Here is a 72,089-nt window from a genome sequence, read left to right as displayed (position 1 = left end):
CCATGGAGAGGAAGCATGAAAAGCTTCTCTTAATACAGAGTTAAACAGAGCCCCCACACTCAACTTCTAAGTTTGGTGTTGGGAGGCCAACATCAAGCTCTGAGTCTCTGTGAAGCTCTCTAAGAGCTTCACTGTCAAGCTATTGACATTAAAGAAGCGCTTATTGGGAGGCAACTGAAAGAGCTGAATATTGATGGTTTAGAAGTTATAGTAAACTCTTGTTGCAAGTATAGTTACTAAACCAAGCAATCAACCTTTCTTGCAAAAGTTTTGGTTGTCACAAGTAACAAACCCCTAAATAAATTGTTAACCGAAGTATTCAAACCTCGGGTCGTCTTCTTAAGGAACTGCAGGGAAGTATGTTCTTATTATTGGTTATCGAGATTTCAAATTTGGAGTTTCAAGAATGAGGAACAAATATGACAACTAATTTAATTGGCAATTAAAAATAAATAAATACTGTAAAGCAAACTTTTGGCAAGGGATGAGAAATTGGAAGTCCAGATTAGTTACCTTTCTCAATAATAAAGAAGATTGAATCTTAATTCCACTTAGTTGACCTTTACTAAAGCAAAGGAAAGTCAAGGGACTAATTAGCTTGATCTTCGAATCCTATTTATTTCCTAAGAAAAGGTTGAGATTATTGAAGTTCAGTTCAATTAGCAAAGATAACAGTTATCAATTATATTGAGCTAAGATAACTCCTGAGTTACTGATTTCTTAACCAAGACCAAAAGGGGAAAAGTAAATCTATTGGAATAAAGATGTCTTCAGAGTAAAAGCAATAATAGCATAAATAAAAGAAAGCAATATTAAACTGAAATACCTCAAATAACATTAATTCAAATAATCTGGAACATAGAAGAATTCATAAATTAAATGGCAAAGTAAATAATCAACTAAAGTAATGAAATGAATAAAAGTAAAGGGGAAGCTTAAAATAAAGGAACATTAAACCTGGGATTGAGAGTCACTCCTAAAACTAAGAGAAGTCTTAAATCTTAAGAGAGAGAGGAGAGAACCTTTCTCAAGACTAACCTAAATCATGAGAAGTAACTAAATTGGCGAGCTCCTCTTGAATGGATGCATTCCCACACTTTATAACCTCTGGTCTATGCCTTCTGGACTTAGATTTGGGCCAAAAAGGGCTTCAGAAATCGCTAGGAGCATTTTCTGCAATTTCTGGTGCGTGGCCTCTGTCACGCATCCGCGTGGGTCACGCGGTCGCATCATTCGGAGCTTTTCTTGTCACGCGGTCGCGTCAGTCATGCGGCCGCGTCATATGTGTTTTGCTTAAAGCGCGCAGTCGTGTCAGTCATGCGGCCGCGTCGCTGTTGATTCGCACTTGGCATGCGGTCGCGTCGTCCATGCGATCGCGTGGATGCCAGTTTCTTCAGAAACTCCGTTTTGTGCTTTCCTTCCATTTTTTTATGTTTCCTTTTTCATTCTTTCCTGCCTTAGAAGATCTGAAACTACTCAACACACTAATCACGGCATCGAATGGAAATAAAGGTAATTAAAAATAATTAATTTTAAAGCATAGAAAACATATTTTTCACATACATCACATAATAAGGAAGGGAAAGTAAAACCATACAATTAATATGAATAAGTGGGTGAAGGATTGAATAAATCACTCAAATTAAGCACAAAATACATCATAAAATATGGGTTTATCAACCTCCCCACACTTAAACAATAGCATGTCTTCATGCTAAATCCAAGGTAAAAAGTAAGGTTAAAGTGGTGGAATGTCATGCAATGCAATCTAATCTAAGTGCAACTACCTAGATGAATGATGCCTCATGCAATTCCAATTTTTATTCACTTGTATATAAAGCTTGCATGTAGTTAAATTAATTCATATTCTCAAGGAGTCATGTATATATATAGCCAAGCCTTAGATAGTGATAAAGTGCCTTTACAATTGAGATGGGAGAGAAAAACATTTTAAAAACTTGTAAGACAACTAACAATTTAAACAGAGATAAATATTAATGAGCTATTGAATCCTCACTGAATTTTGTGTTTACTCTCTAATCACTTAGTGTTTATTGGGTCAATCACTCTATTCTTCTTTTTATTCTTACTTTCTATAACTTTGTTCTTCATCTAACCAATCAACAATCATAGAATATAGTCATACCAAAAATCATGAGGTCTTAAGTAAGGTTGTAATGGGGCTAAGGTAAAGGTAAGGGTATATGTATAAGGCTAAGTGAGCTAATAAGTGAATCCTTAATTAGACTAAGATCTCACCTAACATACATACTTTCTAAATCAAAGCTTCTTTACCTATTTTCCCATATTTTCCCACTTTGATGTTACATGCTTATGCCTCAATATTTATTTTTATCCCATGTGCATTGCTTTATTTGCATTTGGAGGATCCTTTGGTGTCCCCTTTATTCAAATATTGAAAAATAATTAAATTTTTTTTAATGCACATGGTAATTTAATTTCTTTTCACATGAGCATGTTTCCCAAAAATTCTTATTTTGAAACATCTTTATTCTTTTTCAACATTCTACCCTTTGTTTCTATCATCCATGTTCCCAATAGGTTTCCCCATATTTAAACAATTACACAATTTCTATCTTAAGCTAACCAAGGATTCAACTTGGGATTTTATTTTGTTTTTCTGCTTAAGGCTAGTAATGTGGCTAATAGAATAAAAGGGGATTTAAAGGCTCAAGGGGGCTAACAAGGGTGATGTAAAAGGTAGGCTATTTTGGGATTAAGTGAGCTAAAATCAAATAATGGCCTCAATCACTCTCTTGGTATGTATCTACATTCTATAATCGGACATATAGATTAAAACAAAGTAAAGAACACCAGAATATAAAAGAAGGGCGGAACATACAGGAATAAAAATTATGGTTTGAATGTAACCATACAATTAAGCTCAAAACTCACAGGTTGTGTGTTCTCTAACTCAAAAAATCATATATCAGTTATATATGTCATGCAAGTAAAAATTAAGAGTTCCTATTATTCTCAATGTAAATCTTAAGGTGGCTTTAAAGTTTTAGTGTTTCTCCTTGATGAAATGTTGTTAACTAACTAATATGTAATGCTATATACAATGTGTGTGGATTGTTTCTATTATGTTAAAGTCTCTAGTTTACTACCTTTTTATATTTTTAATTTAAACTAAGTTATCTTATGCTAAAAAGGGTAAACTATACTAATTAATCCACATTTTCTATAACTAATAAGTTAGAATTGCAACTAAACTAAATGGCTAAAATATGAACTAAAGTACAACATACAGAAATATAGTAAAAATACATGGAAATAGCAATGTATAAGTACTGAGAAAATAAAAAATAAAAAGAAAAATACAGAAAAGTAGTCAAATAAAGTAAAAGAGTCTGTAGTGGTTCACCAAAAAAATACGCCAGAGATGGCGACCTCCCCACACTTAAAATGTAACCATACAATTAAGCTCAAAACTCACAGGCTATGTGTTCTCTAGCTCAAAAATCATTTATCACTTATGTATGTCATGCAGGTTTAGTTAAAAATTCCCATTTATTCTCAATGTAAAACTTAAGGTGGCTTTAAAGTTCTAGTGTTTCTCCTTGATGAAATGTTGTTTAATTAACTAACATGTAATGCCATATATACAAGGTGTGGGTTGTTTTGATTCTGTTAAAGTCTCTAGTTTACTTCCTTTTTCTTTTCAATCTATTCCGAGTTATCTTATGCTAAAAAGGGTAAACTATACTAATCAATCCACAATTTCTATAACTAGTAAGTTAGAATTTCAACTAAGTGGCTAATGAACTAAAAATGCAAAATACAGAAATAGAGTATAAATACATGAAAATATCAATGTATAAGTACTGCAAAATAGAAATAAAAAAGAAAAATACAGAAAAATAGCGAAATAAATAAAAAGAGTATGTAGTGGTTCACCAAAAAGAATGCTAGAGATGGCGACCTCCCCACACTTAAAATGTAGCATTGTCCCTGATGCTCAGTCAAGTAGGGTGTGAAGGGGTGTCATCACTGGAAGGCTGGGTAGCTGGAGTCTCTGTGGTGGTGATCTGAGGGTCTGACTGCTGTGGAGGGGGTGCTGACTGAAGAGGGATCTCAGGGTCTACAGCCTGAACCTGCAGCAGAGCCTCCTGATGGTATGCTGTCTGCTGGGTGCCTGCCTGCTCTGCCTCCTGCTGTGGGTGGGTCTCTGCCTCGGGCGCATCCGCCTCCTCCTCAGATGCCTCAGATGGTGTGTCGGGGCTCGGAAGGGATGTCGCCAGATCGTATCATCAGCTTCAGGTGCTCATAGCGTCGCTTGTTGCGACGCTCCATCTGGTTAAGCCATCGAAACAGGCGGTGCACTAGATGATAGATGGGCTCTGGGGCAGGTGGAGGTGCAGTGGTGGTGGCAGGTGTAGCTGTAGAGGAAGAGGGGCCGGCAGATGGTGTGGCAGTGTCACTAGGAGCAGTGAGGACTGGAGGTCTGTAGCCCAAGGCCAGAAAGTTCCTGCTGTGCGGGATGATCTTCTTGCATTCTGCAGCAGGTGGCCTCTCATCAGCATCCTCCCAAGGCACGTCAGCTCGACGGCCTAGCTGTGTGATCAAGTATGGAAAGGGAAGAGTGCCTCAGACGTGGACCCTGGCCATGTAGAACCGGATAAAGCGTAGCAGGTACAGTTTCTTACCCTCTATCACACACCATAGGAGGGTGATCATAACGGCAGGTATATCGGTCTCGTGAGTACTCGGCATAATGAAGTTGCTAAGTATCTGATGCCACAGCCGAGCCTCATCATTCAAGTATGCCCGCTTGATTCCCTTGGGCATGGTGGTGTTCTGACCCATAATCCAAGGAACGGTCGGGTCAAGGGCTATCCGGGCCTTGACTGCATCCCAATCAATCTTTAGAAAGCGCATGTCTTCCTCAGCTTTCTGATAACCATCTGGCTAATCAGATTTAGGCAGAAGCTTCAGAACCTCTTCTATTGCCTCTTTAGTAACCAGAATCTGCTTTCCTCTGAGGTTCACTGCATCTAGGGAGGTCTTGAAGTAATTACAGTAGAATTCTCTAACCCAAGATGCATTGACCTCAGTCAGGGGTCTCTCCAGGAAGAACCAGCCTCTTTGTTTGATCTTATCAGAGGTGTATTGCTGAAGTTCTCCTGGGATCTTCAAAGTCCTTTCCAGGTATAGGTTCCTGGAGTTTGCAAACACCGGATACTTCAGCTCACAGTATCAGTTTGCAAACTTCACTGGGTCATTAGCAGGGAGCAACTGGTCAGCCTTCTCCTGCGGGGTGAAGTTTTTTCCTGCCAGGAGGCATCATGCATGAGATCTATGATAGACATAGATGATTCTCCTCTTTTACGTTTGCCAGTGGTAGCCTTTCCTTTTCCCTTTGTCTGGGAATCCGACATCCTAAAAAACAGAGAACCAGGATATAATAAAAATAGGAAAACAAATAGGCAAACAGTCAAAAGAAACACAAAGTGGCAAAGGAGAATTAGAAGGAGGTAAATGAGTTAAGTAAATGTGCATTAACGATTGTATAGGAGTTAAAAGGTCGAAATGAAGAATGCACAATCCAAAATGTAATTGAATTCATGTTAAATAGAAAAATTATCATTATACCACGATTAGAGGGTTAAAACAAAGTGAAAGAAAAGCAGAGGAGAAGTTTGAAAGGTTAGGTTGGTTAGAATTGAAAGTGTTTAGAAAGTTAAAATTAGGGAGTTAGTGAAGAGTGGGTTAAAGTAAGTGGCATAATGAAAATATTCCAAGTAACAAGGATTCACAGGTAGGGACTATAAGTAACTCATAACCAAACAAGGAAAACATGTTGATGCTGAGTCAAATAGATATAGAGAAAGCAAAAATTGGAATCAAACATCAAAAATGCAATATATGAACCAGGAAATCAAAGAGAATAAGAATGCGTGCCTGGCATTCATGAATGGGTTTAGGTAAAGCAGAGGAAAGCAGATTTCAAAATGCCAAAACCAAAACATGAATAAAAACATTTTACAGAAATTTGGGCAGCATTCCGGCTAAAATTGGATTGTCCCGGAAAATAAACAGCAGTCAAATAGTTTATATGAATTAAAATTAAAGCTTGCAATTACATATAAGGAATATAATCATGAAAATGCAGTGTAAAGAGCAGCATGAAATAAGAAATCACATCATATGAACAAACATCACAACAACAGCAGAACTGCAAATTTGAGAAAACAGAAACATGAACAGTGCAAGTAAACAGGCCTAAATCCACTAACCACATCCTAGGCTACCTAACAACCTAAAATCCACTACAACATGCATATCTAACTAGCCTAAACATGAACATAAACAGAAAATAATGAAATAGCGACTAAGGAAAGAAGCGTGGCGTTCGTCGGAACCTAGTAGGCCGAATAAGGAGAGTGGGCAGAAAGGTGGATGGGGGTGGTGGTGACGGCGTCTGGCGCGGCGGCTGGCGGTGGTGGCTCGGCTGTTCGGGGCAGGGGGAAGAAGGGTTGGCTAGTGGGGTAGGGGGTAAGAGGGGAAGGGAGGGGGTAGGTGTGTGTGTGGTGGATGGGGGTGGCGCGGCTGGGACGGGCGGCGGCGGTGGGCGGTGGTTGCGAAGGGGGCAGTGGCGGAGAGGGGAGGAAGAAGAAGAAAGAAGAAGGAAGAAGGGGGAGGAGGAAGGGGGGTCGGTGGCGGCGGCGTTTGGGGGTGGCGGTGATGGTGGTTGGATGGTGGTGGTTAGATTGGAGGGGAAGAGAGGGAGAAGAGGGTTTCAGGGTGGGCGCGACTGATAGGGTTTGCGTGGTTTGGGGGTTATAAATTTGAATCCACACGGCCGCGTGGGGCACGCAGTCGCGTTGCTTGAGCAAAATGGGGGGGGGGGTGACGCGATCGCGCGGGTGACGCGATCGCATGGAATGGCTAAAAGAGTGAATGACGCGATCGCCTGGGGCATGCGATCGCGTCACTGGGATTTGTGATAAACGCACGAATCCAGCGTCGTTTCAGCGCAACTCTCTCCCTCCCTTGGGGTGTTCGTGCAATCCATGCGACGCGGTCGCATGGGGTTGGCATTGTGCAAGTGACGCGATCGCGTGGGTGACGCGATCGCGTGGGTCATTTTTGCGAAACGCACAATGGCCGCATGATTCCAGCCTAACTTTCTGGACGTTGGATCTTTACGCCAATCTCCAGGTCACGCGGCCACCTGGATGACGCGGTCGCGTGGGTAGTGTTTTTCGCAATATGACGCGATCGCATGAGTGATGCGGTCGCGTCGCGTACCCCTTTTTTTTATCCAGTATGCAGAATACAATGATTAATATGAATGCGATGCAAAGTTCCAGGTTCAATATTATAAAATAAAATAAAACTTGAAAACAAGCAAAACGAAATAAAAATTGAAAAATGAACGATCATACCATGGTGGGTTGTCTCCCACCTAGCACTTTTAGTTAAAGTCCTTAAGTTGGACATTGGAAGAGCTTCCTGTTATGGCGGCTTATGCTTAAATTCATCTAAAAATCTCCACCAATGCTTGGAATGCCAATAGCCTCCGGGGTCCCAAACTAGGCATGTAAAGCTCCTGAGCAGCTTCAAACAAATTTTTAGGCTCCCGGAATGACGAATGTCGGAATAGATTCCAGGATCCCAAACTTTGCTTTTAAATCCGCCTCCGTCTTGATCTATATTTTTCCATCCGGGCGGTTTAGAAAGTAGATTCTCAACATGGTGACCAAACGTTTTCCGAGATCCATTCGATTGAATATGATACCAATCCGTGCACTTCAAGTTGAAGCGTGGAACCTTATTGAACCTTGTGCACCAGCTCTGAGCACGAGCCATTTCCCTCTTACTCTTAAAGCCGCAGATAGCTCTAAGCTGGCCATCTGTTTCAAGCAAATCGTATTCAAGTGAAAAAATGAAGTTAGAGGTTAAGGATTGTACCCACTTGAAGCTTGTATTGGGTGGTAATGGCCTTGGGGAAGGTGTTTCCGGTGGTTCTGTAAGTTCTACTCCCTTGTGCTCTTCTGTGAATTCCTCCACTTCTTTGCAAGGTTCTTCAAATGCATCTGTGTCCTGGTCAAAGTCTCCTGTGTCTTCCTCATCACTCGAGTCATAGATTGGAGGTTGAGAGAAATCTACCTCTGCATCATCTTCGTATTCATTTGGGGAAGATTCTTCGATCTTAGAGAATTCACTTACGGATGCAAGTTCATCACTAAGAGAACTTGACTTGTGACTATCATCATCAAGGGAATTTGTGTCCTGGGTTATTCCGTCTAGTTCTTCATAAATAACTTGCCTTGGGGATTGTGCACTGTCCTTCTTAGCATTAACTATAACGTCCTTGACGGAGTTCTCTTCAGCTCGGAATTCCCATGGAGGTTCAGCGTCTCCTAGATCTTCAACCAACTCTTCTTCTTGCGTAATGACAGCTCCTTCTACTTGTTCTAGTACGAATTCATTCTCTGTCTTGTCCACTGGAGTTTCTAGTAATTCCTTCATGCTACGCTCTTTGTTAGATTGTCCACATGGGGCTGTGGTTGGTCCTTGAATATTCGAACGTCTAGAAGCTAATAGAATTACTGCTTGCTCCAGTTGTCGAATAGTTGTTTGAAGTTTATTTACTGTTTCCTTGAGGCGAACCTCTGATTCTCGGGGTGATGGATTTGGACATGAAACATAGGGAAGTGGTGGTGCTTGGGAGTGATTGGATTGGAACTGGGGTAAATAGGGATCATGTGGTGGCGAATGGTGAAGAGAAGCTTGTGAGTGTGGTGGTTCGAGGTTATGTTGAGAGATGGTCTATAGGCACGGGGTGGGGCTTGTTGGTAGTTACAAGGTTGTCCACCATATCTATCAGCTGGGTATGCATTATAGAATGGTCATTGTCCATGATATCTTGGAGGGTGTTGTTGCCTAAAGGGTTGATTAGATCCTCTTGGTTCCATCCATCCTTGATTGGTTTGACCTTGATGCATATTCCTGCTGTAACTTCTATTTCCTTCAACAAAGTTAGAACCAAACTCAAAGCGAGAAGGGTGAGAGTTCATAGTAGCAAATAAAATCAAAAAGGGAAAACAGAAATAAATAAACAAGTAAAAGAAAAATATTTACAATAACCAATAATAAGGCACACGTTAGCAGTCCCCCGGCAACGGCGCCATTTTGAAAGAGCTGAAGATTGATGGTTTAGAAGTTATAGTAAACTCTCACTGCAAGTATAGTTACTAAACCAAGCAATCAACCTTTCTTGCAAAAGTTTTGGTTGTAACAAGTAACAAACCCCTAAATAAATTGTTAACCGAAGTATTCAAACCTCGGGTCGTCTTCTCAAGGAACTGCAGGGAAGTATGTTCTTATTATTGGTTATGGAGATTTCAAATTTGGGGTTTCAAGAATGAGGAACAAATATGACAACTAATTTAATTGGCAATTAAAAATAAATAAATACTGTAAAGCAAACTTTTGGCAAGAGATGAGAAATTGGAAGTCCAGATTAGTTACCCTTCTCAATAATAAAGAAGATTGAATCTTAATTCCACTTAGTTGACCTTTACTAAAGCAAAGGAAAGTCAAGGGACTAATTAGCTTGATCTTCGAATCCTATTTATTTCCTAAGAAAAGGTTGGGATTATTTAAGTTCAGTTCAATTAGCAAAGATAATAATTATCAATTATATTGAGCTAAGATAACTCCTGAGTTACTGATTTCTTAACCAAGACCGAAAGGGGAAAATTAAATCTATTGGAATAAAGATTTCTTCAGAGTAAAAGCAATAATAGCATAAATAAAAGAAAGCAATATTAAACTGAAATACCTCAAATAACATTAATTCAAATAATCTGGAACATAGAAGAATTCATAAATTAAATGGCAAAGTAAATAATCAACTAAAGTAATGGAATGAATAAAAGTGAAGGGGAAGCTTAAAATAAAGGAACATTAAACCTGGGATTGAGAGTCACTCCTAAAACTAAGAGAAGTCCTAAATCCTAAGAGAGAGAGAGGAGAGAACCTCTCTCAAGACTAACCTAAATCATGAGAAGTAACTAAATTGGTGAGCTCCTCTTGAATGGATGCATTCCCACACTTTATAACCTCTAGTCTATGCCTTCTGGACTTGGATTTGGGCCAAAAGGGGCTTCAGAAATCGCTGGGAGCATTTTCTGCAATTTCTGGTGCGTGGCCTCTGTCACGCGTCTGCGTGAGTCATGCGGTCGCGTCATTTGGAGATTTTCTTGTCACGCGGTCGCGTCAGTCATACGGCCGCGTCATATGTGTTTTGCTTAAGGCGCGCGGTCGCGTCAGTCATGCGGCCGCGTCGCTGTTGATTCGCGCTTGGCATGCGGTCGCGTCGTCCATGCGATCGCGTGGATGCCAGTTTCTTCAGAAACTCCGTTTTGTGCTTTCCTTCCATTTTTTTATGTTTCTTTTTTCATTCTTTCCTACCTTAGAAGATCTGAAACTACTCAACACACTAATCACGGCATCGAATGGAAATAAAGGTAATTAAAAATAATTAATTTTAAAGCATAGAAAACATGTTTTTCACATACATCACATAATAAGGAAGGGAAAGTAAAACCATGCAATTAATATGAATAAGTGGGTGAAGGATTGAATAAATCACTCAAATTAAGCACAAAATACATCATAAAATATGGGTTTATCAGCAACCCATTGTTATTTAATTATATTTAATTATTTTCCATTGTTATATTATGTTTTCTTTAGGTTGATGATCATGTGAAGTCATAAAAACAACAAAAAAATCAAAAACAGAATGAAAAATAGCATCAAAAATAGATTCCATTCATAAATAGATTTTCTTCCCTATGAGTTCTAGTCTCAATAAGAATACTAGTTTTTACTGTTCATATGTTATGATTTGAATATATCACACCAATTCGTTATGTATGGATGATGAGATTCCATTGATACAGAGCCAATCGTTCTTTTTTCTCTAATAGATGGTCAGAACTGCATCTGGGTTCGAATCCTACTGAGAGGTCTACTAGAGATCAGAAATTGCTGAAGAAAGAATAAGATGTTTCTTTTGTTCGTTCCGAGCGATCGGAAAGTAAGGAGGATAGGCTTACTAGCGTTTAAACGCCAGTAAGGATAGCAGAATGGGTGTTTAATGCCAGTAAGGATAGCAGAATGGGCGTTTAACGCCCAGCCTGGCAGCATTCTGGGCGTTAAATGCCAGAATAGGCAGCACTCTGGGTGTTTAACGCCAGAAAGGGCTGTCTGTCACAGGCTGGCGTTAAACACCAGAAATGGGCATCTAACTGGCGTTTAACGCCATAAATGGGTAGCAGAGTGGCGTTTAACGCCAGGAAAGGTAGCAGGACTGGCATTTAATGCCAGGAGAGGTAGCAGAGCTGGCGTTAAATGCCAGATTGGTGCAGGGACTCAAATTCCTTGACACCTCAGGATCTGTAGACCCCACAGGATCCCCACCTACCCCATTTCTTCTTCTCTCCTCTTTACACCTTTCCATAACACTCTTTCCCAAACACTATTGACCAATCCCATCAAAAACCCAAGATCCCTCACCTATCAAATGCTACCCTCTTCTCCATAATCTCTTCACTACTCACATCCATCCATCATTAAGCCCCACCTACCTCACCATTCAATTTCAAACCATTTTCCTCCCAAACCCACCCACACATGGCCGAATACCCTCTCTCCCTTACCTTATAAATACCCTTCCTTACCACCTTCATTTTCACACAACATACACACTTCGCTCCCTCTTGGCTGAAATACATACCCCCCTCTATCTCCTCTATTTCTTCTTCTTCTACTCCTTTCTTTCTACTTTTGCTCAAGGACGAGCAAATCTTCTAAGTTTGGTGTGGGAAAAGCTAAAGCTTTTTGTTTTTCCATAACCATCAATGGCACCTAAGGCCGGAGAAACCTCTAGAAAGAGGAAAGGGAAGACAATTACTTCCACCTCTGAGTCATGAGAGATGGAGAGATTCATCTCAAAGGTCCATCAAGACCACTTCTATGAAGTTGTGGCCAAGAAAAAGGTGATCCCCGAGTTTCCCTTCAAACTCAAAAAGAGTGAGTATCCGGAGATCCGACATGAAGTTCAAAGAAGAGGTTGGAAAATCCTCACCAACCCTATTCAACAAGTCGGGATCTTAATGGTTCAAGAGTTCTATACCAATGCATAGATCACTAAGAACCATGACCAAAGTGTGAACCCGAATCCAAGGAATTGGCTCACAATGGTTCGGGGAAACTACTTGGATTTTAGTCCGGAAAATGTGAGGTTAGCATTTAACTTGCCAATAATGCAAGGAGATCTTTACCCTTTCATTAGAAGGGTTAACTTTGATCAAAGGTTAGACCAAGTCCTTAGGAACATTTGTGTGGAAGGCGCTCAATGGAAGAGAGATTCAAGAGGCAAGCCGGTTCAACTAAGAAGGTTTGACCTCAAACCCGTGGCTAGGGGATGGTTGGAGTTTATCCAACACTCTATCATTCCTACTAGCAACCGATCTGAAGTTACAATAGACTGGGCTATTATGATCCATAGTATCATGAATGGAGAGGAAGTAGAAGTTCATGAGATCATATCTCTAGAACTCTACAAGGTGGCGAATAAGCCTTCTACTTTGGCAAGGTTAGCCTTCCCTCATCTCACTTGTCACCTATGTAATTCAGCTGGAGTTGTCATAGAGGAAGACACCCTCATTGAAGAAGATAAGCCCATTACTAAGAAAAGGATGGAGCAAACAAGAGAGCCCACTCATGGACCTCAACAAGAGCATGAGGAAGTTCCTCATCATGAAATCCCTGAGATGCCTCAAGGGATGCACTTTCCTCCACAAAACTATTGGGAGCAAATCATCACCTCCCTAGGAGAATTAAGTTCCAACATGGGACAACTAAGGATGGAGCACCAAGAGCATTCCATCCTCCTCCATGAAATTAGAGAAGACCAAAGAGCCATGAGTGAGGAGCAACAAAGGCAAGGAAGAGATATTGAGGAGCCCAAGCACTCCATAAGATCTTCAAGAAGAAGAACTAGCCGCCATCACTAAGGTGGACCCGTTCTTTAATTTCCTTGTTTTTAATTTTTCTGTTTTTCGAAAATTATGCTTTATGTTTTGTCTATGTTTGTGTCTTTATTACATGATCATTAGTGTCTAGTGTCTATGCCTTAAAGCTATGAATGTCCTATGAATCCATCACCTTTCTTATATGAAAAATGTTTTAATTGCAAAAGAACAAGAAGTACATGATTTCGAATTCTATCTTGAAATTAGTTTAATTATTTTGATGTGGTGGCAATACCTCTTGTTTTCTGAATAAATGCTTGAATAGTGCATATTTTTGAATTTGTTGTTTATGAATATTAAAATTATTGACTCTTGAAAGAATAAAGAAAAAGGAGAAATGTTATTGATAATCTGAAAAATCATAAAATTAATTCTTGAAGCAAGAAAAAGCAGTGAATATAAAAAGCTTGTGAAAAAATATACATATATAAAGAAAAAAGAAAGAAAAAGAAAAAGCAAGCAGAAAAAGCCAGTAACCCTTTAAACAAAAAGACAAGGGTAGAAAAAGGATCCAAGGCTTTGAGCATTAATGGATAGGAGGGGCCACAGGAATACAATCCTGGCCTAAGCGGCTAAACCAAGCTGTCCCTAACCATGTGCTTGTGGCGTGAAGGTGTCAAGTGAAAGCTTGAGACTGAGCGGTTAAAGTCGTGGTCCAAAGCAAAAAAAAAAGAGTGTGCTTAAGAGCTCTGGACACCTCTAACTGGGGACTCTAGCAAAGCTGAGTCACAATCTGTAAAGGTTCACCCAGTTATGTGTCTGTGGCATTTATGTATCCGGTGGTAATATTGGAAAACAAAATGCTTAGGGTCACGGCCAAGACTCATAAAGTAACTGTGTTCAAGAATCAACATACTGAACTAAGAGAATCAATAACACTATCTGAATTCTGAGTTCTTATAGATGCCAATCATTCTGAACTTTAAAGGATAAAGTGAGATGCCAAAACTGTTCAGAAGCAAAAAGGCTACAAGTCCCGCTCATCTAATTGAAACTAATTTTCATTGATGAGTTTGGAATTCATTGTATATTCTCGTCTTTTTATCCTATTTTATTTTTAGTTGCTTGGGGACAAGCAACAATTTAAGTTTGGTGTTGTGATGAGCGGATAATTTATACCCTTTTTGGCATTGTTTTTACATAGTTTTTAGTATGTTTTAGTTACTTTTTATTATAATTTTATTAGTTTTTATTCAAAAATCACATTTCTGGACTTTACTATGAGTTTGTGTATTTTTTTGTGATTTTAGGTATTTTCTGGCTGAAATTGAGGGACCTGAACAAAAATCTGATTCAGAGGCTGAAAAAGGACTGCAGATGCTATTGAATTCTGACCTCCTTGCACTTGAAGTGGATTTTCTGGAGCTACAGATACCCAATTGGTGCGCTCTCAATTGCGTTAGAAAGTAGACATCCTGGGCTTTCCAGCAATATATAATAGTTCATACTTTGCCTGAGATTTGATGGCGTTCAAAGTCAACCCAAGGAATTCTGGCATAAAATGCCCAAACTAGCACCAGAATTGGAGTTAAACGCCTAAACTAGCACCAAAGCTGGCGTTTAACTCCAGGAACAGCCTAAGCATGAAAAAGCTTTAATGCTCTGCCCAAGCACACACCAAGTGGGCCCCAAAAATGGATTTCTGCACTATCTGCACTTAGTTACTCATTTTTTGTAAACCCTAGTTTGTAGCTTAGTATAAAAACTACTTTTAGAGACTTATTTTGGGGGAGGACATTTTTACATTTCGTATTGTACACGTTTGGGGGCTGGCCTCACGGCAATTCCTAGACCTTTTACTTATGTATTTTCAACGTTGGAGTTTCTACACCCCATAGATTAAGGTGTGGAGCTCTGCTGTTCTTCATGAATTAATGCAATTACTAATATTTTTCTATCCAATTCACGCCTACTTCTTCTCCAAGATATACTCTCGTACTTAATTCAGTTAAGTCAGAATAAAGGGGTGACCCGTGTCAATCACCCAATCTTCCTTACTCGCTTAGCCAAGGTCGCGTGCTTGACAACCACAAAGCGATCTACATATATATATATATATATATGGGAGGGAACACTCCAGAACACCAAACCCTTGCCAAAAATTCAATTCTATATAACTTTCAATTCGGAGTTTCGATTGACGAGTCGTAACTCAGCCACGCTTCCCCTAATTTCAAAAATTTGAGGTTTTAATTTTGAGTGATTATGTGATTTGGTGTTTAGGATCCAATTAGCCTTGTGGAATTGCCGAGTCTTATCCCACTATAAAAAACCTTAGTTAAAACATCATTAATATTAAAGCGGTTTTGTGAAAACACACAATATTCATGGATTATGGTAGTTTATGTCACTGCTATAATATATTTGTGAGTCAGGGACATTTTTAGTGATTTTGGCAGTACTAAATGTTGTAAAAGAAATCCCAATCTAAACCTAATTGCGAGTAAAAGAGTAGAGCGTGAGCAATGAGGTTCTCCTCCATTGATGCGAGCTTCTCCTCCGTCGAGCTTTTATGTTTTATGTTGTGCGAGCTTCTTACCCTAACTCGTCTTCTCCGTGTTTGTTCTCACTTCTAGGTTTTTATACAGAATTCTCATCATCTTCTTCTTCATCCTCTTTTGATTCATGATTTGTTACTTCCTCTTTGTTTATTACTATTCTTTCGATTCCTTGTTTTATGTGTGTGAGAGTTGCATTGGTGTGGAAAAATTCGAAAACGACATCACTACTGCTCTGCGAGCTTCTCCTCCATCAATGATTCTTCCCCTCCATCGATGTCATATCCATCAATGCTTCTTCTCTAATGGTACATTTACTTCCATTAATGTGATTTGTGAGGTATTCTATTAGTGTCTGTTCTTCGAGCTTCTCTTCTCCTCATCAACCTTATTTTGTTTGATTCTAGGTTTTGATTGTTCTATGCTAACTGCTACTTATTTTATTTAATTCCAGATTTTGATTTTCTTCCTTGTTCAATTTATTTTTAGGTCAGAAACTGGGGATTGTTAGAAGAAATTGAGTAAGGTCTTCACTGAATTTTTTCATAATTATAGGATTGATTAGAATCATGTGAATACTTGTTTTCTCATGGTACTACGTGCACTGTGAACTGCATAGATGTTCTTTTTCATATTTTCTGTTTGCAGAAAAAGCTTTTAAGGAATTTACTTGAGTTGTTATACTTTTAAGCACATCCACCTGCTCTATCAACTTGTTATAACCGTTCCTTGATCATTGATACTATGCTTTGATTTTTAGGCTAGTATTAAATCATATATATATATGGAGAACATATTTTTGGCGTCTAAATTCTGGTATCTAGTATCATTTTAGTGGCCCTATTAATTATAACAACCCTTCATGTTGGTTTCATAAGTAGAAAACTTAATTTGGCTTCCTTGATATGGCTGATAAACTCATTTCAGCATAAAATGGGAGTAGAATTCCAATTTGCAGTTTATTTAGGGATACCAAGTACTTATTTTCATTGCTACTTCATTATTTCTCTTCTTCAGGTGTAATTCTTGACTTTTTTATTTTTTTCTTACTGCAGATTTGTTTTCAAAGCAGAAAATCTTGGTTGGAAAATATTGTCAATTGCAGTGCCTTCTGCTATGGCTTTGACAACTGATCCTATTGCTTCACTGGTTGACACAACATTCATTGGCCGAATAGGTATATGTTCCACCATTAACTCCAAGTTTCCTAGGTGTCTCATAGCATAAAATATAAAAAAGGAGACAGAGATAAGATAAAATGGTCATGTCTCTATTTATATCCAGGTATCTGTCTCTTTCTTTAAATAAGTTTGTGTCGGTCAATATTTTTGTGTTTCTGTCCTAAGATAGCATAATTTATAACAATTTTAGCATAATTTCTGTTTTTATTGACTTGTCCTTCAATACTATTTTGTTGATATTATTTATATGTATTATTTTTTGTCCCTTCCTGTGATTGTGATATTTAGAGCACTTTGTTGGTGTTAAACCCACCCTATTTGTCACTTTGTTGGTGTTAATCTCTACTCTTTCTTATGTTGTAGATATTTAGAGCACTTGGTTATCTTCACAACAGCATTGGAGTTTGTCACAGGGACATAGAACCTCAAAATTACTGGTATATTCTTATAGAAACTTGTTTATTTGATTTCTCATCATGCAATCTGTCTTATACATGTTGGATTAATTTATTCATGTGTTGTTTGTCTCATAATAGGTCAGTCTTCACATCCACCAGCTGAAGATATGTGACTTTGGAAGTGCTAAAATTTTGGTTAGTTTATTCTTTAACCCGAAGTTCTTAATGTTTGTTTCGAATGATAATATTCTGTTATAACTAAATTATGCATACCTTTTACAAGTAAAAGGTGAACCAAACATATCCTTAAGCTATATGGCCAAACAGGATCAGGAAAAACTTACACTATGGTAAAATTCAATTGAAGTTTTCTTTGAAAAAAATGAGATTTAATTTATTGAGCTTATTCTCATTTAAGTTTTTTAATACGTAGACTAGACCAAAAGAAATCACAGAGAAAAGCCAATGTGTGAACTAAGAAAGGATACTTTCCACTATGATGTTTCTGTTCAAATGATTGAGATATATAATGAGTGAGTGATGAATCCATATTTTATGATATTTATTTGCTCTATTTGGGTGGATTTCATCAACTTTTCTTGTACTTATCCATTAAAATAGCACATTTTCAAGATTTCTTCCTAAATTGTGCTTGAAAGTGAAAACATGCTCTTTAGGCCTTTTAATTGCTAAATTTTATTCACTTTAATCCCATTTGATGCCTTGATGTGTGTGCTAAGTGATTTCAGGTTTCCAAGGCAAGTATGGGTTGAAGAAGTGAGAAAAAAGAGCATGCAAAAGAGAAGAAACCATGAAGAAATGGAGTTTGGAAGTTCCAGCATCCATGTGTGCACACAAGCGATGCGTGCACACGCACAAGTGTGAGCTTGGCGACGTGTACGCGTGACCCACGCGTATGTGTGAGGATGATTTTCGCCAGGTGACACATACGTGTGAACCACGCATATGCGTGACCCGTGTCATGTGAGCTCATTGATTGCAAATCACTGGGAGTGAATTTTGGGCCTCCAAAACTCAATCCAACTCATTTCTGAAGTTATTTCAACCCCAATTCAAGTAGAAGCAAGGGGGAGCAATTAGGTTTAGCTTTTCTATGTTTTTCTCTTAGTTTTCTAGAGAGAGAAGCTCCCCCCTCCCTCTAGAATTAGGTTAGGTTTAGTTAATTTCTCTTTAATTTCAGCTTTTAATTCTTGTTCTAGTGTAGTTTCATTTATATTTTCATGCTTTATTGTCTTAGTTCTCTTAGTTCTTCTTCTTAATTTCTCATTTTTGTCATATTTATGTTTATGGATACTCTTGTTAATTTTAATTTTAATTAATGCAAATTTCTGTTTTTATGCTAATTGTTGCTTCCTTTAATTGTTATTATCATTTTCTTGCTTTTGGTAGTTAGATTTTATTTTTAATGCAATTTAGTATTATTTTATTCTCATGCATACCAAGTATTTGATAAAATGCTTGGCTTAGTTTTTACTTAGTTTTTCCTCACTCTTGGCTTGGAATTGACGACTTTGGTGCTCCTTGATTCATTGATGTCCATTCTTGTTTGATACATTAGAGTAGTTAGTTGATTTGGTTTCTATTGACTCTAAGTCTTCCATTAATAGAGTTGACTAGGACTTATGGGTTGAAATCAATTATGCCTATTTGACTTATCCTCGATGTAGGGTTGACTAAGTAGGATTAACTCTTCATAATCATCATGTGTTTGTGGTCAATGGCTAGAATAGGTAACCTTAGCTCCCAATCTATGCCAAGAGGTTTCTTGCACTTGAATTTTCCTTTCCTTGCTTTATTTGCATTTGGTTATAATTGCTTTCATTGAATTTCATGCATGCTTATTTACTTTATTGCTATTTATATTTCTTTCTTCTCTTGCAACCAAAACCCCCCATTCCCCCATAGCCAATAATTAGACACTTAATTGCAACTCCTAAGGAAGACGACCCGGGACTTAAAACTCCCGGTTTATGATTGTTTTGATTGTGACTATCCTTTGATTTAAATTTGATTGTTGGCCAATTATTGGGTTGGAAACTATACTTGCAACGCCAATTCTATTTTGAGAAAAATTCCTAACCCACTTTAGGCCTCACATCAAGTTTTGGCGCCGTTGCCGGAGAGTTGCAATGGTGTAAAGTTATTGGCTATTGTAAATATGTTAATATGTAAATAGCTTGCTTTTTTGGTTGTCTTTGTTTTTGTTAATGGTTAGGATTGGGATCCTGGAGGACATTGGAAATTCAAGCATTGGTGGGAAAGTCAAGCACAAGCCACCATAGTAAGGCTTTCCCCATTGTCTAACTTAAAGACAATAAATGAAATTACTAGGTGGGAGATACCCCACCATGGTAACACCTTTCTAGCCCTCTCTTGTATATAGCTTTAATTCATTGCATTTTGGTTCTTGTAGATAACTTATGATTAGTTAATTTCAAGCTTAGTTAGGTTAAATTTTAGTTTGAATAACGTAGTTGTGCAATGTTGGATGTTTTGGGGTTAAAATCCTTTTATTGAGCTCAAGTTTGGTGCCTTAGAGTGCTAAAAGTTTTGAGAAAAACAGAGCATGTGTGCCCGCATACAGCTGTGCGCGCGCACACCCAACTCAATTTCTGCACCTGTGCGCATGCACGCACCTGTGCGTATGCACACCCCTTTGCACCCCCTCTGTTGGGAGCGCTCGCACGCCTTGTGCGTCCGCATCCCCCTTCTTTTTGTCTCTCGTGCGTACGCATGGACCTGTGTGCGTACGCACAGATGGCGACTCAGGCATTAATTTTTGACGTTTCATTTTCTTAAAAAAAAATTCAGCCTTTCTGTGCGTGGGCACAGGCCTGTGTGTGGGCACACTTCAAAACAAGGCCTCTGTTCGCGGCATTTGCACACATAGTGCAAACGCACAACCCTTTTCATTTTTCCCATCGACGCATACGCGTCCCTCACGCGTACGCGTCACCTTCCATTATCTCCCTTCTATGCGTACGTGTCGCCCACGTGTACGCGTCGATTCCCATTTTTGCAGCTTCATGCGCACGCGTCTTCCACGCGTACGCGTGAACCCTTGTGCGTGCGCACGGCCCTATGTGCGTACGCACGACCCTGTTTTCTCACTACTATACTTCTCTTCTTCTCTTATCTCTATTTCTTCCCTTCTTTTCTCCCCTCCCCTCTTCTTTCCCTTCTTAAACCACCACTCGCCACTATACTTCACCACCCATCACACTCACCTTTAGTTAGTTTGTTAGTTAGTTTGTTAGTTAGTTAGTTATTTAGTTAGTTAGTTTAATTTTTTGTTTTGGTGCTAAGTGTTGGATAATTGAGTCAATTTATTGATTCTGTTGAGATATGGCTGCTGAATTATTGATATTGTTATTGCTATTTATTGTTTGATACCATCATTGAGGTTATATTTTGTTGCTTGGTATTGAGTTCTTCATGTTTAACTTTGTGCATACTAAGTACTGATAACATTGCCTTTGAGAATGCTTTTGGATTTCTAAATTGCATGTTTTGGCCACCATGTAATTTGATTTCATTATCTATCATTAGGCAATTTATATGTAGTTGATGCATTTTTTTGTTAGGTAATGCTTGTTTATGATTGATTTTTTTAATTTAAGATTGATTTTTTTTTAATTTAAGTCACCTATTTGATGCATTAGCATTGAGAATTATGAAATTGGATCATAAGCTTACCTAATGACACTTTTTGAGCTTTTTAAGCTTTGTGGACTATGCTTGCCATGTTTTCCACTTCATGTCAATTAGGTGTTGCTTCATTATCCATTTCACAATTTCTTGATTCTTGCTTGAATACTTTCATGCCTCTTTATTGCTTGTTTGTTTATCTTAACCTACAAGTTTTCTTTAAAGTATTTTAAGCACATTAGAATGAGTGAAGTGCATGTTCTTTTGTGTAATTGTGACATAGCTTTCCATGCTAGTGTGTGTGTGTTCTAAACCACGCAACTTAGTATACACATACTTGTTTCCTTTATGTCACAAACTAATTCACTCACTCATTTTAGTGATTCTTACCTCATTCCAACATTTTTTGCTTCCTTTCCTTTGTATTCACTCATCTTATTATATTATCTTCTATTTTTCACGAATGAGTCACTATATGCAACAAGGGAAGCGGGAGGAAGAGCAAGCAGCAGCCGATTGATCCACCAACTGAAGGTGGCAATCCGAAGTCACTACACCCCCTTGCTCATCGTGGGTGCACCGCGGACGGTGCAAACCCTTAAGTGTGGGGAGGTCGTCACTAATCGGCAATCTTAGGTGACAATTTCTAATTCCAAACACTTTCACCTTTTATCCTTCTTAATTGTATATATTTTAGAGCTTTAATTACATTCTTTCTTAGTTTATTGCATGTCTTTGTATACATCTAATAAGCTTAGTTAATTTAATAAAATTTTCCAAGAAAAAAAAAACATTCTTGATAGGGCATTGACATCCTAATTGAATTGAGTTGGTATTTGTTTGATTGAAACTTGCTTGAAATATATTGTGGAACGTGTCTTTGAGCTAAGAACACACAACCTTGTGAGTTTTGAGGCTCATTCTGTAGTTACATCATATAACCACTATTTTCATTCCTGTGTGTGTTTATTCTCCTTTTATGATTACAATCTTTGATTTGTTTGATTCTTTATTTCTATTATTTGATGTATATATGCATTTATATAATTGAGGCCATCTTTTCATTTAGCTCACTTACCCAAATAGCCTACCTTTTTATCTTCCTTTGTTAACCAACTTTGAGCCTATTTCAATCCCCTTTTGTTCTTAAAGTTAGCACATTACTAGCCTTAAAGTGAAAAATAATAAATGTCCTATATTTGGAACTTTGATTAGCTAGGCTAGTGAAAGTGTATATCATCTAAGTGTGGGGAAGTTTGGAAACTTTGGTTAAGGTATAAGTGGATTTTTTGTATTTTTGTTGAAAATCTTGGGAATTGGGTACATGCTCATGCATCAAATACTTAAACCATATCCATTGACACTCTTGTATATATGTTAGTTTGAAAAAAAAGGGAGAAGAAAGCAATAAAAAGGGGACAAAATGCCCCAAAGTAAAGTAACAATAACAATGCATATGAGTTGTGATTAAAAAGAAAATGTATGAGTGTGTAAGAAAAGTGAGGAATGGGTAGTTAGGTTTGCTTTAAGTTATATAGGTTGTTATGTAGGTTAAGTGAGAGTTTAAGTTAGTCAAAGATCCAAATTTGAAACTCACTCGACCACATATAACCTTACCTAGACCCTAGCCCCATTACAATCTATGGAAAAGCCCTCATGATATTTGTATGCATACATTGAATAAGTGTTGATTGTTAGACGAAAGACAAATCTTAGAAAGCATGATTAGAAGAGAAATGAGTGAATTGACCCTATACACTTGAGTGATTAGAGAGGATACACATCCGGTGAGGGTTTGATTGCTCAATTACATGTTTTCACCTATACTTAATTCTTATCTTGCAAGTTTATAAATTCTTTTTTAGGACTCAATTCAATTGTGGATTTGACTTGAATTAGATTGCTTTAGCCTTTATGTTCATATATGTATTCTTGGAAATTAATTCATTTTGAGTAAGAAATGCATTCATTAGATAGATTACATGTAGGTAGTTTACTTGCATTGAATAAAAATAATACCCCTTGTTTCTTTCTTGAGTATAGCATGAGGACATGCTATTGTTTAAGTGTGGAGATGTGATGAATCCATATTTTTTATATTTATTTGCTCTATTTGGATAGATTTCATCAATATTTCTTGCACTTATCCATTAAAATAGCACAATTTCAAGATTTCTTCCTAAATTGTGCATGAAAGTGAAAACATGCTCTTTAGGCCTTTTAGTTGCTAAATTTTATTCACTTTAATCCCATTTGATGCCTTGATGTATGTGCTAAGTGATTTCAGGTTTCCAAGACAAGTATGGGTTAAAGAAGTGAGAAAAAAGCATGCAACCATGAAGAAATGGAGTTTGAAAGTTCCAGCATCCGTTCGTGCACTCAAGCGATGCGTGCGCACGCACAAGTGGGAGCTTGGCGATGCGTACGCATGATCCACGCATATACATGAGGATGATTTACGCCAGATGACCACACGTACGCGTGACCCGTGTCACGTGAGCTCATTAATTGCAAATCGCTGGGAGCGAATTTTGGGTCTCCAAAACCCAATCCAACTCATTTCTGAAGCTATTTCAGGTTTAGTTAATTTCTCTTTAATTTCAACTTTTAATTCTTGTTCTAGTGTAGTTTCATTTATGTTTTTATGCTTTATTGTCTTAGTTCTCTTAGTTCTTCTTCTTAATTTCTCATTTTTGTCATTTTTATGTTTATAGATACTCTTGTTAATTTTAATTTTAATTAATGCAAAATTTATGTTTTCATGTTAATTGTTGCTTCCCTTAATTGTTATTATCATTTTCTTGCTTTTGGTAGTTAGATTTTATTTTTAGTGTAATTTAATATTATTTTATTCTCATGCACACCAAGTATTTGATAAAATGCTTGGCTTAGTTTTTACTTAGTTTTTCCTCACTCTTGGATTGGAATTGACGACTTTGGTGCTCCTTGAGTCATTGATGTCCATTCTTGTTTGATACATTAGAGTAGTTAATTGATTTGGTTTTCATTGACTCTAAGTCTTCTATCAATAGAGTTGACTAGGACTTTTGGGTTGAAATCAATTATGCCTATTTGACTTATCCTCGATGTAGTGTTGACTAAGTAGGATTAACTCTTCATAATCATCATGTGTTTGTGGTCAATGGCTATGATAGGTAACCTTAGCTCCCAATCTATGCCAAGAGGTTTCTTGCACTTGAATTTTCCTTTCCTTGCTTTATTTGCCTTTGGTTTTAATTGCTTTCATTAAATTTCATGCATGCTTATTTACTTTATTGCTATTTACATTTCTTGCTTCTCTTGCAACCAAACCCCCCCCCCCCAAAATTTCTCCCATAGCCAATAATTATACACTTAATTGCAACTCACGACCCGGGACTTAAAACTCCCAGTTTATAATTGTTTTGATTGTGACTATCCTTTGATTTAAATTTGATTGTTGGCCAATTGTTGGGTTGGGAACTATACTTGCAACGCCAATTCTATTTTGAAAAAAATTTCTAACCCACTTTAGGCCTCACATCAGCGAGTCAGGGATTAATTTTGTGGCATGATGCATGTAGTTGTATATATTAGTCATTATTATTGCTTTGAGAAATTTAGAAGCTCGTGAATTGTCATATATACATGAATGGATAATGCAAGCTGGTTTAATTTTGAGGCTTCCTTATTTTGAGAATAATATATTCGCTTTATTTATTTCCTTGTCTTTTTTTTACTTGGTTAAGAGTAGATGGGCTGGAAGATCCTTACTATCTTAAAATATATTCAAAAAAACTCATCAAGTTAATTGAGACATGTCTTGAAGGTTTGATTTATAATTTCATTGGTTAAGAGTAGATGTGCTTGTGCTTGTGCTTGTGCAGTTGTGGGTTGCTCTCACTGCAACTTCTAGAAACTTTTTACCCACTTGCCATGACATGTCAGTCAAAAATAACTTCTTGCTTTTTTCTTTTTCTATGCTCCGATTTTCTTGCAGGTGCAGGATTCACACTATATATATACATATCAGAGATATATTTGTGCTGAATAGAATGATACACTTGTCCCACCCAATTATTTGGTTTGGAAAATTGTGGTGCACACCATATGCTTGTGAAATTGTGAAACCTTGAAACTTGTATCAGCTTACTATATATTAATAATAACTGAGACAAAGACTGCATTATATTCATAGGAAGAAAGAAACAATGAGTGATTCTGCAGTTTTAGAGTGTTTTAGGCCCTTTGTTGAGGCCAAAGCCTGGGACTTTGTGGTTATTTGGAAATATGGGGATGACCCTACTAGGTTGTGGTTCTACTCTTGTTTGTATATTTGTCATTCATTTTGTGCAATTAAGTTTTGTTTATTTTAGGTATCTATAATACTCTGATTATACTTTTTTTTTCTTTTTTTTTTCCTGGGTTTTGTTGTGCAGGTTCATTGAGTGGTTGGGTTGTTGCTGTAGTGGAAGCTGTGGTGAAAGCATTGAGGATGCAAAAAAGCTCAAAGATAAAGAAATGAATGAAAAATAGAACGACATGGATTCTTCTTCCATTTCCATTTGCAAGGATGCACATTTTCAGCATCCAATTAGAACCAAGGCTTGTAAGGCTCTTTCTCAACTTCCTTTGCAATGTCTCTCTATTCTGGGTACCTATCTCTCTTTCTCTCATTCTGTCATTATTGCACTCTTTTGCTTTCTCAATTTTCAATGGAAAAGAAACACTAATGTGAATCTATATCCATAGTTGGTTTCACATATCAAAGTGAAATTCAAAGTGCATTATGAAATTAATTGTAACATTAATGTTGTGCTTTTGAGCTTATTTTGTACCATATGTTGTCTTATCTTTGTGCTTTTAGTCCTTGAACATGTATATTATTTCGTTCGTTGTTTACTTCTAATTGGCCACAAAAAGTTAAGCTTCCACTGTTTTGATCTATATGTTTTTTAATTTCTTAAACTAAAAAATGGAAACTGGAAAATATATAAAGCAAACTATTATCTTTGTTTGCTTTATAGTAGCTTCATCACCCATACCGTGCTGAGTTAAAATTTCCATCAGTATTGCTCTAATTTCCTGTCTACTTTATTTTATTTTATTATGTTCTAGATTATCTAATGTATGTACTACTATATGATAGAGTCTTCCCACCTTTGATACTTGCTTCCTAAAAAAGAAAAGATCAAGAAGAAATTAGAAAAAAATATGTTAATAAAAGTGGAAACTCTGCTGCTTCAAAGCCCTGAATGCTCACTTAGGTAGTTCTTTCAAATTGAGCTTTAATTATATACATTAATTGTACTCGGTTATCTATTAGAGCCTTCCGCCTTTCTCCATTTTCTTGATGAAACACTTGAAAGTGGAACATTAATCAATATAAATGTATTGTTTGATATAAAACAAGAGCATAATTGGAATTAAAAATTAGTGTTTTTAGAGTATAACAGTCATCTATTGACTAGATAATAGATATATTTTTCATAATAATAAAGGTGTTAGTTCTGCACTGATTTACAATAATTTTTAATTCTGATTTTTGTTAATGTAAGTGATGAAGCCAATGATGCAAACTGGAATTTTGTTCACTCTGTGAGAGTTAAAAAATTACATATTAGTTCAACAATTTTCACAGGTACAAATATAATTATCCCCTTTTTTTGTTAACCAATGATCATCTCTTATAATAAGCAAAATATATTTTCATGACAGCACAACAAGGTAGAAATTGAGCACACCGAATATCAATACACATTTTAGGAACAAAAGCAAGTGAAACAAATAAAGCTTCTCAATCTCAATTATTTCACAGGCAAATAAAGGTTTAAATTCCATCTACTGAATTAAGAAAGTCAAATTAAAATATAGCTATTTCCTTGCTGCTGATATGTAGAGTTTATATAGTATTGTTACATTGTATAAGATTCTGTCACAGATTTAAGAATAGGTGGATTTTGTTGAGGTTTTGTCATGAATTTGTGAATGTGAACCATTGATTTGTCTGATAAATTTTGAGTCAGTTAGCAGGGGAATGTGAAGAATTATTGAGGCTTGTCAAAAAGAAGGTATGCAAATTATTATAGAATTAATGTCTCTATGCCTTTGGGAATGGATACTGCATGGCACATAGTTAACATGCATTTAAAGTCTTAACATTCAGATAGTAGCTTCTTTGTTGAATTTTGTATAACTTAACATTATTGTTTATAGGTGATTAGCTAGATAGAAATGACACATTTGAAATAGTTTACTAACGAGAGATGTGACTGTAATATATGCTACGTATATAAAAAATTAGTCACCAAAGTAGTCATCTATATATAATACATTTTAAATATTTATATACAAATATATAGTGATTGAGTTTTAGTGTGCACATACTATTTTTGTATCTTCTAATATAATAATAAAACAAAAAAATATGAGGTCAATGTCATTTAAGCATATTTATTTATAATTAATGTCATTGCATTATCTAGTTATAATAAGAGTTACATACTTTTACTGTTATGACTTATGAATATGTATTAGTCTTTGCCTAGTAATGTGTTCTTACTTTTCTCCATTATTCTCCTTATGGTTCTCTGGTGGCAGCCATACTCTCCTTCTGAAGGCAACGATGCTTGTTTAAAAGCACTGGCAAATATGGCTGGGAAGAAATTGTGGCCTCCATTAGCATTTGGTTCTTCATTTACATCATGGTATGAGCACTTGGGTAGATGCATTTGCTTTCTCTACCGCAGAAACCACAGGATATGGGAGTCTATCCTCAAATTTGTTTAATTTAATCCAGTATTTTAGTCATCTTAATTATGCATATTTTTTTCGTAATAATATTTTGAGCAATAATGTTGTTGCTTAATAATGTTTATCTTAGTGTGTTTAGGGAATATATAATAATTAGTATGTTAGTTACCTCATTTTATGTATGAGATGTATGTGACACACTGTTAGAAATTGGAGCCAATCTAAATGAAGATATTTAGAATTAAAAAATCATGTTATATTTGATACTTTATTTGTATTGGAGTTACTATTTTTTATTTTCAATACTAAAAAATTATATATTATGTTTAACACGATAAAAACGACAGATAAAACTTCTTTTCTAAAGATAAAAAATGTTACTTTTAACCGGTAAAAACAGCGGCTTGTAACTGCCATTTTAAACAATATGAAATGTCATTTTAACATCGTAAAAACGACGATTTCAAATACCGTTTTAAATAATAAAAATGCCACTGTTAGGGTAAAAATGGCAATTCAAAATGCCGTTTTAACCTGGTAAAATTGGCGGTTTCAAACGCCATTTTAACCAACCAAAAATGCCACTCTACCAAGGTAAAAATGGCGATTCATAAATGCCGTTTTAACCAACCAAAAATGCCATTTTTACCTTGGAAATAACGGCGATTTGAACCGCCATTTTAACTAACCAAAAAATGCCGTTTTATTTGGAAATAATGGTGGTTTGAACCGCCATTTTAACCTATCCAAAAACTGCCGTTTTAACTTAGGAAATTGTGACGGTTTTCTGAAAACCGTTGTAATAACCAGAATGTCGCCCTGAATTACGACGCTTTCTAAAACAACCGTTCCTGGTAATAATGGCGCTTAAAACCACCGTAAATACCCAAAAAAAAACTGCCGTTTTAACCAGAATTTTTTGTCGTGTCCCAAATGTCCGTTGGTAAGGTGAGAATTTTCTAACGCTTATGAAATTATTGGTATAGCAAATCCTATGTTGATTTAGTAATATTTGTATAGAATTAGATTAAATTATGTATTGTGGAAGAAAATTGATGGAATTGGAGACTTGGGAGTGAACATTGGAAGCTTGAGTTTGATTCTTTATGGCTAAATTTTCTATTTGGTGTACATTTGGAGCTTTGGACATTTATGGAACGGTGTATTTGTGGCGTTCCAAAATTAGGGAGGAATCGGCCAAGGTATGGTTTTGGTTTCTCGTAGATAATATATAATGTTTCGTGAAAACATAGGTTAAATGACCATTGGATAGGTTGGAAATGTTTGAATATGTTAATGCTTAGTAATCTTGATGTAAATGTGGAATTATATTGAGAATGGATTGATGAACGATGATTTTGTTGTTTGATGAGTTTGAATTTTGATGATGATAATGCCTAATGATGAACAATATTGTTTGATCTTGGGTTGTTTGGAGTAGGAAATTGATATAATTGAGCAATTAATGCAATAGGAAGGTAATGGAATGGCATACACCTGTTTTATACATGATGGGTGTTGTTTTAAGGAATAATGCATTCATATTGAGTTGAAAACTTGGTAAAATTAGAGGTTGGTGAATTTTGAGAAAAACTCATTTTTGACCAAACTTCAGTGGGCCAAAACTCAGCTTCTGGACCACCAATCTTTTTCAAACTTATTTTGAATGAAAATTAGGTCTGTGAAGTTTACGTCGTTCAAAGAATGGACTAAAAATGATATTTAACAAAAAAACTTATTCGCATTAGAAATTTGGTGTGTAAAAATACTTTTCATAACTTAAACAACTTTTTAGCATTTCTAAGAGGCATGCGTATGCGACACACACGCACGATGCAAACGTTTGGCACTGTCCAGACATCTCACGTACGCGGGCGTGTGCATGCATACGCGAGAGGGGGTTTTTAGGTTTGCATACGCGGACATATGGTTGCGTACGCAGGGATTCGCTACTGTTTAGAGTGCTCGCGTATGCAGACAATGGTCGTGTATGCGAGATATCGAATTACACCCTCACATACGTGAGATAAGGCATACGCATGTGGCCATTCATTTCTGTTTAGTGTACTCGCGTACGCGAGACACTCTGTTTTGAGAAAAGTGCCTTTTTGTGATTTTTAACCTATTTTCTAACCTCTAAAACTCTATTTTTACTCTCTAAGATTCCAAAACTTAGCTTTAATCATGGTGAGGGGGTTGAACCTCGAGAGGGTAGTAACTTGGTAGTGAAGGAAGATGTTGAAGTGATGATTTACATTTGAGAATTACGACAATGCTGAAAATGAGATATGATAAGAATGATTGTGGTATATTGAGATGATGATGACTGATTATGATTGAGATATGTGACCGGGTAAGATGCAGTGATGTTGTCCACTTGCTCCAGGTATGAGTTAAGACTCCGGGTAAGATGCAGTGGTGTTATCCATTTGCTCTGGGTCAGTGATGGTGACGTGTGGGTTGATGAAGGGTGTGATGATTGAAAATGATTAAGAGGACTATGATTATGATTGTAAAATGTGACTGTATATTTTGTTCCATTTTTGTTGCATTACTTTCTTTCTATTTGTAAAGTGTATTGGGCACTATATCCCATGAGTGTGTCGGGCACTATATCCCAAGAGCGTGGCGGGCGCTATATCCCAAGAGTGTAGGAGCACTTTACCTTGAGAAGTGTGTCGGACACTATATCCCATGAGTGTGACGGGCACTATATTCCAAGAGCCTGGCAGGAACTATATCTCAAGAGTGCAGGAACACTTTATCCCAGGAAATACGATGGGCACTATATCTCATGAGTGTGGCAGGCACTATATCCCGAGAGTGTGATGGACACTATATCCCAAGAGTGTGGAGGCATGTCAGAGAGACGATATTCGGGTTAGCTGCCGGATGTGTCGGGTTCTAGAAGTATAACCAACACGTGAGCTCACGGCCAGTAGGAAAGGCATACATTATATGCATTTATTTGTCTTGTTTGAGTTTGCATTACATGGTTTGCCTGTTTGAATATCTATGCTTACTTGCTATATGATTTACCTGCTGTAACTGCATCATATTTGTGTTTTCTCTGCTTGTATTGCTTGTCTGTGCAACTGAGAAGCCCCTTGTTTGGCGGAGGAGTGCGAGGGCAGTTCCACCAGTGTTTTGGAGGGCTGGAGGAAGCAGGATTTGAAGGGTTAAATTAGGATTTGAGTTATAAGACTTAAAAAACGTAGATTAAATACACAAAACCTGGTTTAGCTTATTCTTGAAGTTTTTAATCTGAGTGTCGGAGTTCTAGGATTGCCTCAGGCTTTTCTGGGACCTTATATATTATGTATGTGGGCACCACTACCATGCTGAGAACCTCCGGTTCTCATTCCATACATATTGTTGCTTTTCAGATGCAGGTCGTGAAGCACTGCACTGAGCATTTCTGGAGACTCTTGGAAGCGAAGAACTATCTTGGGACTCGATGGTTATAATTTTGTTTATATTTATATATATGTAATAGATTTTTCACCTTGTATTTTGTATTTTGTCCCTCCTAGAGGTTGACTTGGAGAAACAGGAGTTATGTTTACCTTTTAGTTTATTTTTTAGTTGTATATATATCTATATATGTCTATTCTAGTCGGCCTTTGCTTCACAGGTCGAGTTCAGAGCTTGCTTATGTATCTATCTTTTGAAACTCTGTTTATATACTTGTCTCATTGGTTTTCTGTGTAAGCCTTCTACCCAATCGCCCTTTCAAGTGAGACGTGCTTTTAGTCTTGTTTTGATCATCCTTTCTTCCAAGGCTCCTAGTTAAACTATTCTTCACACACACACACACACACACACACACAGATATATATATATATATATATATATATATATATATATATATATATATATATATATATATATATATATATATATATATATATATATACGTATTTTTGTTTTAGAGGTTGTAGCACCTCACCACCTTTGATTTACATCCTAGGCGTAAAATTCTGTGTGGTAGGGTGTTACGCTCTACTTTGTATATATTTGTATTTTATCCCTCCTAGAGGGTTGACTTCGAGAAATAGGATTTACATTTTGTCTTTTGGTAAACTTTTGGGTTGCATATATGTATATCTATACTCTGGCCGACCTTTACTTCACAGGTCGAGTTAAGAGCTTGCTACTTGTATCTTTTTGGAACTTCATCTATATACTTTATCTTTTCTGTATGTTGTTATCTATTTTCTTTTACGCTTAACCATTTGAGTGTGATGCGACTTTCTAGTTTTATTTTGTTCAACTTTTTCTTCAAGGCTCCTAGTTAAACTTCTTTTCATATATGCCTATGTACACATTTTTACTTTTAGAGGTCGTAATACCTCACCACCTCTGATTTACAAACTTAAGCATAAAACTCTGTGTGGTAGGGTGTTACACCAAGCAAGTGGTTAACACCAAAAATCCATGCATAATCGATTTAAACTTAGCAACTAGCTCGTTATTCCTGTACTCTCGTATAACCAATTCAAGAGTTTGTAACATTTCAAGAATGTTATTCCTCCACTTAATAAATTTTTCACATTAGCAATTATTCATTTGCATCTAGAAGTTGTATGAAACCCAGCATATAATTATTGTCGAGGTATGCATTAGCCCACATACGTCTGTGATCATAAGTCTCATTACACCAAAAGTTGTGACCTATTTCATACTCATACATCGATGCTTCCCATGTTGTCTCAAATTCTTCAATTTCCACATTTGCATAAAGTCACTTATTGAAAAGTTCATGCAACTCATCGTCTTTCACATTACTAGTCACATTCTTCTCCATATGCCATGCACAAAGTTGGTTGGTAGCTTTAGGAAAAATAGCCTTAATCACAACTTCCATTGACTCACAACTTGTGACTACCATCGACGGCTTCTTGTTGTAGATACATCAAGAAAATTTTTGAGTAACCACTTGTATGATCTTAAACTCTCATCTAAAATTAGCCCAAAACCAAAGATTATAGTCTAGTTGTAATTGTTTGAACTAAAGAATATCGCCCGTCGAAAGGTAATATATTCACAAAATACTGATAATCTATCTGATTGTCTCCATCGTCCCAAAACATATTAGCCAACAAGTTAGCCTTCGTTAAGATGAAACTCGCTATGCACATAAGATTGACTACTACCTTACCCTCTGATAACGAGATAATTATTGCCGGTTTAGAATCAATTGAAACAAGGATCAATTCATTAGTAGCATAGTCTAAACCAACAATGAATTCTCATAATCAAATGTTTAATCCAAAGAATATGTCACAATCAAAACACAATTATAACCGAGAGTATTTAGACACCCGGGTCGTTCTCCCTAGGAACTAATGCCAATGAGTGCATACAATTTTGGTTGTGAGAAACAATGAGTTTTCAATTATTGAATGCAAATAATAAAGAGATGAAAGAACAAGACAAAATTGCAATTAATAAACTAATAAAGGGATAAAAGAACTATGTATGTAATATAAACAAGTAATACTATAAAGTGATGGAAAAGTGATTCAAAACATAAATGAAACCTTGACTTGGGATGAGTCATGGAATCCCTTCCTTGCCATAACCACAACTATGATAATTGTGATGGATTAATCTCACTAAGTCAACCCTTAACATCGAAGGATAAGTCAAGTGAGCATAATTGTTATTAATCCACAAATTCTAGTTAACTTACCAAATTAATTGGTAAAAAGCTAGCGTTAGTGAAAACAATAACAACTAACAACCCAAGAATTATCACTAAATGTTGGACATTATGGCTCTAGTAATCCATATACTCGTTTTTCCCCAAGCCAAGGGGTGGAAATTACCCCATAATCAAAATTGGCATTTCATCAAACATCTAATATGCATAATCATAAAATATGGCAAAATTGGGAAAATAATGAAAGCTATGAACCACAAATGATCAAAATAAATAAAAGCAACTCAAACAAACATGCAATAATCATCAAATATCAAATTAACCAACTAGAAATCCAAAATTGCAAAACTATGTATATATTGACAAGAGAAATGAAAATTAAAAAAAAGTGTAGAACAAGTGGTATAATAAAAGAGAGATTAAAGAGATACTTACAATGAAATTGCTATAATCCAAAATCAAACTTGAAGTATAAAATGCTACAAACCCTAATTAAACCTAAGGAAATTTGAGAGAATTTCCTAATCTACACTACTACTCCTACTATGTGTTTTCTATCTAAAGTGAGCTCCCTAAACTAATGCCTTCATATGAGATGTTGCCCCCTTGATATAGCCCTTGATTTCAGCCTCCAAGCCTTCAGAAATGGGCCAAAAGAACCTCAAAATTGTGAGTCACGTGCATTTTTAATGAAGGCACGCACTGGTACCTGTGCGTACGCACAGATGTGTGCGTGCGCACAGGTCGCTAAATTTGCACTTGTGCGTACGCACAGGGAGTTGTACGTACGCACACATGGCTGTGTACTTCTCCTTTGTTTTCTTCATGTTTTCTCCCTTTGTACATGCTTCTTTCCACTTTTGCCTTGCCAAACTTGCCTCTAGGACCTAAAATCACTCAACAAATATGTCATGGCATCGAATGGCTTAAAAGTGGGATTAAAATCACTAATTTAAGCTCAAAAATGTGTGTTTTTTACATTTAGGCACAATCTAGAGAGAAAACACAAAAGTATGCTATTTTAGTGAATAAGTGTGAGTTTATATGATGAAATCCATTTAAATCAAACCAAAATGTATCATCAAATATGGATTCATCATCCTCCAAGAATACAACAGACGCTTTAGAATCTTCATCAACTATCTTAGCATGTTTACTCCTATCTATATAGTTGTGCATCCTTCTTACAAAAACTCATGAAGGAATAGCCCCTGCCTACCCAACCATGTACCCTAAGATTTTAGCCGTCGGTACACCATGCACTTGCATGCCATCAATTTGTGCCTTTGGAATCATGTGGACCATCCCAACCAGAGTTTACACATGATTATGCTCCAAGAAATTTTTCTTGACCTTCCAAATACCACTAACCACATTACAATAAATTGAAAGTTTTGCCTCACAATTTGTCCGAGTTTCCAGCTTATGCTCTCTCCATTGATCAAGTCTATTGTAATGTTTTAACTCCTTTAACCCTGCCCTATTACAGAAAAACCTCCTCCTAATTAACCTTCCTTTGTCATGCTTGCCACACTCACCTTTGTTAATTCCAAATCCATGACATTTACCAAATCTCTTATAAAACTCGTAAGCTACGTCGTCACTATGAAACACCTTCTTCATTATGGCACAACTAGTCAATCTGAACACATCCCATAGTTAGCGACATCATCCTCAACCATATCATCCCCTAAAACTCAGCATTGTCACATGTCTTCTTTTCGGACCAATCTAAATCGTCAGTAAAATCTGCATCATCCTCTGCTCAACCGCTACTAACACCTTCCACCAAATAGTCTATTTGTATGCACATTATAAATACATGATAAGTACGAAGTACCCAATCAAAATATCAAAATTGTGTATTCTTAACAATCAAATAGGATAAATGGACAATACCAATAAAGTCTAAAAGGTATAACAAAGGCAAAAATCATAAGAACTCAAAGCATACGTATTACCAATAAACCAAAAAAGTATATTGTATAGTTTCTGGTGCAAAAATTTTCAAGACTATTAGGTTTAAATTCATCATACCATTATTTCTTTTTGTTTATTCTACATACACCAAATTCCTAAAAACTTGTGATATTTAGTTTTAACTCTTTAAAAATAAGAGTTTCGGAGGCTTACAACCAACTTATCATAATATTTTAAACACTAAACTAAATAATTATAATATCAAAATAGAATTTTTCTTAAGCAACAGAACCAAATATTTACCAAATAAACACAAAAAAATTTCACACAAAGTCTCAAAAAGTTGTTTAACAATACTAATGACTCAAAAATCTTTGGATATACTAAAACTAAACTAATTAAGTGCCCTTATTTTTAATTAACTGATTACTTCTTACATTAACATTATAGTTTATTATTAAATGTTTGTACTTAGAAATAAAATATAAACTATTTTCAAATTTCGAATACACAAAACTAATGGTGTTGAGAATACATTAATAGGTTTAAATCTAAACCTCCATTAAATTAAATTAAAGGAATTAATTGATGTCATATAATTATCCTAAGCTCCTAAACGACGTTGCCCACATAATAAACAACCCAAAATGAAGTCATGTGGTTAGTGTTTTACCAATCTCTTGATGCGATGCAATAGTGCTGTTTTTCTGCTCTGATTCAAAGTCCATATGATAACAAATATAGCAACACACAGCCAACCACCACCACTAAAGGCTACTGTCGCCAACCTAGAAATATCGTACTACACGCAACCAGTCACCTAATATGTGTCACCACTATTAATAGTTATATCCGATTACATAGAACGAAGGATTGCTTTTCGTCTGCACCAGCCAGGCTAGTGGTAGAACATGCCCTAAAGTGAGTTCTTCTCAATTCACAACAATAAACACCTTTGATTTTTCTTGTCTCATATTTCAACTTACTCTATATTGATTTTGGATTTGATTTTTTTCCATATGATTTTGGGTTATAATTTGGGCAAAGATGTTAATTTCAGGCGTTATCAATTGCAGATGTAGGCTTACTATGCCAAGAAAAATAGAACTTAGTTAAACTTGCAACATCCAACAAGTAAAAATCATGAATAACTTTTTTTTCCTTTTTGTTATAAATATTAGGAGTATTTATAGTTTAATAGTATAAAAAATGTATTCAAGTATTTTAGAATTTAAAGTTATAATTTATAAATTATTTGTATATCTTGAGATATTAAATTTAAATTTAAATATAAAAATAAAAGAAAAATGATAAAAAGTGTAAAAAAAATAGGACCTTTATATTAATTTTATGCTCAAAAGTAATTTTGATCATTGTCATCCAAAAAATTCTTCCTACAATAATCATAGTCATAAAAATAAAAAAAATTCAAACACAAATCACGTTGATATTAATCCACTTTTGATCAAAACTAATTTTACACTTTATACTAACATTCATATCAATATTCATTTATAAACGTTAATTCAAACACAAATATAACAATATAATTTTGAGTAAATGCCCTTTCTGGTCCCTAACTATTTGCCCGATGGACTTCCCACCCCCTAAGAAATCTAAATACCCAAATCGATCCCTATCTATTTAGATATCTGTACGTTCCAGTCCCTGCAACCGGTTCCGAGCAGGTCACTTGCTGATGTGTCAGTGACTTATCCACGTGGGTTTCTCTCTTTCATATTTGGGACAAATCGCCCCCTGTAACTTTGTTGAAACGTTGCGTTTCATTATGAGCGTTATTCCATAAAACACCTTCCTCTCCCTCTTCATTTACATTTGGCCCTAATTTTGAAACCTTTCTCCTTCCCTCCAAAAGAGCGTTACGTTGTGGACGTGCGAGCGTGCTGCACCACTGTATGGGAAGACATTGACTGCATTTGGCAAGTTTCTTTGAAACGGTAAGGAATGCTTCGCTCTCTTCTACTTACTTTATCTTTCACTGTAGTCAAGTTGAGGGGTGTGTCAGATAGTGGGAGTGAAATTTGTTTTGATAAATCAGTTCTCCTCTGCATGGTGATTATGGGTGGATGGGGTGAAGCACTAGCTTTGTTTGATGAGTTAGGGTTGTTGCGAAACTATAATAGTGATGTTAACTTTGAAAGTTTCTACCTTTGTGTTTACTGATGAGTTAAGAATTCTTAACTGATAGACATTAAAGTCTATTTGCTGTTGATTAAGTTTGAAGTTTAGCTCTGTTACTGAGTTGTGGTTTGGATTTTTGCAGATGTCTGTGTTTGTTGTCCCTGTTTTTCATCATGGTGGGAAACTCAAGAAAGATCCATATGGAGTGTTACGGTACGTAGATGGAAAGATTAAGAAATTTCCACCCATGGATGTTGATTTTGTCAACAAAAAGGATTTAGAAGAACTCTTCAGGGGATTAGGTTATCTAGAATACAAAGAAATTTACTGGCTTGATCCAGCAGCAAGAAACTTGGAGTTTGGGCTTCATATCCTTAAGGGTGACCATGATATTAATGACATGTGTGAAGCCACTGATGAGCGGACATTTTATACGCTTTTTGGGGATAATTTCATATAGTTTTGAGTATGTTTTAGTTAGTTTTTAGTCTATTTTTATTAGTTTTTAGGAAAAATTCATATTTCTGGACTTTACTATGAGTTGTGTGTTTTTCTGTAATTTCAGGTATTTTTCTGGCTGAAATTGAAGGAGCTGAGCAAAAATCTGATTCAGGCTGAAAAAGGACTGCTGATGCTGTTGGATTCTGACCTCCCTGCACTTAAAGTGGATTTTCTGGAGCTACAGAACTCGAAATGGCATGCTTCCAATTGCGTTGGAAAGTAGACATCCAGGGCTTTCCATCAATATATAATAGTTCATTCTTTGCACAAGGATAGACGACGTAAACTGGCGTTCAACGCCAGTTCTCTGCCCAATTCTGGCGTCCAGCGCCAGAAAAGGATCAAAAGCTGGAGTTGAACGCCCAAACTGGCATAAAAACTGGCGTTCAACTCCACAAATGGCCTCTACACGTGAATTGCTTAAGTCTTAGCCCAGCACACACCAAGTGGGCCCCAGAAGTGGATCTCTGCATCATCCATCATAGTTTACTCATATTTTGTAACCCTAGGCTACTAGTTTAGTATTTAAACAACTTTTAGAGACTTATTTTGTATCTCATGACATTTTTAGATCTAAACTTTGTATTCTCTAACGGCATGAGTCTCTAAACCCCATTGTTGGGGGTGAGGAGCTCTGCTGTGTCTCGATGAATTAATGCAAGTATTTCTGTTCTCCATTCAAACACGCTTGTTCCTATCTAAGATGTTCATTCGCGCTTAACTATGATGGAGGTGATGATCTGTGACACTCATCACCTTCCTCAAATCATGAACGTGTGCCTGACAACCACTTCCGTTCTATATACGATTGAATGAGTATCTCTTAGATTCCTTAATCAGAATCTCCGTGGTATAAGCTAGAACTGATGGCGGCATTCATGAGAATCCGGAAAGTCTAAACCTTGTCTGTGGTATTCCGAGTAGGATTCAAGGATTGAATGACTGTGACGAGCTTCAAACTCCTGAAGGCTGGGCGTTAGTGACAGATGCAAAAGGATAGTAAATCCTATTCCAACCGGATTGAGAACCAACCGGTGATTAGCCGTGCTGTGACAGAATGCGTGAGCGTAGTTTTCACTGGAAGGATGGAAGGTAGCCATTGACAACGGTGATCCACCAACACACAGCTTGCCATAGGAGGACGTGCGTGCGTGAACAAGAAGACAGAGGAAAGCAGAGATTCAGAAGACAAAGCATCTCCAAAACTCCAACATATTCTCCATTACTGCATAACAAGTAACCTTTAATCCATGCTCTATTGTTTATTTGCAATTCAACTGATAAACATAATTGACTTCCTGACTAAGATTTACAAGATAACCATAGATTGCTTCAAACCAACAATCTCCGTGGGATTCGACCCTTACTCACTTGAGGTATTACTTGGACGACCCAGTGCACTTGCTGGTCAGTGGTACGAGTTGTGAAAAGTGTGATTCATAATTCGTGCACCAGCCACCCTAAGTTGTCCAGATAGAAATGAGTTCTACATCTACTTTGAGCACCCGGTAAGTCAACCAATGGCAATTGAACCAGAGCCAGAACCAGAGGAAGAGCCCGTTACGATCACAGATGAATCCTCATCGGATGACGGATATGAGAGTGCCGAGGATGAGGCCTACAAGCCTCCTCCTCCTGGTTATGAGACTGATAGTAGTGATATTGAGTCACCAAAAAGACGTGAAAAAAAAACAAAGAAAAAAGCATCGGTGTCTCCATCAAACAAGAAGAAGCAGTCACCTAAGAAAAATGGTAAGAAATCATCAAAAAGGTATACCGGTTGGAGGAGGAAGAGACATATGCTATACGGTGAATCTAGTAAAGGAAATCGAACTGAGACACCTCCTAGTGGGTTGGGTTCTGGCCAAGGGCCAGTAGAAACAGATATGGGAGGTCCAACAGTGGTTAATGAGAAGAGTGACAATGATGACTACAACTATGAATATGCTTCTGAAGAGTGTCATACCTCGGTATCTTCTGAGGATAAGAGGACAATGCACGGACTTGATTTCAATGAAGAAAATGAATATAAAGAGGTTCAGTTTGAGCTTGGAATGCAATTTTCGAGTATGGATAGATTTAAGAAGGCCTTAAAGGATGTATTTGTCTGGGATGGAAGAGATTGCATATATATCAAGAATGAGAAGGAGAGGGTCAGGGCTAGATGTGCAGAGGAGAACTGCCCATGGTTGATATACGTGGCAAGGAACTCAAAAACAATGGCATTTGAGATAAAAATATTTCACAAGCATACATGTGGAAGGGATTATGGAAGCAACTTGGCCAATAGGGCATGGGTCACAGATAAGCTGGAAAAAAGGTTGGCAACACAGCCTAAGCTGACATCGAGGGAAGCAACAGAGCATATGAAACAGGACTACAATGTTCAGGTCCATCCAAAAATGATCCAAAGGGCTTTGAAAGCAGCTAGGGAAATTGTTGTTGGGAATGACAAGGCACAATATGGGAAGTTGTGGGATTATTTACAAGAGTTGCATAGGAGTAACCCAGGCAGCACGGCTGACATGTGTGTTGACCCAATTCCGCAGTCTCTACCGCTGTTTGACAAAATTTACATATGCTTAGATGCGTGCAGAAATGGGTTTGTTAGGGGTTGCAGACCACTAATAGGCCTAGATGGATGCCTTTTAAAGGGGTATTATGGAGGCCAACTCCTAACTGCAATGTCACTTGACGCTAACAACCATGTATTCATTATTGCATATGCTGTTACAAGAGCAGAAAACACAGAGAACTGGATGTGGTTCTTAACTCGGCTTCAGGGTGATTTGGGAGACCATCAAGTGCACGGATGGAATCTCATGTCCGACCAACAGAAGGTAACAACATTTTCCAACCTATTCTGATATTGTTTCTAATTCTGCAGAATATAGTTGGATTATAGTGTTGATATTGTTTAGATTACTAGAGTGTATAAAGAAGTCTATAGCATATAATTGGGTTACATCAAGTCATATTTAGACTTCTGTTGCACATGTTGGATTATAATTAGATGTTTGTAATAGTTATAATTGGCTTATAATTGGCATATAATTTTTTGTTTTATAAATACAATTCTGCACAATATAATTGACTTATAATTAGTTTATGGCTATAGACTTCTGTTGCACATGTTGGATTATAATTAGATGTTTGTAACAGTTATAATTGGCATATAATTTTTTGTTTTATAAATAAAATTCTGCACAATATAATTGACTTATAATTAGTTTATGGCTATAGACTTCTGTTGCACATGTTGGATTATAGTTAGATGTTTGTAACAGTTATAATTGACATATAATTCGCATATAATTTTTTGTTTTATAAATACAATTCTGCATAATATAATTGACTTATAATTAGTTTATAGCCATAGGCTTAAAGTTGTTTATAATTGGTTTATACCAATGACTTCTATTGCCAGCAATTGGTTTATAATTAGATGTCTGTAGCAATTAGAAATGGCATATATTTGGTTTTTAAACCATCTTTGCAGGGACTTATGCGTGTAGCAAAGGAAGTCATGCCCTATGCACACCATAGAAATTGTGTGCTGCACATTTGGAAGAATCTTCAACAAAGATTCAATAACAAGCAGGTAAAGGGACTGTTATGGCATGCTGCCAAGTGCACTACTCAGGTGCAGTTCAAAGCATCAATGTTGAAGTTTAAAAGTGAGTGCCATGGAGGATGGGAGTATATGAATCAATTTGACCCAGGAGTTTGGTGCAAGGCATATTTCAGTCATGGTCCGAAGAATGACAGCCTCACCAATAACATGTGTGAGGTTTGGAATTCTATGATAGTTGAGACAAGGGAGAAGCCGATTCTAACAATGTGTGAAGAGATAAGGTGTACAATAATAAAAAAGATGGCCAAGCACAAGAGGATTCTAGGGAGGTGCACTGGAAAACTGGCACCAGCGCAGCAGTGGAGGCTTGACAGGCACATTAAACCATAGAGTCATAAATGGAATGCACAATGGAGCGAAGATAATGACAGGGTTCTATTTGAAGTTACTAGGGAAAAACAAATTGGGCGTCAATCTCCAACAACATACATGCACTTGCAATGCATGGCAGTTGACAGGTAAACATTAATTATTAATTCTTGTCTTGTTATTTTCACAATTTTTAGCACACCATATTCATGTTTTTGTTGCTGTTGTATAGGGATGCCATGTGTCCACGCAGTTGCTGCTATCTCTAAGTTGAGGATCAAGGCTGCTGAAGACTTTGTGAGCCCTTATCTCACTATAGATGCTGTGAGGAAAACATATGACTTGTGTGTAAATCCAGTGAACAGCGAAGAATTTTAGGAGAAGACAGACCATCCAAAGCCACAACCACACATGATAGTAAGACCAACTGGTCGTCCAAAGAAATGCAGGACTGAATCCGGTGCACCCCCTCCCCCTCCCCCAGTGATTGGCGACAAAGTGAGAAGAACTTTTCAGGTAACGTGTAGCAAATGTAAGGAGAAGGGGCATTATTATAAAACATGCAAGGGAGCACCAGCTAAACCCGACTGGCAACCAAAAAGGAAGAAGGCAAAAGCGGCTAGCAAAGCTTTGGTTGTGATGACTGAAAATGTAGCTCCTGCCCCTCCCCCTATAGGGAATGTGGCTGGTATTGATGGTGGTGTAAATAACATACCTGTTGAAGAACCTGAACCTATTAACCTGGACCCTCTTGTAAGTTTTTTTTAGACAAGTATTTTGTAAGTCGTATACATTTTGGGTTGTGTCATTGAGTATTCACAATGAGTTAATATTTGTATACATATGTGGCTGCAAAACATGTTTCTGTCATACAGGATATGGCTAGGAAAAACAAGAAAAAATGCCAAAGAGGCCGCATGTAGAGCCAGATGAGATAAACATTTCACAAACTGCCCCAACTGCAGAGGTAAATAGAGACACCATATTTCTTAACTTTTTTTTTTAACACAAAAGATGTAGTTTTGGAGCCCAAATGTGATTCACTATTGTTTTACCAGGTTCCAGAAACTGATCAAACTACTCCAATGAATCAGGCCACAACTCAGGCTCCAAAGGCTCAGCCCTATTCTGCAGCTAGCTCCAAAGTTTAGGCCCAAACAAATGGTCAGAAGGGCCCCAGGTCCTCCAGTGCAGTCCAACGAACCTCCTCACAATGTACAGGCCCAACCAGAAGGACAAAGCTTACAGAAAATCTCTCATGCAATCTCCACTGAAACTCTGGCAGTAGCTAGCACTGGGACCTCATCAAGGCTATTCAAGTTCATTCTAACTCCAGGAATGAAGCCTCCACCAAAAAACCAGTGAAAGAACTTGCTATGTGGATATTATGTTGTTTAGGGAATGTAGAACTTTGGTTTAGGGGAGACTCTATCTTAGTTATTTTGGTTATAGTGTTGATGTTATGATTAGGTTCTGATTTGAAGTCTACATAATACTCAGTATTGATTTAGAGATACTCATATTTTGGAGTGAACCTTTTGTAAAACACTCATGCTTTGGTTTGTGAATCACTGAATCGCTTTATATATTGGTTTCAACTTCTATGAAACTCTCAGGAATTGGAGTGTAATTCCAAATGTGTCATATATTTGAATATTTACATTGTTATCTTCATAGACATGTGTTTCACAAACTCATAATAATACAATATGATAATATCTCAATATACTATTTTAAATTCTAATAACTACATGAAATAAAATAAATTAAGTATCACTAAATTAGAGTAAATAATCATAACATGAGTTGTTGTCTTCATAGAAGCTATGAATTTCAACCATAATACATTAAGTAGTTGTCTTCTATTTACATAACTTTGCACACTAAATCAAATTCACATTTTTCTCAATTAACCCACTGCAAATTGATGAAATTATAAGTGTAGCTGCAATTCCAATTAAAAAAGTGGTTAAGGTTCTGCATTTAGTGTTGCCTCCAAATGTTTTTTCAATTTCCTGCTTCGCCATCATTACTTCCAGTGCCTCCAATCTTTCTTCCATCGTCTTTAAACTTTCAACCATACCATTCTGATTGACATCAGCTTTATGTGAATATGACTCAACATATTCATCAAGCCAAGCAAAGTATTTGCAATGTGGAGTTGTGGTCTGCAACAAACAACACTCCATGGTAATGACAATGAATTTTGAAACAAAACTAAAATTGAAAAATGATTACCTTAAACATTGAGCAACAAAAAAAGAGCCTGTTCGAATTTTCTGCAGTGCTTGATTGAAACAATATTGCATATGTGCCACAATGACATCTGGGTGCTACAAATCTTTTCTTGCCTTGGTTTGTCTTTTCCCTTATACTCCCAATGGAACCCAGAGTCGGACTCCAGCACAAATTCTTCCCAGCTTCACTGCTTTCCTCCACGGTTCGTGAAGAAGAGTCTCTGACTTTCATTGCCATATTATTCTTCAGGAGAAAAGTCCTTATCTTCACTCCACACACAACAAAGACAATGAAGAACAAAGAAAAAACCCTAAATAGCTATGAACACCCAGGAGATAACTGCTCATAATGAAACGCAACGTTTCAACAAAGTTACAGGGGGTGATTTGTCCCAAATATGAAGGAGAGAAACCCACGTGGACAAGTCACTGACACATCAGCAAGTGACCTGCTCGGAACCGGTTGCAGGGACTGGAACGTATATCTAAATAGATAGGGATCGATTTGGGTATTTAGATTTCTTAGGGGGTGGGAAGTCCATCGGACAAATGGTTAGGGACCGAAAAGGGCATTTACTCTATAATTTTTTATAATCAGTATCCATGAAATACATTATAAAAAAATATTACATGTATTTTATTGTCATTATCAATGAGATAAGTAATAAAAATATACATATCTAGTTACACATATGTTATAAAAAAAATATAACATATTTCATTGTTACCACAAAAAATATTTTAAATGTAAGTATATATGAAAATTAAGAGATAGATATGTGTATTTTATTATCTTGTCACAGTAAAAGACAAAGGTAATATGAGAGAAAAACTATAAATAATTTTAAGAAAGAATATATTAGTAAATTAAATAATTTATTTATTTATTAAAAATCCATCATTTTATCATTTTATGTTAGAAAGATCAGTAAAAAATATAAAAATAATAAAATATAAAAATAAGAAAAGTAGGAGAGAAAGAGAGAAGGTGATCTGAAAGGAATGGCTTCCGTTTCGTGGTTCTGTTGTCTTCAAATGCGACCTACGCCATGCCACTCCACCACACCCTTCGCCGCACCCATAACAACACTTCACCAACAACACCACAACCCATCTTCACTGTAAGAATCCATTTCTCATGTCTATGTTTCACGCATAACATAAGCAACGTGCTAACTTCATTATATTATTTCTTTATTCTACTCTCTAGTTCTTCTACCGGAGAGGAAGGATCATCACATGGTGTTCATAGAAGACAGCTACTTGTTCACACGGCAGCCGCAGCTGCATTATTAGCACCCGCAGCACTTGTTCCAAATGCATCAGCACTCAATGGTACGATGAGTTCTGTTTCTTAATTTGTGCTACTGTTTTTGGCAAATGATATGAACTTGTCTTAGATGTGTCTACTGAGGAGGATGTTCGTATTTACACTGATGATGTCAACAGGTTCAAGATAGCTATACCCCCAGGTGAATTCAATTCAATTCCAAGTTTAGCACTTCTTCATTTTCAGGTGCTTATAATAAATCATTCTATGTGTGTTTATTAGATTGGCAAGTAGGAACAGGAGAGCCCGATGGGTTTAAATCGATTACCGCTTTCTACCCGCAAGAGGCTTCCAATTCCAATGGTATTCATTCTGCCACATCATCATATCATTGAACTTCTTCTTAAGAGTAATTGTTGGTACCAATATGTTTCAGTGAGCGTTGCCATCACAGGGGTGGGTCCGGATTTTACTAAGATGGAATCGTTTGGTAAAGTGGAAGAATTTGCCGAGACCCTGGTCTGATTTTTTTTTTTTTTCACTTCACTTCCGATTTTTTTTTTTCTTTAATTCTTTATTTCTTCTTTGTTCCATGTAATGCTAAATTTCTCACTGTGAATATGAAAATGAACAGATTGGTGGATTGGACAGAAGCTGGCAAAGACCACCGGGTGTGGCTGCCAAACTCATAGATTGTAAATCATCCAAGGGTGCTTACTTCTACTCTTAATTCCACCTATTTCATTATGATATATATGAGTTTTTGTCAAGATTGTGTTATGAAGCATCAATTTACATTTCTTCTAGCTCCATTTCACATTGTCCTATGATATGATATGTGCTAATGTGAGAGAATAACTTTACCTAGTTGTGAATATTGAAGCTTCAGCAATGAAGCCTAACTCAACTCAAAAAATGGCTTCAGGGTTTTATTACATAGAGTATTCGCTGCAAAATCCGGGTGAGAGTCGCAGAACCTTATATTCTGCTATTGGAATGGCATCAAATGGTTGGTATAACAGACTCTACACGGTGACAGGACAGGTTTGAATTTTGATGGCCACATAATGAGATACATTGTTACTTTTATGTGCTGATTTCTGACTCTATCTTACTTCTGCATGCAGTTTGTAGAAGAGGAAACTGACAAGTATGCTTCCAAAGTGAAAAAGGTCAACTTCCGTTGTTCTATTCTTTCGGTTAAAACATACATAGTTCAGTTTGAGCGTCTAGCTTGGTGCTTTCAAACTAACTCAATTTCACCTAAACTTACACTTGCTTTCTGCAGGCTGTTGCATCATTTAGGTTCATATGAACAAAGAGTTCATGAGGGAGATATTATCTATCTTATGTTCCATGTGGACGGATGTGTCTACCTAGATATACTCTTATAAGATCCCTCGATGTTAATATTATTCCTTTTTTTCCCCGTGATATAGTAACATTGACATTATTTCTAAGCTAGAAATGGCATCCTATATACCACACTGGTATGATACTTACCACAACATTTCCTCCAATATTGTTAATGAAGCAGCATGCTTACTCTCAAGCAGAAATTCGACAGTTAATGTAGCGAATCTTGATGCACACCAGTCATCGATTTATCTTCACTTTTATTATCATACCAAAGTTTTTTAAGTCGCATCTAATAAGCGATTTCCGGTTCTGAATTCCAATATACAAGGTTTTAAGTTATATATTAAATTAAGCAGTCAAGAGTATTAGAAAAAATCTCTCAATTCAATCCATTAACAAGTTATTTGTAGATTCAAATTCTTTGTTTTGTATGGTTCACAGTTATAGCTTCGTTTTTGGTCCAGTCTTACAACTTATGGACTTATCTTGTTGAAATATGTAATATCACCCCACGTAAAAAAATTAAGATAAAAAATAAAAAAAATCACACCCCACACGTGTCATACAAACTTCCACTATAATTTTTTCTGTCCCTCTAAAAATTAGAGGAACGTTCACAAATAATAGTTAGCAACAAGATTCCGTTACATCATAATATCGTACATATACAATGCTGACTACTGTGACGCAGAATTAATATTTAGACTTGCTAAACCTAAGAACTTGATAGTCATCAATTTGTCTTTACACCATTGCCTTTGTGCGTTCTCCAGATTTTGGTGCAGATTGCTTTTGAAATAAAAGAGAAAGCTGATCAAGGAAAAGCAAGTTCTTCATTTGCTCCAACTGCTGGCATTCTTTCTCTATCATCAAGTCTGAATTCTCAAAACGAAGAAGCTTGTCTTGGATATTTTTCATCTGTACAACAGAATATCCATTATTCAGCAAAGGCTTAGCTGCATAGAGCATTATGGTAATAACTTAACAAATTACAGACCTGAACTTCAATAATCTCAGAAATTGCCTTTTCCACATCTAACTCTTCTTTTTCGAGCAGTATATTTGCATGAAATCGAGATGCTTGTGATGAATCTGAAGAGGTACCACCATTAGATGCAATACCAGCTTCTGCATCAGAAACAAAGCCATAATTATACTGAGAAAAATGAGTTAATAACTTAAATTCTTCACTTTCTGTTGAGAATCACATGAACATACTATATCAGCTCCAGAAGAAGAGGGGAGGAAGAAAAACAAACGGAAAAAATTGCAGCACAATGTATAGATTCACATAATTTAGAAAAACACGTTTCAGAAACTAGTCCAATAAGTACATGATGAAGATTGATCCATCCATTTCAAGATAATCTCCATTATGACCATTACCTTAATTGATTCAAAAGCTCGTAATCTTAAGCCAAAGATATTCATCATTCTCACCTTGTAGTGATGTGTTTCTTGGGAATGATCGATGATTTTTAGTTGTTTTGTAAGCCTCCGAGAGAGTTGCCACTGCAGCTTGTGCAGCAGAATATGCAACCTCTGATCCAGCCAGAGCTGACAGAAAAGCAGCCTGCAAATTTGAATAAGATACCTTAAACAGTTAAATAGAGATTCTACAGAAATTATTTTGTGAAGCACATAGGCAATTCAATACTGGCAGATCATTCTTCAGCAGTCCAGCAGTCACAATCCCCGTCAAGAGTTTAACAAATACTCCTCTATATAAATTGAAATCAACAAAAGAAAAAGCAGCACGACTCCAACCAAGAAATCACCTGAGCCATAATAGGGTTGCTTGCATCGGCAAGAGGGGTGAGTCGCATTCTTTTACTATGCTCGGCTGCACCACCAGCTTCTGAATCGCATTCGGCTACAGCAGCATTCTGCCTCAGCTGATTTGCAGTGTCGTCAGTCGCACCGCCATCTCGATAACGCAGGAACTGGTCCCCAAAAGGAAGCTTGATGAAATGAGCAACGCAGTCCTTCTCTGTCCTGCCACCAACATGCTGGGAAACTCTCTTCCAGTCATCACCATAATGCGTAACGGCTTCCAGAAGATTCAGAGTCTCCTTCTCACTCCAATCCGTCTTAGTCTCTTCACTTATCTCAACTCGCCTAAAATCCGAAGAACTCACACCCACTCTATAATTCCCACGAACATAGCATCTCGCACACAGAGTCAAATCATACTACACCAACCAAAAAGCAAAGGAAATTCAAAAGTTTCAATCTTTATATTCCCATTAATCCATCTTCATTGCAAAGGAAAGAGGCAAAGAAGTTACCTTATCACAAGCAAAGCAAGCAATGGTGCAAACGGCTTTGCATCCGCTGCAGATTCTCTTGGTGTTTTCTCGAACAGGTGGTGGGGGTTCGGCAGTGTTGGATCCAGATTCGGATTTGGACTCTTTGTCGTCCCACTTCAAGGGCTTGTTCATGGACGAAGACGGAAGGTAATTGATCAATCCCCATGCTTCGAGGAAATCGAAGACTCTGCGGATGGAACCGACGTCACCGACGAGGGTTTTCCTGACGTCGGTGAAGGTGATTTTTCGGGAAGGGTTGTAACGGAAGTACTTGACTATGGAGTTCCTGTAGTACTTGTAAACCCTAGGGTTCTTGGAGGAGGAAGAGGGGGAGTCAAAGAACTCGGGGAGGTGGCGGACCTCGCATTGGTGAATGGAATGTAAGGAGAACCATCTCGAGTGACTGGGGACCAGCACGAGGGTGGCTTCTGTGGAGGGTTTTGAGTCAGACAATGGGGCTTCGGGCTTCGCCGGAGAAGGTGAGGGCTGTGGTGGTTGCTTGGGAGGGGGCGGTGTGGTTTCGGTGGAAGAAGAAGGAGGGTCACCCGGTTTGGGTGGAGGCGGAGCTGTGGCGGGAGAGTTGGTGGCCATCGGATTTTAATTAGCGGTTGGGCCTTCTTTGGGTTCTTTCTTCTGTTGCAGCAACAGAGACTAATTAGCCGGTGTTGCCATATACAACTCTTTAATCCTACATCATATTACAGAAGTAGTAAGTACTATTTATGATTTTATTCCTACACTTAGGGTGAACGGTAGATCGGCCAGGATATGACTAAAAATTCAATTCGATCCGTATTAAAATTATCGGATTGAATTTAATATTTGCAATTTTTAAGTTTGGATTTGATATGTGCAAATCGGATAGAATCTCGGATATATTCGCAAAATATATAAATATTTTAAAAAGTTTATTTTTATTTAAAAATATCAATAAAATACTATATTTTTACTCTTTTAAATATAATTACTCTTAAATATACTTTTTTTAAATAATAAAAATAAAATAATACAACATATATGATAATTATTAGTTGAAATAAAACATAAAAATAATATTTACTTATTTATTTATTTATTTTTACGGATCTACGGATATGCGGATCGGATATACAGATACCTACATAAAATCCGCAATCCGATCCGATAACATTGTGGACCAGATCCGATCCGATCTGATAACCTTGTGAATCGGATCGATATCCACAATTTTCGGATTGGATCTAAATAAATACCACGAATATGCGGATCGGATCCAATCAATAAACACTCCTATTAGTACACTAGACTAAATTGCAACTAATATTTTGGATATAATAATCTCGCATATTAAAGTTATACTTGCATATTAAAATGCAATTTGAAATTTTTAATTTACTCGATTTAGTGTTTAAAGTTAGATATTTATTGTTTACTCACTCACATTAGTCTTTCGAATATTTTTTATTAACTATATACTGATGTGGTATATTGATATAGACCACATATAATAGAATGATGATGATGTGATATATTGATATAGACCATGTATAATAGAATGATGACGCGTGACAAAATACGAGTTGTCCACATGTTAGACTAAATTCTCAAAGTGGTACTTGAGAATTATAACTTTTATTATCTTAATTATTTGAATCCAAAATTTACTATACCAGTTTCTAAGATTCAGTTTCAGACACCATATTGGTCCGTAGACCCTTTTTAGCACTGAATCAGCAAATAGAATGCTGCTCATGTTCTGACTTGCCACAATACACACAAGACTAAACAGTATTATTTCGTTTTGGCGCTTAAACAAGGCAAAAACGAAAAGACGAAGAAGATTTTATATAATGTGCAAACTATTTTATCTGCCTTCATTCTCCAAAATGACTTTATTTTTGCTTTATTTAAGCGTAAAAACGAAACAATATTGTTTAGCCACGTGTCTAGCATGGCAAATCAGAGCTAGCTCAACACTTTATTTGCTGACTCTGCGTTGGAAAGGGCCTGCAGACCAATATAGAGTCCAGAGTTAGATCTCAAAGACTAGTATAGTAAATTTTAGATTTGAGAAACTAAAATAGTGAAAGCCGTGAATCTCGGGAACTACTATGCATATTTAGTCCCACATGTTGCTTTGGTGTTACGTTTCTTAACATTATTTATCTATAGATCAATGACATGTCATCATTACAAAAGACTCAAATTGGTCCTTAAATTTTACAAGCAACTTTGCTTCAGTCGGTCTCGAGGCAGGGGATCTTATGTTTGGAAGAGTATATGTCGAGTTTGGGATATGCTGAAGGAAAGTTTTATTTAGTGTATTGGGGATTTGGAACAAAATCTTTGGTTTTCTAAATGAAGAAGAGAGGGGCGACTGTGTCATGAGATGGATTATGTTCACATTTTTTATTCGGATCTTCGGATCTTGGACATTTGGTCATCTGGACAGTGAAACCTTGAGACTATCTATTCTCCTCTGAATTAGTATCTGCAAAGCAATATTAACTCTTACAACCCGGATGTTTAAGCTAGTTTAGTGGTCGGTTGGTGTTGGACTGGTGCGGCTTCAAAGGTTTATGATGCTCAGTGATTATTTGTGGCTTAGTAAGAAGATGTTTAGTTGGGAGGATAGGGAAAATTGGCATTGACTTTGGCGTCAACATGTTCCAGAAAAGCACAAATTCTTGGCCTAGCTATGTCTTCGGGAGGCTCTTCCTACTGTTGCATTTCATTTTAGGAGAGCCATTTCGCACATGGATAGCTGTCCACGATGTTTCTCACATCGGTTTTACATTGCATTCGGGATTGTCCAAAAGTCCAGCTAGCTTGGCAAGCTTTAAAGATCTCCAGTCAACCAGTGGATTTGATGAGTTGGTTCTTACATAATAGCAAACAGCGCTCCTTTAGATTATTTTCTGGTCTCTGGTGGATTTGGCGTTCAAGGAATAACGAGATATTTCATCCCCACGAGCCTTAGACCACAGACAAGGTGACTAGTATGGCTTTGTCTTTAGAAAAGGAGCTCCGGAATATTTTTGAGTTGCAATGAGTTCTATCTCCTCCACCATTAGTGGTTCTTGGATTCCTCCCTCAGTAGGTGCCTTTAAGATTAATTGTAATGCTAGCTATCCTAGCAATGGTGCTCGGGTTGGTTTTGCTTGTGTTAGTAGAGATTGGAAGGGAATGTGGCAACGAGACTGTTTGGGAACAATTGAGAGTCATAGTATTCTGTAAGGAGAGTTGTTTGCTATTTGGAGAGGCTTTCTTTTAGGGGCACGGATTCAGTACACGGAAGGAGTTTGCGCACCAAAATGCCAAAAAGCTGTTTGGCGCACTAATCAACTAAAATGTATCAAAATCAAAATGTATATTTTTGTGGGGTCTTCTTCACAATTACACATAAAATAGGATAACTTCTTTTAATTTTTTTAAACGAATATATTTTACTTAATTGTTAAAAGCTGCCTCCTCTTTTAGGTTATCTTCCTCTTCTTCCTTTGCCGTCCCCCTTCCATTATCTCCACCGCCAACAACGACGGAAAAAAAGAGCTAAAGCTCCACCATTCAACACTGTGAATCTCGGTGCTTCCTTGTGTAGAACCAGAAACGCACCATGACCAATGATCCTATTAGCATTGAAACACCTTTATACACAGTACCAAAAGCACCATGACCAATGATCCTATAGCATTGAAACACTTAGTAGCAGCCTTCAACTCCTTATAACTAAACTGATTAGGAATCTTAATAATCTCAGAACCAAGTGTATCCAATTTCTTAACACGCTTGAATTTCTTAGAATAAACCCAAATCAAAACACCAGCAAATAAAGCAAGAACAAAAGCACCAGCAGTAACAACACCGGCAACCGCACCCAAATTTTCTTTACACAAACCATTGTGGCAAGAAGACGTCTTACTCTCCTTTTGTGCCACTGAAGGCGCAATTGATGGTGGTGGCGACAACGACGACGAAGAACCAGCTGAATTAGTGGTGCACGAAATTGTGATGTCCAGGCTCGAACAATCCCTGGTAATGGCTCCAGAGCTTGGTGCTCTGATCTTAATTCATAATTGTCACAACTTCGATACAACTAACCAGCAAGTGCACTGGGTCGTCCAAGTAATACCTTACGTGAGTAAGGGTCGAATCCCACGGAGATTGTTGGTATGAAGCAAGCTATGGTCACCTTGTAAATCTCAGTTAGGCAGATATAAGGTGATAATGGTGTTTTCGAATATTAATTAATAAAATAGGGATAGAAATACTTATGTAAATCATTGGTAGAAATTTCAGATAAGCGAATGGAGATGCTTTCGTTCCTCTGAACCTCTGCTTTCCTGCTATTTTCATCCAATCCGTCTTACTCCTTTCCATGGCTGGCTTTATGCAAGGGCATCACCCTTGTCAGTGGCTACATCCCCTCCTCTCAGTGAATAATATGCTCACGCACCCTGTTACGGCACGGCTATTCATCTGTCGGTTCTCGATCATGCTGGAATAGGATTCACCCTCCTTTTGCGTCTGTCACTAACGCCCAGCACTCGCGAGTTTGAAGCTCGTCACAGTCATTCAATCATTGAATCCTACTCAGAATACCACAGACAAGGTTTAGACCTTCCGGATTCTCTTGAATGCCGCCATCATTCTAGCTTACGCCACGAAGATTCTGGTTAGGAGATCTAAGAGATATTCATTCTAGCTTAATTCATGTAGAACAGAAGTGTTTGTCAAGCACGCGTTCATAGGGGAGAAGGATGATGAGCGTCACACATAATCATCACCTTCATCACGTTCTTGGGTGCGAATGGATATCTTAGAAGCGAAATAAGAAGAATTGAATAGAAAACAGTATTACTTTGCATTAATCTTTGAGGAACAGCAGAGCTCCACACCTTAATCTATGGAGTGTAGAAACTCTACCGTTAAAAATACATAAGTGAAGGTCCAGGCATGGCCGAGATGGCCAGCCCCTCTGATCTAAGAACCAGGCGTCCAAAGATTGTCAAAAAGACGTCTCATACACTAGTAAAAGGTCCTATTTATAATAAACTAGTCACTAGGGTTTACATGAGTAAGTAATTGATGCATAAATCCACTTCCGGAGCCCACTTGGTGTGTGTTTGGGCTGAGCTTAAGTGTTGCACGTGTAGAGGCCATTTGTGGAGTTGAACGCCAGTTTCTGTGCCAGTTTGGGCGTTCAACTCTGGTTTTGGATCCTTTTCTGATGCTGGACGCCAGATTTGGGCAGAATGCTGGCGTTGAACGCCAGTTTACGTCGTCAATTCTTGGCCAAAGTATGGACTATTATATATTGCTGGAAAGCCCTGGATGTCTACTTTCCAACGCAATTGGAAGCGCGCCATTTAGAGTTCTGTAGCTCCAGAAAATCCACTTTGAGTGCAGAGAGGTCAGAATCCAACAGCATCAGCAGTCCTTTTTCAACCTCTGAATCTGATTTATGCTCAAGTCCCTCAATTTCAGCCAGAAAATACCTGAAATCACAGAAAAATACACAAACTCATAGTAAAGTCCAGAAATGTGAATTTAACATAAAAACTAATGAAAACATCCCTAAAAGTAACTAGATCCTGCTAAAAACATACTAAAAACAATGCCAAAAAGCGTATAAATTATCCGCTCATCACAACACCAAACTTAAATTGTTGCTTGTCCCCAAGCAACCGAAAATCACATAGGATAAAAAGAAGAGAATATACTATAAATTCCAAACTATCAATGAAACAGAGCTTCAATCATATGAGCGGGACTTATAGCTTTTTGCCTCTTGAATAGTTTTGGCATCTCACTTCATCCATTGAGGTTCAGAATGATTGGCATCTATAGGAACTCAGATTTCAGATAGTGTTATTGATTCTCCTAGTTCAGTATGATGATTCTTGAACACAGCTTCTTTATGAGTCTTGGCCGTGGCCCTAAGCACTTTGTTTTCCAGTATTACCACCGGATACATAAATGCCACAGACACATAATTGGGTGAACCTTTTCAGATTGTGACTCAGCTTTGCTAGAGTCCCCAATTAGAGGTGTCCAGGGTTCTTAAGCACACTCTTTGTTTTTGCTTTGGACCTTGACTTTAACCGCTCAGTCTCAAGTTTTCACTTGACACCTACATGCCACAAGCACATGGTTAGGGACAGCTTGGTTTAGCCGCTTAGACCAGGATTTTATTCCTTTAGGCCCTCCTATCCACTGATGCTCAAAGCCTTGGGATTCTTTTTATTTGCCCTTGCCTTTTGGTTTTAAGGGTTATTGGCTTTTTCTGCTTGCTTTTTCTTTTTCTTTTTTTTTTTCGCCTATTTTTTTCTTTTTTTTTCTTTTTTTTTTCTGCAAGCTTTGTTCTTTGCTGCTTTTTCTTGCTTCAAGAATCATTTTTATGACTTTTCAGATTATCAAATAACATGTCTCCTAGTCATCATTCTTTCAAGAGCCAACATATTTAACATTCTTAAACAACAACTTCACAAGACATATGCACTGTTCAAGCATACATTCAGAAAACAAGAAGCATTGTCACCACATCAATATAATTAAGCTAAGTTCAAGGATAAATTCGAAACTCATGTACTTCTTGTTCTTTTGATTTAAAACAATTTTCATTTAAGAGAGGTGATGGATTCATAGGACATTCATAACTTTAAGGCAAAGTTACTAACTACTAATGATCATGTAATGAAGACACAAACATAGATAAGCACATAACATAGAAAACGAAAAACAGAGAAAGCAAAAACAAGGAATGAATCCACCTTAGTGATGGTGGCGTTTCCTTCTTGAGGAACCAATGATGTCCTTGAGCTCTTCTATGTCTCTTCCTTGTCTTTGTTGCTCCTCCCTCATTGCTTTTTGATCTTCTCTTATTTCATGAAGCATGATGGAGTGCTCTTGATGTTCCACCCTTAGTTGTCCCATATTGGAACTCAATTCTTCTAGGGAGGTGTTGATGTGCTCTCAATAGTTTTGTGGAGGAAAGTGCGTTTGAGGCATTTCCGGAATCTCATGGTGATGAGCTTCTTGCGCCTCTTGAGCTCCATGACTGGGCTCTCTTGCTTGCTCCATCTTTTTCTTAGTGATGGGCTTTTCCTCTTTAATGAGGATATCTCCCTCTATGTCAATCCCAGCTGAATTGCATAGGTGGCAAATGAGGTGAGGAAAGGCTAACCTTGCCATAGTGGAAGACTTGTCAGCCACCTTGTAGAGTTCTTGAGGTATAATCTCATGAACTTCCACCTCTTCTCCAATCATGATGCTATGGATCATGATGGCCCGGTCTATAGTAACTTCAGACCGGTTGCTAGTGGGAATGATTGAGCATTGAATAAACTCCAACCATCCTCTAGCAATAGGCTTGAGGTCCAATCTTCTTAGTTGAACCGGCTTGCCTTTGGAGTCAATCTTCCATTGAGCTCCTTCTACACATATGTCCATAAGGACTTGGTCCAACCTTTGATCAAAGTTGACTTTCCTTGTGTAGGGGCGTGCGTTCTCTTCCATGTATGGCAAGTTGAACGCCAACCTCACATTCTCCGGACTAAAATCTAAGTATTTCCCCCGAACCATTGTAACATAGTTCTTTGGATCCGGGTTCTTACTTTGATCATGGTTTTTGGTGATCCATGCATTGGCATAGAACTCTTGAACCATTAGGATGCCGACTTGTTGGATGGGATTTGTTAGAACTTCCCAACCTCTTCTTTGAATTTCATGTCGGATCTCCGGATACTCATTTCTTTTGAGTTTAAAAGGGACCTCAGGGATCACCTTTTTCTTGGCCACAACATCATAGAAGTGGTCTTGATGGGCTTTGGAGATGAACCTTTCCATCTCCCATGACTCGGATGTGGAAGCTTTTGTCTTCCCTTTCCCTCTTCTAGAGGATTCTCCGGTCTTAGATGCCATCAATGGTAATGGAAAAACAAAAAAGCTATGCTTTTACCACACCAAACTTAGAATATTGCTCGCCCTCGAGCAATAAACAAAAGAATAGAAGAAGAAGAAGAAGAAATATGGAGAGGGAGAGGGAGATGTGGTTTCGGCTAAGGAGAGTGTAGAGGGGTGTGTTGTGTGAATTTGGTGAAGAATGGAGGTCTTTATATAGGGAAGGGAGGTGGGGTATTGGTTCGGCCATATGGGTGGGTTTGGGTGGGAAATTGGTTTTGAATTCTGAAGGTAGGTGGAGTTTATGAGGTAGGTTTATGGGGAAGAGTGGGTGGATGTGAGTGGTGAAGGTTTGGTGGGGAAGAGAGATTGAGGTGATTGGTGAGGGGTTTTTAGGGAAGAGTGTTTATGGGGTTATGTGAAAGAGAGTGGTGAGAAGAAGTGAGTGGAGGTAGGTGGGGATCCTGTGGGTCCACAGATCCTGAGTGGATCCTGTGGGGTCCACAGATCCTGAGGTGTTCAAGGAATTACATCCCTGCACCCCTTAGGCATGTAAAAATGCCTTTGTATCCAACTCTGGGCGTTCAGCGCCAGGTTGGTGGCCATTTTGGGCGTTCAACGCCCATCTGTGTGCCATTTCTGGCGTTGAACGCCAGAACCATGCCTGTTCTGGCGTTCAGCGCCCAGAAGCTGCCCATTTTGGGCGTTCAGCGCCAGAACCATGCTCTGTTCTGGCGCTGAACGCCAGACAGATGCTCCTCCAGGGTGTGATTTTTCTTCTGCTGTTTTTGATTCCGTTTTCAATTTTTCTATTTATTTTGTGACTCCACATGATCATGAACCTAAGAAAACATGAAAAATAAGAATTAGATAAACATTGGGTTGCCTCCCAACAAGCGCTTCTTTAATGTCAATAGCTTGACAGTGGGCTCTCATGGAGCCTCACAGATGTGCAGAGCTTTGTTGAGACTTTCCAACACCAAACTTAGAGTTTGGATATGGGAGTTCAACACCAAACTTAGAGTTTGATTGTGGCCTCCCAACACCAAACTTAGAGTTTGACTGTGGGGGCTCTGGTTGACTCTGCTTGGAGAGAAGCTTTTCCTGCTTCCTCCTCATGGTTGCAGAGGGAGATCCTTGAGTTTTGAATACAAGGGAGTTCTCATTCCATTGAAGGACTATTTCACCTCTGTCAACATCAATCACAGCTCTTGCTGTGGCCAGGAAAGGTCTTCCTAGGATGATGGATTCATCCTCTTCCTTTCCAGTATCCAGGACTATGAAATCAGTAGGTATGTAAAGGCCCTCAACCTTTACTAATACATCTTCTACTTGTCCATAAGCCTGTTTTCTTGAGCTGTCTGCCATCTCTAGTGAGATTTTAGCAGCTTGCACCCCATAGATTCCCAGTTTCTCTATTATAGAGAGGGGCATGAGGTTTATTCCTGAACCAAGGTCACACAGAGCCTTAAAGATCATGGTGCCTATGGTACAGGGTATTATGAACTTTCCAGTATCCTGTCTCTTCTGAGGCAATGTCAGTTGATCCAGATCACTTAGTTCATTGATGAACAAGGGAGGTTCAACTTCCCAAGCATCAATGCCAAACAATTTGGCATTCAGCTTCATGATTGCACCAAGAAACTTGGCAGTTTGCTCTTCAGTGACATCCTCATTCTCTTCAGAAGAGGAATACTCATCAGAGCTCATGAAGGGCATAAGGAGGTTCAATGGAAGCTCTATGGTCTCTAGATGAGCCTCAGAGTCCTTTGATTCCCCAGAGGGAAGCTCCTTATTGATCACTGGACGTCCCAGGAGGTCTTCCTCCTTGGGATTCACGTCCTCTCCTTTCCTTACAGGTTCGGCCATGGCGCTTATGTCAATGGCCTTGCACTCTCCTTTTGGGTTCTCTTCTGTATTGCTTGGGACAGTACTAGGAGGGATTTCAGTGATCCTTTTACTCAGCTGGCTCACTTGTGCTTCTAGATTTCTAATGGAAGACCTTGTTTCATTCATGAAACTTACAGTGGCCTTAGATAGATCAGAGACTAGATTTGCTAAATTAGAAGCATTTTGTTCAGAGTTCTCTGTCTGTTGCTGAGTTGATGATGGAAAAGGTTTGCTATTGCTAAACCTGTTTCTTCCACCATTGTTAAAGCCTTGTTGAGGCTTCTGATCCTTCCATGAGAAATTTGGATGATTTCTCCATGTTGAGTTATAGGTGTTTCCATAAGGTTCACCTAAATAATTTACCTCTGCTATTGCAGGTTTCTCAGGATCATAGGCTTCCTCTTCAGAAGATGCCTCTTGAGTACTGTTGGATGCATCTTGCATTCCATGCAGACTCTGAGAGATCATATTGACTTGCTGAGTCAATATTTTGTTCTGAGCCAATATGGCATTCAGAGTATCAACCTCAAGAACTCCCTTCTTCATAGGCGTCCCATTGATTACAGGATTCCTTTCAGAAGTGTACATGAACTGGTTATTAGCAACCATGTCAATGAGTTCTTGAGCTTCTGCAGGCGTTTTCTTTAGGTGAATGGATCCACCTGCAGAAGTGTCCAGTGACATCTTTGATAGCTCAGATAAACCATCATAGAATATATCCAGGATGGTCCATTCTGAAAGCATGTCAGAAGGACACTTTTTGGTCAACTGTTTGTATCTTTCCCAAGCTTCATAGAGAGATTCACCTTCTTTCTGTCTGAAGGTTTGAACATCAGCTCTAAGCTTGCTCAGCTTTTGAGGAGGAAAGTACTTGGCTAAGAAAGCCGTGACCAGCTTATCCCAAGAGTTCAGGCTGTCTTTAGGTTGAGAATCCAACCATAATCTAGCTCTGTCTCTTACAGCAAAAGGGAAAAGCATGAGCCTGTAGACTTCAGAATCTACTCCATTTAGTCTTAACAGTATCACATATCTGCAAGAATTCAGTTAAGAACTGAAAAGGATCTTCAGATGGAAGTCCATGAAACTTGCAGTTCTGCTGCATCAGAGAAACTAATTGAGGTTTCAGCTCAAAGTTGTTTGCTCCAATGGCAGGAATGGAGATGCTTCTTCCATGTAAATTGGAATTAGGTGCAGTAAAGTCACCAAGCATCCTCCTTGCATTATTATTATTTTCGGCTGCCATCTCCTCTGCCTGTTCAAAAATTTCTGAAAGGTTATCTCTGGATTGTTGTATTTTAGCTTCTCTTAATTTTCTCTTCAGAGTCCTTTCAGGTTCTGGATCTGCTTCCACAAGAGTGTTCTTATCCTTGCTCCTGCTCATATGACAAGGAAGAATGGCCAGAAAAATGATAATAATAATAGAGATCCTCTATACCACAGTATAGGGATCCCTTTGTGAGTGGAAGAGAAGGGGGAGACAAAGAATGTGATGTAAAGGAAGAAATGCAACTGTACGAATGGAAGAGATGTGAAATGAGATGTTAGGATATGAATGAATAAATAGAATAGAATGAGAGAGAAGGAGGGGATTTTCGAAAATTAATTTTGAAAAGGAGTTAGTGATTTTTGAAAATGGTTTTTGAAAAATGTTAGTATTTTTCGAAAATTAAGATTTAAAATTTAAATTAATTAATAAATTAAAAAGAAATTTTGAAAAAGGGGGAAGATATTTTCGAAAAATGAGAGAGAGAGAGTTAGTTAGGTGGTTTTGAAAAAGTTAAGAAACAAACAAAAAGTTAGTTAGTTAGTTGAAACAAATTTTCGAAAAGATAAGAAGTTAGGAAGTTAGAAAAGATATTTTGAAAAGATATTTTTGAAAAAGATAAGATAAGAAGATAATTTTGAAAAGATATGATAGAGATTAGTTTTTGAAAAAGATTTGATTTTTAAAATCACAATTAATGACTTGATTCATAAGAAATCACAAGATATGATTCTAGAACTTAAAGTTTGAATCTTTCTTAACAAGCAAGTAACAAACTTCAAATTTTTGAATCAAAACATTAATTGATTATGTTATTTTCGAAAATTTGGTATAAAAATAAGAAAAAGATTTTTGAAAAATATTTTTGAAATTTTCGAAAATAACTAATAATTTTGAAAAAGATTTGATTTTTGAAAAAGATTTTGAAAAAGATAAGATTTTCAAATTGAAAATTTGATTTCACTCATTGGCAACAACTTGATTTTAAAAATTTTTGAAAAAGTCAATCCAAATTTTCGAATTTGATGAGAGAAAAAGGGAAAGATATTTTTTTTGATTTTTGAAATTTTTATGAAAAACATGAAAAATATGCAATGCATGAAATTTTTAGATCAAAACATGTGATGCATGCAAGAATGCTATGAATGTCAAGATGAACACCAAGAACACTTTGAATGTCATGATGAACATCAAGACACAATTTTGAAAAATCTTTAATGCAAAGAAAACATGCAAGACACCAAACTTAGAATTCTTTAATGCTTAGACACTAAGAATTCAAGAATGCATATAATAAACATGAAAAGACACAAAACAAAAATTCATCAAGATCAAACAAGAAGACTTACCAAGAACGACTTGAAGATCATGAAGAACACTATGAATGCATGATATTTTCGAAAAATGCAAGATGCATATGCAATTGACACCAAACTTATGATATGACTCAAGACTCAAACAAGAACAAAAAAATATTTTTGATTTTTATGATTTTCTAATTTTTTTTGGATTTTTATTTTATGTTTTTCGAAAAATAATTTTGAAAAAGAAAATAAGGATTCCAAAATTTTTAATATGAATTCCAGGAATCTTATGCTCTAAAGCTCCAATCAAAGGGTCAGGCATGGCTTAATAGCCAGCCAAGCTTTAGTATGTAACTCAGACATGACACGCCTGAAATTCCTTACATTCAACAGCCAATTGGCTAAGAAAGATAAAGAAGCTCTTCTCTTGAGTATAAGAATTGAGACATGGCTTTACAGCCAGCCAGGCTTCAACATGCTCCATGAAACACTAGAATTCATTCTTAAAAATTTTGAAAGGAAAATATATTTTTGAAAACATTTTTATTTTAAATTTTTTTTTTCGAAAACAAAGGAAGAATTTTTGAAAGATTTTTGAAAATTTTTTTGAAAACAAGACAAAAAGAAAATTACCTAATCTGAGCAACAAGATGAACCGTCAGTTGTCCAAACTCGAACAATCCTCGGCAACGGCGCCAAAAACTTGGTGCTGTTGCCGGATCAAAAGGGAATCTGGCACTGATGTTACCGGACCAAAAGCTTGCCGAAAACTCAAACAATCCCCGGCAACGGCGCCAAAAACTTGGTGCTCTGATCTTAATTCATAATTGTCACAACTTCGATACAACTAACCAGCAAGTGCACTGGGTCGTCCAAGTAATACCTTACGTGAGTAAGGGTCGAATCCCACGGAGATTGTTGGTATGAAGCAAGCTATGGTCACCTTGTAAATCTCAGTTAGGCAGATATAAGGTGATAATGGTGTTTTCGAATATTAATTAATAAAATAGGGATAGAAATACTTATGTAAATCATTGGTAGAAATTTCAGATAAGCGAATGGAGATGCTTTCGTTCCTCTGAACCTCTGCTTTCCTGCTATCTTCATCCAATCCGTCTTACTCCTTTCCATGGCTGGCTTTATGCAAGGGCATCACCGTTGTCAGTGGCTACATCCCCTCCTCTCAGTGAATAATATGCTCACGCACCCTGTCACGGCACGACTATTCATCTGTCGGTTCTCAATCATGCTGGAATAGGATTCACCCTCCTTTTGCGTCTGTCACTAACGCCCAGCACTCGCGAGTTTGAAGCTCGTCACAGTCATTCAATCATTGAATCCTACTCAGAATACCACAGACAAGGTTTAGACCTTCCGGATTCTCTTGAATGCCGCCATCATTCTAGCTTACGCCACGAAGATTCTGGTTAGGAGATCTAAGAGATATTCATTCTAGCTTAATTCATGTAGAACAGAAGTGTTTGTCAAGCACGCGTTCATAGGGGAGAAGGATGATGAGCGTCACACATAATCATCACCTTCATCACGTTCTTGGGTGCGAATGGATATCTTAGAAGCGAAATAAGAAGAATTGAATAGAAAACAGTATTACTTTGCATTAATCTTTGAGGAACAGCAGAGCTCCACACCTTAATCTATGGAGTGTAGAAACTCTACCGTTAAAAATATATAAGTGAAGGTCCAGGCATGGCCGAGATGGCCAGCCCCTCTGATCTAAGAACCAGGCGTCCAAAGATTGTCAAAAAGACGTCTCATACACTAGTAAAAGGTCCTATTTATAATAAACTAGTCACTAGGGTTTACATGAGTAAGTAATTGATGCATAAATCCACTTCCGGGGCCCACTTGGTGTGTGTTTGGGCTGAGCTTAAGTGTTGCACGTGCAGAGGCCATTTGTGGAGTTGAACGCCAGTTTCTGTGCCAGTTTGGGCGTTCAACTCTGGTTTTGGATCCTTTTCTGGCGCTGGACGCCAGATTTGGGCAGAAGGCTGGCGTTGAACGCCAGTTTACGTCGTCAATTCTTGGCCAAAGTATGGACTATTATATATTTCTGGAAAGCCCTGGATGTCTACTTTCCAACGCAATTAGAAGCGCGCCATTTCGAGTTCTGTAGCTCTAGAAAATCCACTTTGAGTGCAGGGAGGTCAGAATCCAACAGCATCAGCAGTCCTTTTTCAACCTCTGAATCTGATTTCTGCTCAAGTCCCTCAATTTCAGCCAGAAAATACCTGAAATCACAGAAAAACACACAAACTCATAGTAAAGTCCAGAAATGTGAATTTAACATAAAAACTAATGAAAACATCCCTAAAAGTAACTAGATCCTGCTAAAAACATACTAAAAACAATGCCAAAAAGCGTATAAATTATCCGCTCATCAATTAGCCCTCGGATTCATTAGAGTAACCGCCGGCGGTGGCGGTGGCGGCGTCGCCGACCCCGCCGACGACGACGGAAAGAAAGAGCTAAAGCTCCACCATTCAATTGATGAAGGGTTGAGATTGGTTACAGAAAATGAGAAGAAGGTTCGGAAGCTGACCGGACGAGAATATAAGGCTCTGCCGGAGCCGGAGCTGGGGACGGGAAGGTCGCGCATAAGGCTGACGATTCCGTTGTTCAAGTGAGCGTTGCCGAGGAGCTTGAGAGAATTGAGCCTTAAGGTTCCAAAGTCAAATTGAATTAATTTAAATATTTGATTTTTTTAATATTTTGATATAATACCACAAAACATTTTAAATTTAACAATAATAACCATCATAAAACTAATATTTATAAAGTTACCCCACTGACACAAAAGTAAATTAAAGTATTACTAGTCAATCATATGAAACTAGATTCAGACAAATTTCTACCGTTAGATTAAAAAGCATATATAATCCAATGACTCCTTATCAACAAGCGCACCGGTCAGCCAAAGCTAAATTTTATGCACATTGGTAAGCCAAACACACACGCACATGGAATCCGTGCCCTTCTTTTAGCTTGGAACTTGGGATAAAGAGATATTATATGTGAGACAGACTGTGTGGAGGCCTTTACTATTGTCAATAATTTACAAAATTATTCTGGTTTTATTGATCCTTTGGTGTTGAAAATCCGAGATATCATATCTTAAAAATAGCGTGTTGTTCTCCGGGTGATCTTGAGAAATGCAAACACAGTAGCAGACATCTTGGCAAAGACTACAACGAGGGCCTTTTCTCTCCAAGTGGAGCTTCTATTGCCTTGAAAGGAGTTTGAGAGTAGTATTCAACAGGACTGCCTTTCTTAAACATTTTTTTATTTGTTTTTCTTTTTTAGTTGTTGTTTGTTTTCTTTCCAGCCACCAAAAAAGAAAATTAAACTGTCATGAAACCAATTTATCTTTAAACCAATTTCTTTTTATTTTTTATTGCATAAATTCAAAATTCTTAATATTTTTAAATGTTAAATTTTATTCATAATTTTTTTATAATAATTTAATATTAATAAATTTGATAATATATCATTATGTTATTTCAATAATAAAATTATATGATTAACTAAAACACGTTTTTTGTTTTGGTTAAAACACGCATATTTATAGAAATAAAAACTCAATAAAAATTTATTTAAATTTTATTTAACTTACTAAAAATCATTATTACTAGTTAATTAATAAAAAGAATATCGTATTGTTAGTTTTTGTTTTTATAATATATTTAAAAACTATTTTTAACCATTAATAGAAAATTTTAAAATTTATGAGTATCACATCATAAGAGCATACGTCAAAACATACCTGAATTCAGGTTAATAAATTTTGAGATGTTTTTGGTTGTGGTTGATCTTTGATATCTAGTTATGATTCAGGGACTTTTGAGTTATGAGCACACCACGCTTATACTGCTCTTAGTTATTTTTCTTTCTCCTAGTGGTTTCTAGGTATTTTTCTCTCTTTTCTTTGTTTCTTTTACTTTTTCATTGATGACATAAAGAATAACCATTTTGTTGAGTAGAGAGTTTCTTCTTTTATTGTTACCTTATTTTTTTTAAAATGTAACTTCTACTTTTCTGTTATAAAGAGAAAAGAAAGTAATATTTTTTATTAGTTAAAATTTTATTAATTCTATTCTTTTTATTGAGTAACAACCATCATATTTAACTCACTATAATTAGAATTAGTCTTATTAATTACATGAACCACATTATTATTTTAATAAAATAATTTACAATCTCCTACTTGATCCATGTAATGACTTGAAAATTCAACAACCATAAAAGCACACTACTTTACATTGAAATAATCAAATCATCATCCTTAATTGAATCGCATTGATTGGATCATGGTAGTAGATGTCTATTAGTGACATAGTTCTTTTCATATATCACAAAATTAACTCAACTCAACTTTTATATGAGAAGGTATATAAGAATATGTTATCACATTAAAAATTACATGTAATTATCATAATGTGATAGGCAACGAGTAAGTAGAAACATAACTTTAATTGAATTCATAAGTGTCATAATGATATAAGCAAAACACATAGTCATACATATGCATACATATTATACTTTTATAATAACAAAGAATTATCAAATATGTTCATCTATATTACCTGACCAGAAAAATTTTTTGGTGCAATCTCTTAGTTAATTGATCCACTATCATCATACTAGTACCAATATGCTTAAAAGATACTTTTTGTTTCTACAAATTTTTTAAAAATGTCAAAGTACTTCAAATCCATGTGTTTTATACCTTTAGACTACTTGTCATTCTTAAAAAATAAAACAACTATAGAATTATCGCAATATAGTCTTAGTGACTTAGCTATACTTTCAATGATACTAAGTCTTTAGATAAAGTTTTTACAACCACAATGCTTGAACTGAGGCATTAAAGCATGCCATGAATTCCACATCCACAGTAAAGTAGCAATAATAGATTCTTTTACACTTTTCCATGAAATAGCTCCTCCAGCCAACATAAAAACATAACCAAAAATTTACTTTCTCGAATATATGCATCCAACAAAATCTGAATCTGAGTAGACAACCACTTTAAGACCATCTGATCTTCTATATGGGAGCACATGTCTCTTGGTGCCTTGTAAATACCTAAAGACTTTTTTTATAGCTTTCTATTGGTTTATTCCAAGATTACTTTGATATCAACTTAACATCCGAATAATAAAATTTATATCTGGTCTAGTACATGTGTGAATACACGTCAAACTTCTAACCATTGAAGAATAAGGAATAAACTTAATTGGTTTTTTTTGTTCCAATTCGTTCTTGGGACATTGCATCTGACTAAATTTGTCCCCTTTTTAAATCGGAATTATTTCTGAAGAGCAACCTTTCATTCTAAATCTCTCTAACACATTTTTTATATATCTTTTCTAAGACTATCTTAATGTACCTTATGATATATCATAGAATATTTCTATTCCTATTACATAAAGTCTATCATCCATATCTTTCATTTCAAATTTATCAAGGAGAAAGTTGTTTACATCTTACAATAACCAACATTATTAGTAGCAAGAAGTATGTCATAAATATATAGGACCAATATAATAAACTTGCTCCCACTGATTTTTATGTAGATACACCTATTAACAGCATTTTGCATAAAATCGTATGATAGGATGGTATCATTTAATTTGATAAACCATTGTCTAGAAGCTTTGTTTTAATTCATATATTGACCTTTTCAATTTACATACTAATTTTTTTTTGAGTGGTAAAAAATCCTTGATGTTGGTCCATATAAACCTCTTTTTCTAAGTCACCATTGAAAAAGATGATCTTTACATCCATTTATGAAGCTCTAAATCATAATAAGCCACCAAAGCCATAACAATTCTTAAAGAATCATTCTTTTAAATTAGTGAAAAGTTTTTTTTTATAGTCAATACCATCTTTTTAAGTATAACCTTTGGCAACAAGTCTAGCCTTATACCTTTTAATATTGTCTTATAAGTCACATTTAGTCTTAAATATCCATTTATATTCAATTTGTTTTGAACTTTTAGGAAACTCGACTAGATCCCAAGCTTTATCGTCATCAATTAATTTTAACTCTTCTTTCATAGCATTAAATCACTTTTAGAATTATGAGATTTTCATGGCTTGCTTAAGTCACACTCTTTCATAAGCGAATAAACCACGAAATCATCTAAAATTTGTAAGATTCAAAAAATTTATTATCTAAATATATAATTAAAATTTGAGTTGAGAGGGTTTAAACTGCTCTGTTCGGGTTAAAAATTTAAAGTTTTGAATTTGGAGATTTGTAGATAAGATTATTTAGAGCGTAAAAGTATAATTATTTTTGAAAAAACATGTATTGGTGTCATAATTATCTATCCACGCTTGTGCCAGTCCGGTACCATCTACAAGAAAAGTAAAAAGGTGAAAGAGACTAGAAAAATATTTCAGACACAAATTAGAACAAATAACTTTAAAAATTGGACCATAGGTAGGGCCAATAAGCGAAAAGACAAAAATGCCCATGACCCCTCATTAAAAGGCCAACGACCTCATTCCTCCTTCTTTATCAGATTCTTTCCTTCTCTAGAAGAAAACAAACGAGAGTGAGAGAGGAGAGAAAAAAAGATTTATTATTCATTATCACCTTTAAATCCACTTTTCTCACAAACCAGAGTTTCGATTGATAACCCGTTTGCGGCTATGCGTTGCTCTCATCTCCCTCTTCATTTATATATACTTTTGCAGTGAGTAATTAGTGCACGAAATTGTGATCATCAATGGCGCCAACAACTTGGTACGCACAATTGTAATCTCAACTCTTTTTCACAATTTCGCACAACTAACCAGCAAGTGCACTGGGTCATCCAAGTAATAAACCTTACGTGAGTAAAGGTTGATCCCACGGAGATTGTCGGCTTGAAGCAAGCTATGGTCATCTTGTAAATCTCAGTCAGGCAGATTCAAATGGTTATGGAGAATTGATAATTAAAAGATGAATAAAATATAAAATAAGATAGAGATACTTATGTAATTCATTGATGAGAATTTCAGATAAGTGTATGAAGATGCTTTGTTCCTCCTGAACTTCTGCTTTCCTATTGTCTTCATCCAATCATTCATACTCCTTTCCATATCAAGCTTTATGTTGGGTTTCACCGTTGTCAATGGCTACCTCCCGTCCTCTTAGTGAAAATGGTCCAAATGCGCTGTTACCGCACGGCTAATCATCTGTCGGTTCTCGATCATGTTAGAATAGGATCCATTGATCCTTTTGCGTCTGTCACTACGCCCAAAACTCGCGAGTTTGAAGCTCGTCACAGTCATCCCTTCTCAGATCCTACTCGGAATACCACAGACAAGGTTTAGACTTTCCGGATCTCAGAAATGGCCGCCAATAGTTCTAGCCTATACCACGAAGGTTCTAATCTGAGATTAGAAACCCAAGAGATACACATTCAAGCTTGTTTGCATGTAGAGCGGAAGTGGTTATCAGACACGTGTTCATAGGTAAGAATGGTGATGAGTGTCACATAATCATCACATTCATCATGTTCTTGAGTGCGAATGAATATCTTGGAGAAGAAATAGGCTTGAGTTGAATAGAAAAACAATAGTACTTTGCATTAATTCATGAGGAACAGCAGAGCTCCACACCTTAATCTATGGGGTGTAGAAACTCCACCGTTGAAAATACAAAAGTGATAATGGTGGTCATTGGCTTCGGCACCAGAGAGGGAACCAGAAGAACAAGATGAAAATACAATAGCAAAAGGTCCTATTTATAGAGAACTAGTAGCCTAGGGTTTACAAAAATAAGTAATTAATGTAGAAATTTTCTTCCGGGCCCACTTGGTGTGTGCTTGGGCTGAGCATTGAAGCTTTCACATGTAGAGACTTTTCTTGGAGTTAAACATCAGCTGTTGTGCCAGTTTGGGCATTTAACTCCAGCTTTTATGCCAGTTTTGGCATTTTGACGTCAGAATTTTTATGCTGACTTAGAACGCCAGTTTGGGCCATCAAATCTCGGGTAAAGTATGGACTAGAATGTCTACTTTCCAACGCAATTAAGAGCGCGCCAATTGGGCTTCTGTAGCCCTAGAAAATCCACTTCAAGTGCAGGGAGGTTAGAATCCAACAGCATCTGCAGTCCTTTTTTAGCCTCTGAATCAGATTTTTGCTCAGGTCCCTCAATTTCAACCAGAAAATACATGAAATCACAGAAAAACACACAAACTCATAGTAAAGTCCAGAAATGTGATTTTTATTTAAAAACTAATAAAAATATAATAAAAACTAACTAAAACATACTAAAAACTACCTGAAAATAGTGCCAAAAAATTTTGAAATAATTATCTTCTCATCACAACACCAAACTTAAATTGTTGCTTGTCCCCAAGCAACTAAAAATCAAATAGGATAAAAAGAATAGAATATACAATGAATTCCAAAAACATCTATGAAGATCAGTCTTAATTAGATGAGCGGGGCTATTAGCTTTTTGCTTCTGAATAGTTTTGGCATCTCACTTTATCCTTTGAAGTTCAGAATGATTGGCATCTATAGGAACTCAGAATTCAGATAGTGTTATTGATTCTCCTAGTTCAGTATGTTGTTTCTTGAACACAGTTACTTTATGAGTCTTGGCCGTGACCTTAAGCATTTTGTTTTCCAATATTACCACCGGATACATAAATGCCACAGACACATAACTGGGTGAACCTTTTCAAATTGTGACTCAGCTTTGCTAGAGTCCCCAATTACAGGTGTCCAGAGCTCTTAAGCACACTCTTTTTGCTTTGGACCACGACTTTAACCGCTCAGTCTCAAGCTTTTCACTTGACACCTTCACGCCACAAGCACATGGTTAGGGACAGCTTGGTTTAGCCGCTTAGGCCAGGATTTTATTCCTGTGGGCCCTCCTATCCACTGATGCTCAAAGCCTTGGATCCTTTTTATTTTACCCTTGCCTTTTGGTTTAAAGGGCTATTGGCTTTTTCTGCTTGCTTTTTCTTTCTCTTTTTTTCTTTTCTCTTTTTTTTTTCTTTATTTTTTGCCTCTCTTTTTTTTCACATATATTTTTTTTTTTGCAAGCTTTTCACTACTTTTTCTTGTTTCAAGAATCAATTTTATGATTTTCAGATTATCAATAGCATTTTCCCTTTTTCATCATTCTTTCAAGAGGCAACAATTTTAACATTCATGAACAATAATTCAAAAATATGCACTGTTCAAGCATTCATTTAGAAAAACAAAAAGTATTGCCACCGCATCAAAATAATTAATCTATTTTAAAATTCGAAATTCATGTACTTCTTTTTCTTTTTGCAATTAAAAACACTTTTTATTTAAAAAAGGTGATGGATTCATAGGACATTCATAGCTTTAAGGCATAGACACTTAGACACTAGTGATCATGTAATAAGACACAAACATAAATAAAACATAAAGCATAATTTTCAAAAAACAGAAAAATAAGAACAAGGAAATTAAAGAATGGGTCCACCTTAGTGATGGCGGCTTGTGCTTCCTCTTGAAGATCTTATGGAGTGCTTGAGCTCCTCAATGTCTCTTCCTTGCCTTTGTTGCTCCTCCCTCATGACTCTTTGATCTTCTCTAATTTTATGGAGGAGGATGGAATGCTCTTGGACAAATGAGATGAGGGAAGGCTAACCTTGCCAAAGTAGATGACTTGTCCGCCACCTTGTAGAGTTCTAGGGATATAACCTCATGAACTTCTACTTCCTCTCCAATCATGATGTTGTGGATCATGATAGCCTGGTCTATAGTAACTTCAGACCGGTTGCTAGTAGGAATGATTAAGTATTGGATGAACTCCAACCATCCCCTAGCCAAGGGCTTAAGGTCATGCCTTCTTAGTTGAACCGGCTTCCTTCTTGAATCTCTCTTCCATTGAGCGCCCTCTTCACAAATGTCTATGAGGACTTGGTCCAACCTTTGATCAAAGTTGACCCTTCTAGTGTAAGGGCATGCATCTCCTTGCATCATGGGCAAGTTGAATGCCAACCTTACATTTTTCGGACTAAAATCTAAGCATTTCCCCCGGACCATTGTTGTAAGCCAATTCTTTGGGTCCGGGTTCACACTTTGATCATGGTTCTTGGTGATCCATGCATTGGCATAAAACTCTTTGTAGAACCTATGCACAATTACTCAAGAGGGGGGGTGAATTGAGTATTGCAACAACAATGAATCTTTTTGCGAAAGTTAAAGACAATAAACAAAAGTGTTATTGTACTAGTATTTTTCCAAGAGCTTAACTCAATTGCTAAGCATTTATAAGGAGCTTTTACTTTCCAATAGACACCAACTCAAATAAATTGATCAAGCTTTTCACTAATCGGACTTAAGCTATTCCTTAAGTACTTACGAAGCTACTTTTCGATCACAATTTATTTGCTCAAAAGGTAAAAGACAGTAATATTGAAGAGATGAGTTTGGAGAGATGCAAACGCTATTTAGAGTGGTTCGGCACAATCCTTGTCCTACGTCCACTTTCTTTCTCAATCGCTATTGAGAAGTTCCACTATTGCCAAGCTTCAAGGTGCTCGCGCAAAACCTTTTACAATCCGAGTCCTTAGTTTCTAACACCTCACGGTATATGATCACCACTCGTAGACTAACCCACTCCACTTAGAGATACCTTCTCTAAGATTTGCCTTGAGTACTTAGTATACTTCTTTGGTATCCTCACCGACTATAGTGTTTATAACTCTTGACTCAACCTTGGAGATCACACTCCAATTTACAAAGTGTTACAAGAAAACAATTCTCAAAGAATTGTTGAGATGAAATGAGTACTCTCTAGAAGAGTGTATGATTACAAGTTTAGCACTATTGAACCAATTGAT

At 37.0% G+C, this 72,089-nt stretch overlaps 2 protein-coding genes and 1 non-coding gene across 4 annotated transcripts; 2 read left to right on the top strand and 1 right to left on the bottom strand.

Annotated features, from left to right (window-relative positions):
- The first annotated feature begins 44,906 nt into the window (after positions 1-44,906).
- On the top strand, positions 44,907-46,803 carry LOC107609691 (Photosystem II reaction center PsbP family protein). 2 transcript variants are annotated; one of them, XM_016311708.3, is made up of 9 exons: positions 44,907-45,083; positions 45,173-45,297; positions 45,363-45,434; positions 45,515-45,595; positions 45,669-45,751; positions 45,867-45,942; positions 46,158-46,276; positions 46,360-46,404; positions 46,521-46,803. In XM_016311708.3, exons 1-9 carry the CDS (start codon positions 44,965-44,967, stop codon positions 46,545-46,547), a joined length of 747 nt encoding a protein of 248 aa, XP_016167194.1. In that variant the 5' UTR covers positions 44,907-44,964; the 3' UTR covers positions 46,548-46,803. The 2 variants fall into 2 exon arrangements, with proteins under 2 accessions (XP_016167194.1, XP_016167195.1); XM_016311709.3 differs by lacking the exon at positions 45,363-45,434 and having other exon boundaries at positions 44,912-45,083.
- A 325-nt stretch (positions 46,804-47,128) lies between these two features.
- On the bottom strand, positions 47,129-49,586 carry SWI3B (switch subunit 3). Its single transcript, XM_016311582.3, is given in 6 exon segments — positions 47,129-47,354; positions 47,357-47,509; positions 47,589-47,719; positions 48,032-48,164; positions 48,370-48,783; positions 48,880-49,586. Coding segments are annotated over 6 exon segments (1,473 nt in total). The 5' UTR covers positions 49,492-49,586; the 3' UTR covers positions 47,129-47,324.
- A 9,823-nt stretch (positions 49,587-59,409) lies between these two features.
- On the top strand, positions 59,410-59,517 carry LOC148553728 (small nucleolar RNA R71). Its single transcript, XR_015893824.1, has one exon. It is a non-coding gene; the product is annotated as a small nucleolar RNA R71 (small nucleolar RNA).
- Positions 59,518-72,089: the final 12,572 nt, after the last annotated feature.

The sequence above is a fragment of the Arachis ipaensis genome, chromosome B7 (assembly GCF_059453495.1).
Source record: "Arachis ipaensis isolate K30076 ecotype BB chromosome B7, ASM5945349v1, whole genome shotgun sequence".
In the NCBI taxonomy this organism is placed as follows: Eukaryota; Viridiplantae; Streptophyta; class Magnoliopsida; order Fabales; family Fabaceae; genus Arachis; species Arachis ipaensis.
The sequence above is the reverse complement of the archived record's forward strand: the minus strand, read 5'-3'. Positions and strand labels throughout refer to the sequence as shown.

Bases quoted from the DNA above. Each gene is read 5' to 3' on its own strand.
- LOC107609691 (XM_016311708.3), top strand. From the start codon at position 44,965: ATGGCTTCCGTTTCGTGGTTCTGTTGTCTTCAAATGCGACCTACGCCA. The intron at 45,435-45,514 runs GTGAATTCAATT...TGTGTTTATTAG, and splicing joins CAAGATAGCTATACCCCCAG to ATTGGCAAGTAGGAACAGGA. The intron at 45,596-45,668 runs GTATTCATTCTG...AATATGTTTCAG, and splicing joins AGAGGCTTCCAATTCCAATG to TGAGCGTTGCCATCACAGGG.